Consider the following 72,089-nt stretch of genomic DNA (forward strand, 5'->3'; position numbering starts at 1 on the left):
ATAAGCAAATGACACAAGCGAAGAAAAAGTGAAGACTTTCTCCCGCAACTATTATGATGATACCATGCCAACTTTGTAATAGACGAGTATGATACCATTGTCCGTTTTGTACAAGAAGTGCATCTAGTTTTTGCCGTAACCCTCTCAACTTTCTTGCACATGCTATGTGGATGAAATGATGATACCATGCCAACTTTCAACCTTTTCAGAGTTCATTTGAAATGCTTTATAAGCCCTGAGTGCAGAGAGGTTAGGCCCGTAAGCCTGCTTTAGAGAGGAGCTCGACAGCTCAGGCGCACCGCATCTTATAAACAGGTGCGGCTCTCTCTTAGCTAGCGAGGTGGGACTAAACTCACCACCACGCCGCTGTGCAAGGCCATTGGTCCCGGTTGGTGGCACGAACCGGGACCAATTCCACCCTTTGGTCCCTGTTGGTGCCACGAACCGGTACTAATGAGGCTGTGGCCCCACGAGCACCTTTAGTACCTGTTCGTGGCACGAACCGGTACTAGAGTTTCTTACTAGCTAAGCAGTTTTTTAGTCCCACCTCGCTAGCTGAGAGGCACTAGGAGCGGTTTATAAGCCCTGAGTGCAGAGACGATGAAGAAGAGGCGCAATGCTCACGTTGCTTAGCTTCAAGCCTTGAGGAATAAGGTAGACTGCATCGAGCTATGTGCAGTGCAGTCTACACTATTCCGAAAGGCTTGAAGCAAATCAACGCGCATTGCGCCTCTTTTTTATTTTTAATCATTAAAAGCAAAAAGAATTTTCATAAAGAACTTTTTTTGATAGAAATTTTAATAGCAGAAAGAATTATCATAAAGTAAAATAAATAAGTAATTAGAAACAAAATAAAATAAAATAAATAAGTTTTTTGTTGTAAGTAGAAATAAAACAAAATAAATATAGCAAAAAAGAAAATAAAAAAACTAAATGCAGCAAAAAGAATTTTCATAAAGAACTAATGGCACTAATAGAAAGTTTATATGTTTTCTAAAACTAATGGCACTAACAGACAGTTTATAATTTTGCTGACCTAAAAGCAAAAAGAATTAAAAAATAAAGAAAAAAAGAAAAGAAAATAAATAATGCAAAAAATTTAAAAAACTGCCACCTATTGGGCCACCACGGCCTGAATACGACTAGAAACTCAACCTGGGCCAGGATTCAGGCCCGCAGAAGGCCCAATAGGCCAACAGACACCACAGTGTGACATTAGGCCCGTAAGCCTGCATTTGAGAGGAGCTCGAGAGGGCAGCCGCAGTGGAGCTTATAAACCACTCCGAGCCCCTCTTAACTAGCGAGGTGGGACTAAACTTTTGGCCGCGGGCAGCGCAAGGCCTTTGGTCCCGGTTGGTGGCACCAACCGGGACCAATGCCCCCCCTTTAGTCCCGGTTGGTGCCACCAACCGGGACCAAAGGCCGCCGCTTCCCGCCCTTTGGGCTGCTGAAAAGAGGCCTTTGGTCCCGGTTGGTGGCACCAACCGGGACCAAAGGCCGCCGCTTCCCGCCCTTTGGGCTGCTGAAAAGAGGCCTTTGGTCCCGGTTGGTGGCACCAACCGGGACTAATGCCCACCTTTAGTCCCGGTTGGTGCCACGAACCGGGATTAAAGGCTTTGCTATATAAGTCCACACTTAGGAAATTTTCGACATACCTCGCCAGTTGCCCCCGACACCGCCAGGCTGCCCGTGCTCGCCGTCGCCGCCCGCTCCTCATCGCCGTCACCCCACGCCCTTGCCTCGACGAGTCGCCGCCCGGTGCTCGTCGCCGTCGCCCTGCCCCCACGCGCCGCCCCGCCTCGTGCTCCCCTGCTCGCGCGCGCCGCCTCGGCGCCCCGAGCCCCCCTGCCCGGCCCGCGCGTGCTCGCCGGCGCCCTTGCCGCCCCCGCCCCGTCCCGGCCCCGTGCGCCGGCGCCCTCGCCGCCCCCGCCCCCGCCGTCGCCATCGTCCTAGCCGCCCCCGCTGTGAGAGCCGCCGCCCCGGCTCTGTTTTTTATTTTTATTAGTTTAATTTTTTTGTTCATATGTGATGTATATGTGTATGTGGCTATAATGTATATGTGAACAAAAAAAATTTGTATGTATGTAGATGTTCAAAATGTATGAATATATATGTCAAAAATGTTTTTTTGTTCATAGAAAGTTTTTTGTTCATATATAGAAAGTTTTTATATATGACAATGGATATATATTCGATATATATGAGAAATGATGATCCACATGGAAAAGTTTATATATGCAAAAGTTACAATTTTAGAAAACTTTTATATATCTAGCTAGGAAGGGGGGGTCGATATACCCCCTCCCCGATAACATTATTTTCCCGTGTATGTATGTTGTCGTTGTCGATATTACCCCCTCCCGATAACTTCAACACGAGGGGGGATAACTTCAACACGAGGGGGGTCGATATACCCCCTCCTCGATAACATTATTTTCCCGTGTATGTATGTCGTCGTTGTCGATATAAAACCCCCTCCCGATAACTTCAACACGTGGGGGGGGTCGATATATACCCCCTCCCCGATAACATTATTTTCCCGTGTATGTATGTCGTCGTTGTCGATATATATAACTCCCTCCCAGATAACTTCGACATGATGGACGGTCGATATGTATACCCCCTCTCGACCGTGATAACTTATACCACAGGAGCACCCCCCGGCCCTCTCGCTCGACCAAAACTCTCGAGGACACCCAAACCATAGAAAAAACAATGTCGGTCTCCTACCCCCTCCCGCCGCGCCCCTACCCTTGAAGCGTTGCCTAGGCCACCCCAAACCCGGAATAAGCTAGGTCTACGTTTGCACTAATATATCCACCTGCTGTCATGTTTGTGTAATAATTGCCATGTTGTAATATTTGCAGAAACAATGGAGCACGGACGAGATGAGCAAGCAGAAGATGTGTTGGGGGACATAATCTTAGCTGGAGGTGATATCTTGTCGTATCTTAACAAAACTGATGGTCTGGAAGAACAGGGTGAAGAAGCAGGCTGCGGTGATCGAAGAGTGGAGGAGGAAAGACATGATTATGATGGCTCCGGTGACCCAATGCTGGTGCAAGAAGGAGCCCGTGGTGACGGCTCCGGTGACCGAACAGAGTCCGGCCAGGTAAATATATTAGTTAAGCCTGTGCTGACTAGCTAATTGATGCATTCATTGTTTTGGTATGTACACATATTAATTAACACTCGTCTTTCTTCTTTTTTCTAGCCCTCCGGATCGAGCACAACTGCGGTAAAGAGACGAGGCCCGAAGAGAAAGTTGCGCTCGGATGAAAGGTTTGAGATCACAGCAATCGCGCGCGACGGCCAACCGATTGAACCCCTCCAGACAAAGGATGCTTTTGCTGCTCAGTGCGGGGTTCTAGTTAGGGACAAGATCCCGATCAGCATCCACCAATGGTATAAGCCTAAGAAGGAAGACCCTGAGGTGTCTTATGTCAATGATATGCAGAAAGATGATCTTTGGACTGAGCTGAAGGAAAATTTCACCCTACCGCGAGAGGAGGATCCGGAGAAGCCGGTTATAGAGCAATTAATCAAGTCTCATGCTCTTAAGAAGATGGCAGACCTATTCAGGAGGTGGAAGAATGAGCTGAAAACGTTTGTCGACAAAGAAGAGACACCTGAATTCATTGGCCGGTATGAGAAGATCAGAGATCACTGGCCCGCATTTGTGGCCCACAAGACATCGGAAAAGAGTAAGAAGATGTCAGCGACAAACAAGATGAATGCTACGAAGAAGAAGCTTCACCATCGCACGGGGTCAGGTGGCTACCTCAAAGCCCGTCCTAAGTGGGCCAAGTCTGAGAGGGATCTGCTTGATAAAGGGATCGAACCACAGAAAATGAACTGGCCAGACCGTTGCCGGACTTGGTTCTTCGGGGCTGGCGGAACCTTGGACCCTGTATCAGGGAGGTGTCGTTGGACGGACGAGCAACTTGCAATACCCGTCAAGAAGATTCAGCACTATATCGATGCAACGCAGCAAGGGACGTTCGTTCCAGACAGAGAGAACGACGAGCTCACAATGGCCCTCGGGAATCCTGAGCACCCTGGACGGACACGAGGCACGCCAGGCTCCGTTCCGTGGAAGGCTGGTTTTCCGGACGCGGGCAGTTACAAAACCCAGGAGAGGAGGAAAAAAGTGGAGCAGATCCAAATTCAGCGTCTGCACGAAAGGGTTCAAGTGCTAGAGGAACGAGACGGCAATAGAGATGCCGAAACTGCCCCCGAAGCTACACCGCCATCTCAGCGTAGAAGCAGCGTGGCTTCCACCGAGCTGCCTCAGCTGGAGCATGCGGCTACTCCTAGCTACCCCGTGGATGCTATCACGGAGTCTCAACATTGCCACCTTATGGCGGAATGGCAGAACTTGAAAGTCAAGGCGGCTGTTGGCTCTGTTTTACCTACTGAACCCGGCGCAACCTACCACTGCCGGCAGATTCTAGAAGGATATGCTAGGGTGATGGTGGATGAAATAACGGAGGGATTTGAGGACCTCCAGCTTGACCACCCGACCGGTGAAGGGGAGACTCGGCTGGGTTTAGCTCTAAAGACTCCATGCCTATGGCGGAAGGAGCTCATCAAGCTTCCGAACTGGACGGCTCCGGCGAGTAAGGGCACTCCGCCTCCTCCTCCGCCTCCTCCTCCGGCGAGTGATCAAGGCACTCAGCCTCCTTCTCAGGCGCGTGGCGGCACTCCGCCTCCTCCTCCGCCTCCTCCTCCGGCGAGTGATCAGGGCACTCAGCCTCCTTCTCCGGCGCGTGGCGGCACTCCGCCTCCTTCTCCGCCAGCGCCGGCGCGCCAGAGCAGCCAGCCTCCTGCTTCTCCGCCTCGTCAGCAAGGGCGGAAGAGACCCGCCGCCGCTGCCGCTGCTCCCGCGCGTCGTAGTCCTTCTCCTCCGCCTCGTAAGCAAGGAAAGAAGACAGCCGCAGCCGTTCCGTCTGCTCTGCCGGCGTCTAGCAGTACAGCTGCCAGAGGCGGGAGGCAATACAGATTCGGTCCTTCTCTGAAGACTCCAGAGAAGTTACCATATGAGAGGACCGAGGAGGAGAACGCGAAGATCGTGCGAGCCGAAGTGAAGAACTTCTTTGAAGGGGTCAAAGCAAAGAAACATCCACCTCCGGAGGAGAAGGTAGATCCGGTGAAAGAAAAGCGCACTCTGGCTGCCCTGACAAAACCACCAAAGTCTCCGCCAAAAGGCAACTATGAGCGCGTTCTTGCAAAGGCATATGCCGAAGCGGAGCAGTCGGGAAGTACTGTCAGTGATAAAAGGATGAAAGAACGACGAGCTGGGAAAAAAATTGCCCAGCTCGGCGAACAAGAGAACCAATCGTGCCCGCCGCTCAAGGTGTCAAAAGACATCGTCGCTAATGATCCGGGTATGGTGCCCGGTTATACCGATCTTGGAGATTACCTGCCCGACGATGTACATTATGAAATCATGGAGGTGGACGAACACAAATACCATTACGGGAAGCCTCTCGTCAAAGATGTCAAATCTCTAAGCACGATGATGCGAAGACTACATGATTGGTACATGAAAACCTGCAGAGAGTCTGATGGGATGAGTACATTAACGCTGAGAGTTAAACCGGAGCATGACCTCGTTGGAATTGAACTGTTGAATGTTCCATTTGAGGATTTCTTCCAGTTTTACAATCTAAAGTCCCTCGATAAAACAACGATCACTTGCTACTGTCTATAAGTAGTACTACTTCTGTCATTAAGTCTCTCTATATAGGTCAGCTCTTTCATTGCATGTATTTATACTTATCCTCACTATATTATGCAGATTGAAGATCGCCGAATTGAAGAAAAGACAAATCGGTGATATTGGGTTCATTAACACAAATCTCATAGATGATTATCATGTTAAATTTCATGCCAAAGATACCGAGGGCAACTTGCTACAATCGTTGGTAATAAATCAAAACAAAGATATAATACTCTTTCCTTACAACTTCAAGTGAGTGTTACTGTCTTCTGCATATTCGGTTTCCCTTATTAGTCCAGGTTATGGTAATGTAATTGATGACTTATGCATGCATGCGCAGCTTCCACTATATTCTCCTAGAGATTAAGCTTGAGCCGGGAGTAGTAACCGTCTTAGACTCGAGACGAAAAGATCCCCAGGACTATGCGAACATGACTCAAATGCTCCAGAAGTAAGTTAAATCGATCATTATCCACCATATCAGCAACTTTGTTCATTTCCTGATATCAAGTAATTGTTTTCTTTGTCTGGCAGGGTTTGGAGAAAATTCACCTCAAAAGCCCCGGGACTGCCGAACCAGCTATAGTAGCATGTTCCGCGCATCTCCTAGTGATTCAAGCGCTAGTTTGATCAATACCATTTAGCATGCTTGCTTATCAGTTTGATTGACCTCTATTTCTTGTAAAGCGGTTGTGGCAGCAACCCGGGAATAATTACTGTGGATACTACATTTGCGAGTCCATCCGCTACCATACCTGTGAGCGGGGCTACACTGAAGAACAATATGAAGTGCGTAAGCAATAATATTCACAATTTTATTTTATTACCATCATTTGTGTTGAGTTTCATTTATTCATATATATATATATATATATATATATATATATATATATATATATATATATATATATATATATATATATATATATGTATGTATGTATTGACCCCCTTCTTCAAATTAGATTTTTCGGAAGCGGGATCAACTCCTAGCACCAGATCGTATGCGAGGAATTCAAGAGGAATTGGCGGCATTCTTCCTTGACCACGTGATCGCTGAAAACGGAGAATACTATGTGGACCCTGTGTTCCTACAATATAATTAGGAGATTGTATTGTAAGAGATAATTATTGTATATATGTAGCCGGTAGTGTCGGATAGATATACGAGAACTTGTTGTTCGACCAATATCTCGGAGAAGGAGAGGTGGTCGATATCACTTCTCTCTATATGCATATATATATGTTCATGACGATCTTCTGTTTCCTTCATTTGATTACTAGCTAGCGTGTCTACTCCTCTCCATACGTATATAGTACGTAGCGTCGACAAAGCACGGAGATAAGAGAGGACACTTCTCTCTATTAATTAGCTAGCTAACACAATATATGAAACACCTAAATTAACCCCCCAAAACCCCTAAACCACCCCCTTTCAAAAAAACAAAAACCTCAGCTCCTGCCAGGTGCTGACGCGTGGATGCCTATTGGTCCCGGTTGGTGGCACCAACCGGGACCAAAGGCCCTCCTGCCTGGGCTCCCCATACCGGCCACGTGGACGGCCTTTAGTCCCGGTTCGTGTAAGAACCGGGACTAAAGGGCTAGGGCATTAATAACGACCCTTTAGTCCCGGTTCCAGAACCGGGACTAAAGGCCCTTATGAACCGGGGTAAAAGCCCCTTTTCCTACTAGTGCTACATCTACCTTCGGGATTAGTTTTAGACCTGAATAATTGTTATTTGGTGCCAGCGTTGAGCATGAACATTATATCTGGATTTGTTTGATGCGAGACGGTTATTCATTTAAATCAGAGAATAATGGTTGTTCTATTTATATGAGTAATATCTTTTATGGTCATGCACCCTTGAAGAGTGGTCTATTTTTGTTGGATCTCGATCGTGGTGATACACATATTCATAATATTGATACGAAAAATGCAAAGTTGATAATGATAGTGCAACATATTTGTGGCACTACCGTTTAGGTCATATTGGTGTAAAGCGCGTGAAGAAACTCCATGCTGATGGACTTTTGGAATCACTTGATTATAAATCACTTGATAATTGCGAACCATGCCGTCTCCATCACCGTCACCATGCTTAGGCGAAGCCCTGCGCGGATCAATTCACCATCACCGTCACGACGCCGTCATGCTGACGAAACTCTCCCTCGACACTTTTCTAGATCAAGAGTTCGAGGGACGTCATCGTGCTGAACGTGTGCAGAACTCGGAGGTACCGTACGTTCGGTGCTTGATCGGTAGGAACGAGAAGAAGTTCGACTACATCAACCGCGTTGTCAAACGGTTCCGCTTTCGGTCTACGAGGGTACGTGGACACACTCTCCCCCTCTCGTTGCTATGCATCTCCTAGATAGATCTTGCGTGAGCGTAGGACTTTTTTTGAAATTGCATGCTGCGTTTCTCAACACGACTATGATTATTTAACAGTTCAAGTACAATTGATATAGTTGAAGCATAGTCAATTCTAGTTGTTGCAATGGGAGGGATAGATTTCTTTGTGATATGACAAAATTTTATCATTTTCAATCTGTTTTTAGTATCAGAAGGAAAAGGAAGGAAACGTGGTTGAACCTCACAGTCATGAAATTTTTGATAAAGCCTATTTTTTAAAATAGAAATTCAATTTAAAGGGGTACCCAAGCTAAATAAGGCCTCAGAAATCAGAGCATAGAAAAAGAAACCTGGGACAGGCTGTGTGAAAATTAATATAGATGCGTCATTTCATGCGGACACCTTGGCAGGAGCCTGTGGAGCTGTGGCGAGAGATTATTGGGGTAATTTTATCACAGCGGCAACCTGGCCTTTTGGTTGATGTAGCATCAACGGTTTTGGCAGAGATAAAGGCTATTCGGTATCGACTTATCCCGGCTACAAATATTGGGCGCTCCAATATAATCATTGAATCAAATAGTTTAAATGCGTTGGAGCTAGTTTCAGACCTTGATGCCTACATGGGTCCCGATGTGCCAATCATCACCGAGGCTAGTCCACTGGCGACAGACTTTTCAAATGTCAGCTTTGTTCATTGCGGATCTTGCTGATTGTTTAGCACAACACTACTTTAGTTTTAGTTTATCTGAATTTTGGAGCTTCAATGTCCCTGACTTTATTCTTCCACATATTCTAAATGACATGGCTATCATATAAGGAATAAAGTTATTTATGTTCAAAACAAAAGGCCGAGTGAAAACCTATTTGAGAAATGGGCCGGGCCGAGGTACGTGGGGCGTGCACGTTTTGTCGTCTCCTTCCTCATCGGAGAGCTGCGTCGTACAGAAGCCCCGGTTCGATCGAGTTATGAACTCGATGGACCCGAAGTCGGCGAGGTGCGAACTTGCCCGGTCCGACTCGGAGTGGCGCTCGCTGCGTTATATACAAGCACGGCCACAGCAGGTGGACGATTAACACGCAACAGCTAGTGCGAGACGCAAGAACCAGCATACGCCATGGGAGCAGCCCTGTCGTCCTACGCCACAGTCGTCGACGCCGCCAGCTGCATGACCAAGAGCTACGCGCAACAGAGGAGATTCATCGCTCCAGATGCCGTCATCGACATGCCGAACAACGTCTTGCTCGCCAACGTGGCGCTCGCTGTCGTATCTACATGCATGGCGTTCGCTCTTGCTCGACGCAACCAGCCATCCATGCGAGCAACCTTGCCGCCGTCGTCCGACGCGCCCGTCGTCCACGCAGCAAGCCGGGCCACCGAGAACTACGTGCAGCAACGGAGGTCTGCCGACGACGACTACTGGTCCGGCCTGCCGGACGACCTCCTGTTCACCATCATGTCGTCGCTGGACGTCCCCAGCCTCCGGCGAGCCGGTGCCGTCTGCAGGTCCTGGCGCGCGGCGCACAACGCCTTCTGCCTCCCCGCGCTGGAGCGAGCGCCGTGCCTATTCTACGCCTGCGAGGAGTACGGGCCCAACGACGCCGCCCTCTACAGCCCCGCCACCGGCGCCACCTTCCGGGTCCCCTTCCCAGGCCCCCCGCACGAGAAGCGGGGCTTCACCTTCGCGTGCCATGGCGGCTGGCTGTTCACCACCGACGAGGTCGGCGACCCTTACCTCCTCAACCCCGTCACCGGCGCCCAGGCCACGCTCCCTCCGGTCAAAACTATCTACCACAACGACGAATTCTACGACGACGGTGGCAAGCATGTCTGGCCTGCTGACCCCGAGAACGGGACCATGAAACCCAGCATTAGCTGGGCGCGACACACGGAGTATCTTCGGGTTGCCATCTCTTCGACCACCGATGTGACGGAATGCACCGTCCTGATCGTGCATACGCCGGAGTGGAGACTCTCTTTCGCCAGGCCGGGAGACGACAGGTGGACACTAGTCTCCCAGGATGAGAGCTTCGTTGCCAACGTTCTTTACAATGACAAGGATGGCTTGTTCTACATTTTGTATCTTCATGGCTCTATCGGTACTTTAAATCTTTGTGAGCCTTCACCGTCAGTGTCCCTGATCATGCGCAGCGTGTTACGTTCGTCTGGATATCGTACCATGTACCCTGTCCTCGGTCCATCGGGTGAACTCCTGCAGGTCTGGAGGAACTGGAGTCGCACACATACTCCACTCAAGTATCGTGATACTTACCAAGATATCGTGAACGAAATGCTTCAAGGTTGTGTCGACCTTGCCCAGAAAGATGACAACGACAATAAGCAACGAGATGAGCTAGAGACAGAAGATGGCGACGAAGAAGGTGAACTATGGGAAGCCAATGTGAATGACCAAGAAATTGATGGGTCGCAACTGCTTCGTGAAGGCGTTGACCTGCCACATCGGCTTGTTGACGAGGTCACCACAGACGAGATCCTAGTCTTCAAGGTTGACGTCGACAGACAGAAGCTAGTGGAGCTAAGGGACATTGGCGACCATGCTCTCTTCGTGGGGTTCAACTCCGTCGTGTGCCTTCCGACAAAGGGCTTTCCGGCTTTCGAGCCAAACTGCATCTACCTAACGGACGACTGTTCTGACGACAGCCCAATGTTACGGAAAGATCTTGGTATCTGGGATATCAAGAATAGGAGTATGCGGAAACTTAGTGATGCGTGGCCAAACTTGCATCCATGGCTACATTTACCGGCTCCAATTTGGATCACACCAAGGTTTTAGATACTGGTTTAGCGGAAAGAAATACTACTGGGATGTTTTGTTTTACCGGCTCCTTTTGCACCGACTTATAACCCCGTGGGCCTGCCCGTTGGCCTAACCATATCATACAATATATGAATCTTTACCTCCAGACCATTCTGGAGCTCCTCGTCATGTCCGTGATCTCATCCGGGACTCTGAACAACATACGGTCACCAGCATACATAACTCATATAATACTGATCGTTACCGAACGTTAAGCGTGCGGACCCTACGGGTTCGAGAACTATGTAGACATGACCGAGACACGTCTCCGGTCAATAACCAATAGCAGGACCTGGATGTTCATATTGGCTCCCACATATTGTACGAAGATCTTTATCGATCAAACCATATAACAACATACGTTGTTCCCTTTGTCATCGGTATGTTACTTGGCCGAGATTCGATCGCCGGTATCTCAATAGCTAGTTCAATCTCGTTACCGGCAAGTCTCTTTACTCGTTCCGTAATGCATCATCCCGTAACTAACTCATTAGTTACAATGCTTGCAAGGCTTATAGTGATGTGCATTACCGAGAGGGCCCAGAGATACCTCTCCGACAATCGGAGTGACAAATCCTAATTTCGATGTATGCCAACTCAACAAACACCATCAGAGACACCTGTAGAGCACCTTTATAATCACCCAGTTACGTTCTAACGTTTGGTAGCACACAAGTGTTCCTCCGGTATTCGGGAGTTGCATAATCTCATAGTCATAGGAACATGTATAAGTCATGAAGAAAGCAATAGCAATGAAACTGCAACGATCATAATGCTAAGCTAACGAATGGGTCTTGTCCATCACATCATTCTCCTAATGATGTGATCGCGTTCATTAAATGACAACACATGTCCATGGTTAGGAAACATAACCATCTTTGATAAACGAGCTAGTCAAGTAGAGGCATACTAGGGACACTTATGTTTTGTCTATGTATTCACACATGTACTAAGTTTCCGGTTAATACAATTCTAGCATGAATAATAAACATTTATCATGAAATAAGGAAATAAATAATAACTTTATTATTGCCACTAGGGCATATTTCCTTCAAGATGACCAACAGAAAAAGGTAATACTAGTAGAGTGAAGACAACACCACTGTTCCATGAATAAAATATTACTGCATCGCTTGTAATCATATCCACGTCGAAGAAATAACGGAGTAAGACCACATAATTCAAGTGTCCATCCAATGATTATTAGTGAAAAGTTTACAAAAACACATTTTTTAGTATTAGGTATATACAACACTAAGGGAAAACAGCATGCTAAAGAATAGACAATCTCAAACTTAGTTCGGCTAGAAAAAAACTGAATCAAGTGTTTCTAAGAGCACCTACAGCTGCACCTGGCAAATCCGGCCCCTCAAACGCCTGCCGCGGTCACTGACCGGGCCCCTCAAATAATGTAATCCATATCCGGACACCTCAATTATCGTATCTCAAATCCATACAAACTCATGCAATTACGCCGATGCACACACATCGTCTGGCTACTTGATCACTACTGACTAAACATGCCATCAGACTACCAAAATTTGGCAAGTTTAGCTATGGTACAGTTCATCCACGGCTGCCCTTGCCCTTCCCGGTGCCCTTGCTGTCCTTCTCGCGGAAGTACCGGTCGAAGACGCAGTACGGATCGAGCCGGATCTGCTCGTCGCCGGAGTTGTCCTCGTCGTCACTGCCCGCCTTCTCCTCCTTGAGTGGCAGTTCGGCCATGGCACGGACCGCCCGATTCTGCTCTGGGGCGAGGGCGCGCCTGTTCCTCTGCTGTCGTTTCTTCACAATGCGGGCGCGGATGGCTTCTTCCTCTGCAGCCGCCGCCATTTCCGCCGCGATACGGGCCTCGGCGGCCCTTATCCTCTCCTTCCCATGGTGGGTCGCCTATTCCCGGTGGGACCCATAGTCTGCCCGACCGGTGATGGGGAAGGAGAGGTGTTCCGGCTGCTAGGACCGCGAGGATCCAGCACCAGAGGATCCGAGCGTCCAGTGAGCCGATGCTATAGAGTCGCGGCGAACAGATCCGTCCGTCGGCCGGTGGCTGTCCTCCCGGGAGCGGCAGACTGCTATGCGGACTGCCATTGCCTCCTCCAACCCGCACGGGATGACACCCCAGTCGACAGATCGGAGTGGTCGGAGTCCGATCCGCTGCCTGTCGTGCCGAAGAAGGTCGGAAACCGCTGGAGGTGAGCTCGGGTGCCGGAGGGTGTGGAGTGAAGTGGCTAGGGTTTGCTCCGGCGAGCGGATGGGGACGAATATATGTGGGGTCGGGTGGGCCAGCATGGGCTAGGTCCGACTTGCCGGGCATGCCTAGGCGCGTCCGGGCGCCCCCATATCCACCTCATATTTGGGCTGGATATAAGGGGTGCCGGTCAGCCCGGTCGTTTGAGGCCCGTTTGAGGTGTCCGTCTGGGTCAAAAAATCGTGTCCGGATGGGCCGCCCGAGCGTTTGAGGCGCCCGGCTGTGGATGCTCTAAAGACATTACCTAAGAAACTGCCGTGAAAACTAAATTATCATGAAAAACCAATCTCTTTGGAGGCAAGCTCTCACGTGGAACCTCACCACCGTATTGCAATACCTAGTAGAAAAATAGTCACAATACAAAAGAAAAAACAGCAATAAAAACCGGTGTAAAAATAGTATGCTATCATATACCTTGTGGTTTTGCTGATGAAGTTCTGATATAAGCTCAGCATATCATTATAGACCATCTTTAGAATCGTGAAAGAAAGAGAAAAAGAGCAACAAATCTAAGATCTGTCTAAACTTGTTAGATAAGATCACATAACAGTTCTGTTGAAAGGGGTATGAATTTGTTTTTCAAAAATTTCGTAAACATTTTCACATTGTGTAAACAGTTTTGAAAAATGTCGTGAACATTTTTCCTAAACACATGAATATTTTTTAAATGTCAGAAACATTTTATTCGAATGGTATGAAGATTTTAGTTATTGTATATATTTTAAATATCACACACATAAGAATAAGTGTGTTAACATTTAATAACTCTATAAACCTTTCATAAAAGTTTGTGCGGACACTTTTTTCACTGCATGGATATTTTTCCTAAAAGGAAAAATGTGTGGTGACACTTCTAAAACTTAACTATATATATTTTGAATATATGTATTTATATATTATTTTAAATACAAATAAAATTTAAACCATGAACCAAACTGACGCTAGTCGGCCGGCCCACTGCGTACCCCCATTGGCGAGGGGACGCTCGGTCTCGCTCTAAGCGTGACAAAAAATGTGCCCCATATTCGGTTACTGTTAAGATTTTCTTGGTCTTTTCAGTGTCTTGTTTTTGTTGTATCACATGTGCTTTTTTTATTTGTTTCATCCTTTTCTTTTTCTATGTACTTCTCTGCTTTCTGTTTCTTCTTCTGTATTACGATTGTTTTAAGTTCTCTTCATTTTTTGTCGATAGTTTTTCCTTTGACTTTTGATTTCATTTTCTACTTCTTTGTTCATGTTTTTGGTCTCCATTTCTTATATCATTTACGGTTTTTTTCCCTCAACTCTTACATATTTTTATTTATCATGAATACAAAAAGTATTAATTGGTTTTGTATAAAAAGTTCCTCGTCCATAAATTGTTTTTATCATATTTAGTGTTCGTCATGCATTTCAGATTTCTTCGCGTATTTCATCAAAATGTTGAGCATGTATTACAAACTATTCACATGTCCTTCAAAAATGTCATCATGTAGTTTCCAAAAATACTAATCTTTTATGGAACTATTATTCATCTTGTATTAAATATTCTACATCCTGTATTAAAAATGTTTATAATGCATTAAAAACAGTGTATTCAAAATATGTATATCTTGTATTAAAATGTTCAGCATGTATTTACAAACTGTTTATCATGTAACTAAAAAAATGTTGTTCATGTGTTTGAAAATGTTCAGCATGCACAAAAATGGTTAATCATGTATTTCAAAATATTCTTCGTGTATTTAAAAAATGTTCATCATATGTAAACAATGTTTATGGGGAACTTAAAATTAGCTTATTTTGTTTTAGAAAATATTAATTTTTTAATAAAAAATAATATTTTTCTAATGGTGAACACTTTTCAGGGACTACATTGAAAAATTAGCATATTTACCAAAAATAGACTATTTTATGAAGAAAAAAGAAACAAAAAATGTAGACATACACATATAAGCACAACAACGAGTCTTGTTTCTAATATGTAGACATACACGTATAAGCACAACAACGAGTCTTTTCAGAGTCTTAAGTTTCATTTTTAGCATGCTCCGTCGACGTTGAACAAATCCATTTTTTTTTAAGGAGATGAACACACAGAAATATGCTCGCTACCGTCGCCAACCATCTTCCAACGTGCATTCTTCACGGGCCACATGGAGGCCCATGTTGTCGATGTGTGAGCGACCGGTTCATACATATCGGAATAAGTGACGTATAGTCGCATCCGATTCTTCTATGTAAAAGGAACCTGAAAATTCTAACTGAAGTTTATGAGGAGAAGGATTTTCTTCTATTTCATTTTAATTATAATAAAAGGTCAAACCTCAAAAATGCATTGAACGCATTGATTTACCATGGTTTCTGCCTTTTAATCCAAAGAAACAGTGTGACCGGATGTCACATGACACTGTAATTATGTCAATATTCTCTATGCATGAATTTTTTATTTTTTATTTCGAATTCTAACAAATTTGTGACTTCGTACTACTCAAATAGTTAAAACTACACTCGAAACCTAATGGTGAATCACAAAATTGAAGGAAAAATAAACTAGCAATTATAATAAATTGACATTTGGCATTCTCTTCGATGAAATAAAGGTACGAAGCTATAGCCAACAGCTAGAATTAAGCAAAATATGGTTAGCTGTGTATCGAAGAGACGAGGATTAAGAGAGTCGCTAGATGTAACATGTATGTCCATCGCTATCGGTGGGAATGTCATACCCACTAATTAAATGAATAATCATGTTATGTTCTTTTCTTTCCGGCGTGAACAACATCCCTGCAAGTAACTTCGAGGTCAAAAGCAAGATCAATTTATGTGTTGTAAAATAGACATTCTGTGACCCCATTTTGTCTCTTCTTAAACGATTTTGTAAATTTTGACGTGCTTAACAAATACCAATGCAGCGGGCGCCCAAAAATTTAACAATACATCAAGACGACTACTCACATACCCATGTGATGTGTTCCGTGCGTAAAACTTTCTAGTAACTATTAATATATTTTAAATGTCACTAACATATGGATAAGTGTGTGAACATTTAGTAAACATTTCAAAACTTTATCAACCTTTCACAAATGCTTGTGCGGACATTTTTTTACTCCATGGGTATTTTAAAAAAACATGTGCGATGACACTTCTAAAAATTTAACTAAATTATTTTTTGAAGATCTGTATTTATACTTATTTATACCATTTGGTGTGTTCTTTCTGAGCATTGTCACACCCCATTTGGTGTGCTGTTTGATGTGTCCCTAGTACTCACTGCCGTCACCCTTGTAGAGGGCGAGCCAATCTGCCCGCGACATCCCACCACCCATGGGGCCAGGCCCTGTGCTATCGTCACCGTAGTCGCGGAAGATACTCCGCCATTATTTAACGTCGAAATCCTCCTCTTCATCACCATCATGCTCCTCATAGTCCGAGAGGACGATGGCCTCCTCGTCGGCGGCCTCGCGGGATGCGACCCCTCACCTCCCGGTCCTCCCTAGCCACCGCCGCAGTCACCACCCTCGGCAGCGACAGTTCGAGATCGACGGGCGCCTCACCCCACGGAAAGTTGAGGCGCACCGCAGAACCATGCAACTGGACCTACCACTTGTCGTACTCAAGGGCAGCGAGCTCAGCCGTGTGGAAGGACTCGAGCCAGTGCCTCTTGTGGGTGTCGCGGTTGGTGATCTCCGCCACCCACGTCCCCCACCCCCGCTGCTGGACGCCAGTTGATATAAAATAAACCTCCAGCAGTAAGGTTCATCCCTTTTCATGTGAACACCACCCCTGCAAGTAACTTTAGGTCAAAATCATGACCAGTTTTTGTATGTCACAACTATTGCATTGTACCTTCTTTTCCTTTGGTGTTTTGTAGAACAGATGTGCTATGGCCCCATTTTATCTCCTTTTACATGCTTTTGCAATTTCGCCGTTCTTAACAAATACAAATCAAACAAATACACTAGGTGTCCAAATAAATAAACAACTACGAGCCTATCCTTGATGTATTCGCTCCGCAAAACTTTCTAGTCATAATTGTATGCGCATCATTTATCTTTTGCACTGGTACCTAAGTACATGGACACCTAGTCGGCCTGCTACATGGACACCAATGTTATCGCCAGGGGCTGCCTGGAGCAGACCATGTTGGTCTCGCCATACCAATTAAACACTTGCCCCTCACCACGTTCACTCCCATTCCATTAGTGCTATACCAGGTACTACCACGTGCCGCAACACACCGTGTACACCGAGCACAGTACTTCGCTTCTGTTGTCACCACGTACTCCTGCCATCAACCCTGCCTCCCCTGTAGCGCAAATGATGATGTTACTCCAGCAGTGCATGTTGTAATTTCGGTTATCAATTGGTGATTCCTGGTGCCTTCTATTCCTATGAGCATAAAATTAAAAAAATGTAGAATCCAAAGACACAAGTAACACATGCAACGGGAATGGATAATACTGAGAGAGAAATAAAATGGCGAGCGGGATATTCATCTCATGCTTAGGGAAGTCTTGCTACTTATAAGAGACAAGAAGTGGCACTAACTCTCTTATCCTCCGAAAGATCCTAGCCCAGAATCTCTTCGTTATGAGCTTGGTCCTTGGGTAGGTCAGAGGATATGCGAGCTTTAAACAAGAGATGCATTTACTTGTGTTTCCTTCAGAAAATGCAATATTTTGTCAATCTTACGACTCATGCAACCAAGATGATGAACCTAGCAGACACACAATTTCTTTCCATATATTTTAGAGTATTTGTGTGTGTACATTTAGACTCACCCAACATCCCAAAATACCCACACAAAAACTAACTAATAAAGGGGAAAAAATCAGATAAAAATAGAAAAATAGAAAAGAACAAATGGAGAGAGGGGAGGGCTTGGTCGCACAAGTAATGGGCTTCAACCCGTTAAGGAATTGATTGACCCAAATATGTGATCAGACAAAAAGAAAAACCCAAAACAACTCACAGAACATAACATGAAAAAAGAAGCACGAATCCCAAAGCAAAAATCAGGGCCAAAACAATCAACTATCCCAAAGTGATTTTTCAGAAGACTTACATATAGCTAAAGTGATACCAAACATACACATGTAAGAAAAGAAAATCGACTAAAAATATAAAGAAAAAGAAAAGCAAAAGTGCATACAAACAGGTAATTTGTAACAAGCTTCAAGCCCAATTAAAAAATTGACTTACCCCAAACAAAGATAAGTTAACAATTTAGCCTAAGAAAAACAATCAACTTGCCCCAAACAGGGGCAAGTCAAATATCCAACCTAAGGAGAAAATTGACTTACCCCAAGTAGGGCAAGTCAAAACTGTATGAATCTTGACAAAAGAATCAACGATCAAAAAGTGTATGAATCTTAAACCACACAATTAAAAAAAGTGTATGAATCTTGACAAAAGAATCAACGATCAAAAAATTGACTTGCCCAAATTTAAAATCCAGGCGACTTACTACAAGCATATCCTTGAGATGTACTTCCTCCCTCCCGAATTACTTGTCGCAAAAATGGATGCATCGAGAACTAAAATACGTCTTAGGTGCATCCATCTTTGTGACAAGTAATTCCTAACGGAGGGAGTATTCGCTGCGCAAAACTTTCTAGTCATAATTGTATGCGCTATCATTTATCTTTTATACTAGTAGCTAAGCAATTGTACAATAGATTGGGTCACCTAGTCAGCCTGCTACATGGACACCAATGTTATCGCTAGAGGCTGCCTGGAGCGCATCATGTTTGACTCGCCCTACCAATTGAATACTTGCTGGTCACCACGTTCACTCGCATTCCATTAGCGCTATACTAGGTACTACTTCGTGTCGCAACACACTGTGTACATCATCTGCATCCGCCTGAACAAGCACAGAGCGCAGTTCTTCGCTTTTGTTGTCAGAGCATACTCTCCGGCCATCAACCCAGCCTCCGATGTAGCGCAAATGGTGATGTTACTCTGAGAATGCATGTTATAATTTCGGTTACCAGTTGGTGATTCCTGGTGCCTTCTATTCCTATGCGTATAAAACTAAAAAACGTAGGATCCAAAGACTCAACAAGTAACACATCATGGACACACAACGTCCTATAACAGACTTTTCTGCAAGACGCGATCTTGACGACGGGAATGACCGCGTCACGACGTCTTGCTTAGGGAAGTCTGGCTGAGGGGGCCATGGCCTGGGGCGTGCGGCTGATATCCTTTGGTAACTGTAGCAGTTTAGCTATTGTAGCCACTACAGCACAAACTGTTGGCGCGGGGCTTGGCTCAGGGCTGCATACGCCACTGAGGAGGGCCATTTAGCAAATGAGGAACATTTTGCTGAAGACATTGACATAGATGATGATGATGATGATGATGTTCAGTATGTGATGAAGATTTTGTAGCTGATGTGGACCTCTTAGATGCAGAAGAAGAAGAATCAGATTCATTGCAGTATGAAGAAGAAGAAAAGAAGAAAAAGAAGAAGAAGAAGAAGAAGAAGAAGAAGAAGAAGAAGAAGAAAAGAAGAAGAAGCAGAGACTGCAACCAGAGCACAAGTACATAGGAGGACAAAGGAAACTAATCTAAAGGAAACTATTTATGAGATTAAGAGGAAGAGAGTTGAATACATGTGTAGTACACACTATGAGGGGGACACAGAGCCTGAAGATATATATGACATAGACTAGGAAGAAGAGGGTGAGGAGGGACAAGAGATTCCACTTACTAATCTTTTCAGAAGAAACCAAAGAGGTCAAGGCCTACAAGTAGATCCCACTCTAGTGCTGGTGCTAGCATTAAACAGGACAGCGTTCCATCTTCATAAGAGGAAGATTTAGGTTTTGAAGCACATGATGATGACAATGAACCAATGTCCTTTGTTATCCCCTCTGGGAGAAGGAGCGGAGCAAAGAAAAGACCACCTAGGGTCTGGTATGATGAGGAGAGGATGCATCCAGAGCAGCAATTCCAGCTAAGCCTCCTTTTCAGAGATGTTTACCAATTCAGAGAGGCTCTTGTGAATTTGCATGTCAAACAAGTTAGAAGATACAAATATCATAGGAACTACAGTGATAGGATAATAGTACGTTGTTATGGAGAGGGATGTCAGTTCTACATGACAGCAGCAAAGATAAGTAATGATCCCACTTTCGTATTAAGAAGATGAGGTTGGAGCACACATGTCCCACCCAATCTAAGAAACTAGGATTAGCTCAAAGTGGCTTGGCAACAAAATGCTTGAAACTCTCAGATCAGATCCCAACACTATTGTACCTGCTATAGTTCATAAAGCAAAGTGGCAGTATGGTCTTGAAGTCCACAGGATGATGGCATGGAGAGCAAAGAGGAAAGCAAAGGATATTGTGCTTGGGGATCACAAGATGCAATACGAGAGGCTAAGAGATTATTTGGAGACTATAGAAGTTACAAATCCTGGATCAAGATGCATTGTCACTACTGTTAGTGGCAAAACAAGACAAAATCCAACTGCCGGACCAAGGTTCCATGGTCTATTTTTCTGTTTGAAAGCATCTTGTGAGGGCATTTTGAATGGATGCAGGCCGCTCATAGGTATTGATGGTTGCTTCATCAAATTGACAAGTGGTGCACAAATACTAGCAGCTACCGGAAGGGATGCAAACAACAATATGTACCCCATTGCATTTGGAGTGGTTGGAGTAAGTATGCCCTTGGAGGAACTGAAGAGGGTAAATCGGAAAGTACACGTTCATGTGTGATAGACAGAAGGTGAGTTCATTTAGTTGTTCTTCATTGTGCTCATTTACTTTTTTTGTAAAGGGTGGATTTTATTGACACAAGATGAAGCATCAAGTGGATACAAACACAATGAGTACACACCCAACTTTTGCATAGTTAGGATGCACACAATCAACACCAACACATACAAAGCCCGTCGGTAAATAGCAAAGTCATATAAGACCAAACCTATGCCTAAGCGAGAGGAAAAAAAAACCTTGACAAACTACAATAATGACTATATCTGTACCAACCATTTCATGACAATACAAGGACATTTACTTGTTCTTCAAATTGTTCATTTACTTGTCCTTCATCTTGTCCATTTACTTGTTCTTCATCTTGTTCATTTACTTGTTCCTCATCTTGTTCAAGTCTGGTGGTTTTGGGTAAATAAATCACTCAAACGCGGATGCCTGCCCTGTCACTCGCATTCCATTAGCACGACCCAAGTATTGGTCCATGTTGTAGCACATCGTGTACACCATCTACCTCCATCCGAACCACGGTGGGGCCAAGCGATTCACTGCCGTCATCACTGTGTACTCCACCCCCATCAACTGATACCCAGCCGCAACACTCATGTTAGTCCGGGAGTGCATGTTGTATTCCAGTTCCTGGTACCTTCTATGCCCATACCCATGAAATTTAAATACGTACTAGTATCTAGGGACACGTCAAAACACACACGAATGGGGTTGTACAATATGCTTCGATAGAAACAAAATGGTGAGTAAGCTAATCATCTTTTGCTCAGGGAAGCCGTTCTCTTTATAAGAATCTTTCGAGATAGGCAGTGGCATTAACTCACTGGTCCTGGGACAGATCAATAGCTTGGAATCTCTTGGTTATGAGCTATGTCCTTGGGTGGGTCAGAGGCTACGAGAGCTTAAAACAAGCGATGCAAGAAAGACAATATTTTATCAATGTCCTGGACTCGGTTTCAAGACGATGCACCTACCTGACACATGAAATTTATTTGTTAGTACAAAGTTGACAAAAAATAAACCGCTAACAGTAAGGTTCTGTCATTTTTTTCTCGAATACACAAAGTTTGCGTATCATTGCATCGATAGAAAAAGTAAGAATGGTTACAAGAGTTGGTACAACGCATGACACGGACACAAGGGGCGTGAATATGGTGCCCGAAGCGGAGAGATGAAAGATGCACGACCCAAACAATGAAGAAGACGGCTAAACTCTCCGACCAGAGAAGCAAACCAATCTACAACTAGACGACCAAAACTCCGAAGCCCGCACCGAGGACGACGCGAGCAACCAAGACAACGCCTTCAAGAAGGAGAACGACACCGAGACGCCGTCGTCGTCCGATCCGAAAGCCCGGACCTAGGGTTTCCCGTGATGCTCGAAGAGGGGCACAGAACGGCCATGACAACGCCTCCAGGAAGGTGACGGCACCTGCGGGTGTCGTCGCTGCCAGCAAAAGATGCAGAGCTTTCGCCCTGGCCAATTTCAAGCAATCCCAAGCCGTCGGAACACGAGTCGAAGAGGAGGTCATCGGGTGTAGGCTTGTGCTGCGACTGCAGGAAGGGGAGCCACGCGCGTTTCCAAAGGAGGCACCGTGCATCGCCGGGCGCGCGAACTCCGGAGGAGGATGAGAATGCGTGGTTGCGCGGAATGAAGTGGGGATTGGACGGTGACCATAGCCCAAGATAAGCCAGGATCTGGAAGGAACGCAGATCCGGGCCACCGGGACCGGAGCACAGGGAGGCCGGCGGGCCCAGGGAACTGGAAGGGGACGCAGCTCCCGGAGCATGCCGGTGACGAAGATGCACCGGGATGGATGGCCAACAAAGACACCGCAGGGTGGTGATGGTGCGGATATGCTGAGGAGCCAAAGAGCCAAGAGAGCCGGAAAGAGCGCAGCTTTCGAGGCTCGTCGGGTCCGAAGCCACGCCGGCCGACAATGGACGCAAGTCCATTGCCGCCGGGCCGAAGCCGCCCCTGCGGGGGGAGGTGGGGCGAGGTGGTGGTGTTGAAGTGGATTCACGCGCAACCAAGCCCGACCGGCGTGCGAAAGGAGGCAGGCACCGATGGGCACAACCGCAGCCAGCAGCCTCCATGGCCGGCCCTCGAGGAGGCGGACCTGGAACTCGCCGGGGGGGGGGGGGGGTCGGAGGGGGAGGAGCCGTAGCTAGCAGGGCCCTTCAGAGGCCGGCCGGCCGGAGCGCCGCGGCTAGCCGGAGACGGCGTCCAGGTCATGCCGGGGCGGACCAGAGCATCACCGCGGGGAACTGCGGCCAGGGCATTCCACCCGCACCGCCAGCGAGAAGGTGAGGCCGTGGGAGGCCGCAGCCGCAGCCGACCCAGATCTGGCGCCTGCGCGCGGGGGGGGGGGGGGGGGGGGGGGGGAGGACGAAGGACAGCCCCGCCGCCGCCGGCCCTCCGGTGGCGGCGACGTGAGGGCGAGCGGAGGGCGGACGACGGGGCGCCGGCGGCTAGGTTTCCCCCGAGTCGCCCGTCTCGGGCGACGCGGGGAGGGGGGGGGGGGGGCTAACTCGAGTTTTCTCTGTCCTCATAAGAGTAAAGGCACACTAAGTAAATCCAACATATAGGCTAGTTAATATCGTGTGGTTTCCGGCAAAATATTTCTAGTTCCCTCAACCTGAATGTTTTAAACAAATAATATTTGTCGGCTAAGTTATGCTTTTTGCAAGAGCATTGCTTAATTTGTAGGTTCATGTTTTGAAACCGTGCATAACTCAGTCTAACCAAAGAATAAGTTGTGCTCCCATATGTTGCAATCATAGCCTAATTAGTGGAGTTAGTGCATAATGAGAAGATAATGATACTGGTCCTGCTGATGGATTAATTAGCACCACCTTTAATCAGTGACCCATTCAATTAGGGTACATACTAGCTTTTTTTTACTTATTTATTTAGATACAAAACCAAACAGATCCATCATCAACCAACTGCTCATCATATATAATCACTTTTGTACCACTAGCTAGCTAAGCAACACTGTACAGGCAGCAACGTGGACGCCGGTGGTCCGTCCGATCCGATTAGTCAGTCGGCCTGCATCATGGACACGGCAAGCGGCCGCGGTGGCGGCGGCGTCGTCCGGGAACTGAAAGAGGCCTTGGACTCGCCCCACCGCTCGAACATCTGCCGGTCCGCCGCGTTCACCTCGCACTCCGGCAGCGCCGCCGGGTACCGGTCCGTGTCGTAGCACACCGTGTACACCATCTGCCTCCGCCTGAACCGCCGCATGTCCGCGCGCTTCCGTGCCGTCATGACCGCGTACTCCGCCGTCATCAGCTCCCACTCCGCCGTTGCGCACCGCTGCGTGGAGGCGCCGAGGTGGAGCTGGCGGATGTCTGCACCGGCGTCGGCGGGGCATCCACGGAGCACGAGGCCCGAGAACTCGGCGGTGAAGGGCCCGTGCCCGTAGTCCACCGTGTGCTTGCCGTTCTCCGTGGCCCAGGTGGAGCCGTCCCAGATGGTCACGTACACCGCCATGGGCTTGGACGGGTAGTCGGCTCCCATGTCACTGTCGTCGCCGTCGGGACCCATGCCGTCGTCCGTAAAACGACGGCGACTACGGCGGCGCTGCGCCTCGCGGACGGGGGTGCCGTCGACGTAGAAGACGACGGAACTGGAGGACCAGAGGATGGAGAACCTGTGCTTGGCGGCGGTGGGGTCGAAGGGCAGCACGTACCGCTCCTCCCGGCCGCGCGCCGTGCTGCCGTTGCCGTACACGTTGGTCTGCATCCGCCACCGGTGGCCCGCGCGGTTGCCGAGGAACTCGAAGTCCAGCTCGTCGTGGGTGGCCTCGAAGACGTCGCCGTTGGACAGATAGAAGGCGACGACGACGCCCGCCGTGTGGCCCGCGGGGAGCTTGACGTCGGCGCTGAAGAGGCCGTGGTGGTAGTAGCGCTTGGAGATGAAGCCGGAGCCGGTGCTGCGGTCCAAGGTGATGCTCACGGCGTCGCCGCCGGAGGAGCGACCCATGTTGGACTCCCCGAAGAGCGGGGCGAAGCCCTCGTCGAAGGTCACCGTCGGCACCTCATCGAACGGGGCCGCCGCGCAGAACACGGCGGCATGCATGCAGGAGGCGAAAAGCAATAGCAGCGTCACCGCTGCTGCCGCCATGATCACTCGATCAACCAAGAACTTGAAGGATGGGAATTTCTTGGCGCCGATCGATCGATCGATCCACCGCCTGCCTGGTTTGTGCTCTAATGATGAGTTAAGTGGAAAGGATTTGTATTTGTATATATACCATGTGATGTGTCTAAACTCTAAATTGGTTGGTTTGCAGATAGGAACATGATGGTGGAAATGATAGGGAGGTTAGAGATGGTCGTAGCACCTAATAAGCTAGGTGGAGGTTGGAGATGGCACCGGCGGCGCCGCGCCGGTCCTTACCTGGTTGGCTGGGCTCACGGGACATCTATATCTATTTATCTAATGCAAGATTCCATTTTATTTTATATTGCATTTTTGCTTTTTGAGTAGGATATATTCTGCTGGATAAAAAGCTGTGGAAGTGTATTATTGTCTAGTTGAACAGACACCCATGCATGCATATTTGCACGTGGATTAACATATATTTTCTTGATTGATTTATTGATTGTTTTATCCAAGGAGTGATTATTTTCAACTTTTCATGGTTGGTTGTGTAGGGTTGTGTGTGTCTAAAGACCAATACATCCACCAAGATACAACTTTTTTGGGGACGGAATGGATTTTCTTAGTACTTTTATTTTTTACTTTTGCAAGAAAAATCTTTTGCTATCAGTGCACTCCCATCACAAATGAGGCTACACAAATATAATTAGCTAATGCTTTTATTTGCATTTTGCACATATATGTTGTATTTGATTTCGGTGTACATAATTATTTGGGAATGGCTAGAAATCAGTCAGCTGAATTTTTGGTTTGAGCTCAGTCGATTTTTGCACCGTTAGATGGGAAATCAATGGCCCACAGTCTTCTTTAACCTCTGGACACATCTCCTTCCTTCATTCATTCAGAAATCGATTGACGCCAAATTCGCATCAGCTGACTGATGTGCAGCTAAACTGTAAATATTTGCATATAATCAAACTCATTGCACAGAACCTAGAAAAGGAAAGCTAGCTAGGGACATATGAATATGATCGAAGAGAGCTGATTGGGATATGTTACCTACCTACATGCATAGCGGTTGAGTAAAGTTGAGGTCTCATTCACGGACGGTGGGTACTTATATACACGACGACGACTCATCGAGCCGCCAACGGTTGTGCACTGTGGTACTACCTCCGTCTAGGTGAATAAGTCACTCGCGTAGTTCTAGGTCATCGATTTGATGAATTAAATATGTGTTATATGTCATGAAAAGTATATCACTAGATTTCTACACGGATGTAGTTTCTAAATATACTTTTTTGTCACATATAATACATATTTAGATAGTTAAATCGTCGACCTAGAACTACGCCAATGACTTATTCACCGAGACGGAGGTAGTAGTAAAAAAAATACTTATGCATGTCTTTCTCTCTATCACTTGTCCAAACTCTAACGGCATGCATGCATGCTTTCCATAGTAATTAAGCAACAATTTTAGCCTGCATGCATAATTACTGTTTCATGTGGCCTAGGTAATCCTCGCATGCATGGTTGATCACTAGTTACTACTCTCTCTGATCCATAATAGTGTCGCAGTTTTGTATTAAGGTTGAACTAACCTTAATTCAATACTGCGACTTATTTTGGATCAGAGGGCGTTTTTTCTTCTTCATTTTTTGCCGGAAAATTAGTAGTTACTACTCCCTCCGTCCCATAATGTACGTTATGGGACGGAGGGAGTACTGTAGTACTAGCCAGCTAGCAATTCCTGAAATTCGAGTATGAATCGCTTTTTATATATATGGAGCAAATCATGTATCATATGTGATCATTGAACTGCATGTGCAACTACTCCTGTTGTGGTAAGATGCTAATAGTCCGTGGGTACTTAACAACAACACCTACTAACTTATTTAAGTGCATTTTGACGGTTATAATTAGTTCTCGTTAATCATTGCTCATGTGAACAAAAAAAAATGTACACATATATGTTCCCATGTGAACAAACCAAAAATGAAGACGACAGAACATGGGCAATTGGCTGTTCCTTCTTGTTTCATTAGGTCTGATGAAACAGAGGATAGTTTATTAGCATGGTTCGGTAGATTAGCAGGTATGGTACTAGCTATCTAGCTAGGCATCTGTGAGAGAATAAATAAATGCATGAGTAGCTAGCTAAGCAAGGACGTGACACATATTGGCGCGTATTAATTTGTAATTAAGAGGAGATAACAGGACAAGGAGATGCGAACTATACAACAGAGACCTGAGCGATCAACTACTAGTACTGCTTAGCTAGCAGAATATACACGTACACGTATACGGCCATGCATGTATGGTAGAGTATAATAACATCAATACGGTACGGATGGGACGGTGCAACCACTTGGTTGATTGATTTGCCAGTTAGGTATACCTGAAGCAAGCCTTGGAGGCAATAGGTTGTCATGGATTCACATGCATTCATTGGACACTCCCTCGGTTCATTAAGAAAAATCCACACTATTTACCTGCTACTCACTTGAAATAATAAAGAAAAAAAATAAGTATTGGGTAGCCCTCATGCATGATTACGAACCTGTTCGATGGTACACGTAAAGTAAAGTGGTGCTCATAGTATATATTTTTCTAATTGTGTGTAATTACAATTAGTAAGAACTTAACTTGGGATTTTTCATAACATATTTTGCATAAACATCTCATATTATTGACTCGGGGCGAAAAATGTAGGAAAATAATCATGAATGCAGGTTATGAACTACAAAAGATAAATAATACCATTCGTCGTGTCTTGCATAAAAATGACAGGACACATGCAGTGCCGGAGCGAGAGAGAAGGTTCAAATCATGAAGATCGGTCCATCCAGGGTACACAAGTTTCAAATCCTAAAGATCTGGGATGTGAAACGCTATTTTCTTTTCCAATCTAAGCCCCCAATTTATTTTTGGAAAACGCTTAGCGTCAACCGGTAGATTTTCTCTCGCTCGTCCACCGTCTCCCACAGGCGACGCGTGTCCCAGTGGGCATGCACCGCTTTGCATCCTGCCTTATCTCCTCGCCCGATTGCTCTCCCATCGACATCTTTTGTTTTCTTATGCCTTCTTTCTTCCTTTCCCAACCATCCATCCTTCTCCATCACACACACAATCTGGGGCATGCTCGGAGATGTTGGCCATGGAGACACCCACGAACAGCCCGTGCCCACCGGGCACGGCCACGGAGGTAGCATGCGAGCATACATGGTCATGCAAGTCTCGCTAGACGTCACAACCCTGTTGTGGGCGGCCATGGAGGGACTATGCGAGCAGCAGCCGTTGCTACAACAGCAAGCGCCATGGATGGATGGCCTTGTCGTTGGCGGCCACGACGCGAACGGCGGTGGTGCTGTCGACAAGGACGTCAGCGTTTCTATAACTTCATCTTCATTGAATTTTTTTCCGCAATATCATCTGTGTTGTAAAAGTTTTTTCCGCAACAACGCCCATACTGCAGAAAAGTGAAGGCGGATTTTTTTCTCTGCAACATCATTTATGTTGCAAAAATGCCTTCCGTCCGCAACAACACCCATGTTGCAGAAAAATGAAGACAACAAAATCTGCAACATCATCTATGTTGCAAAATTTCCTTCCACAACAACACTCATGTTGCAGAAAAGTGAAGACGATAACAATTTCTGCAACAACACCTATGTTGCAAAAGGGTTTGTGCAACATGTGGTCTGTTGCAACGATGGGACGGGGTTGAGCGTTGGATGGCATCAGATCTAACGGTTGCTGGGGCGGTGAATCTTTTTAGATTATCCGTCGGCGGACGCGTAACACTGCCCTTTATTTTTCTATGCAATTTTTTTCAAGTGTGGGTGGGCAGCGCCCCCCTCTACTGACCAACGGCAATGGCGACCAACATATTAGCTAAGGTGGATCCTCACTCTACCTCAGTAACCTCACGTGGAATTCTTCCACGGCCAGGACAAGCCTAACAATATTTATTTTCTTTCTCTTTCGAATTTTTGTTGATATGTTGGCTTTTCAAGGCCTCCTGCCATTTGGAAAAGGTTCTGAAACAAAACGGACCATTTCCGGTCCGTTCTAACAACTCATCACTAAACCTGGAGCCTCTCCTAATTAATCTGAACTAAATCGACAAGCTAGCTAGCTATGGCTAGTCTAGGCTACTCTGAATCCTCGATCGACCGGGCCGGGCTGTTGCTACTGCCCCAGACGTTTGTTCATCGTGGGGGTCTTCATCTCCCATGCACGCAGGTTGGTGAGCTTGATGTCCGACTCGCCATTGTTGAAGACGAATAGGTGTGCGTTGTCCCCGACGGCCTTCCTCGGGTAGACCCTCGTCAGGATGCACGTCTTGCCGCCGGCACCAAAACTTTCCACCACAGAGTGGTCGATCTGAAATGTATTCCGCAACATGGCTTAGAACCACCTCTTGCAAGGGTGCATTCAGTAAGTAACTAATTCAATGTACGTTTTGTGGTTACGTACCAATGTCCTGAGGGCGATCTTCTTGGTCTTGGTTATGTCGATGTTGACGAAGCCGGCGAAGGTCGGCCTGTAGATCTGCGACTCGAATGACGACCTGCTCGATCGATCATTCAGGATTACTGGATCTAGAGTGTGGTAAATTGCAAGTTGTATATAAATATATAAAAGCGTGACTTGAGTGAGTTATATACATGGGATCTACCTTGTAGGGTCGTTGCACATGAGGACGACATAGCTGGTGTCATTGTTCTTGAATACCCTGAAGAAAACAGCTGTTCTTTCCTTGAGGTCGTCGGAGGCGAGCAACCAGAGCCCAAATGGCCCGACGCCGCCCTTGACATGTGAGTTGAGCTTCTTGCACAGCCCCTGCGCGTCTGTCCGCCACGACGCGTTGAATTTCTCCGCCTTCTCAAGGTTCTTGATCATGAACGCCGCCTCCACGTCCGACTGGCATATATAGCATTGGCTCATCATTCACTAACAATTCATAGGGGGCCGCCGCCTCATGGTCTTTATATATACGCTTTGTACTGACCTGCACGGATTTGAAGCCGCCGACCTTGAAGTAGTCGCCGCCCTTGACGGCCTTGTTGCTGACATTGACGTGCTTCGCACGCAATGACTTGATCTCCTCTACCGGCCACTGAATTAGCTGCCTACCGCTCCGTGACAGGAAGATCTTCCTCGGTATCGCCTAAAAATTCAGAAACATTTAAATCTCAGTACGTGAAGAGCCATGTGAAGGTCAGGGGGCCATGGAAAAAACAGTGAAGACATTCTGTTGGTGTGATGCAAATGTGGATGTGTAGTGACCTGGATGCCGGCCCAACCCTTGTTGCGGTCGTCGGGGACAGTGTCTGATTCATTGGCCCAGCCCCAGAGCACGCGACGCTTCTTGACCGGGTCAAAGAATGACTTGGATGCATAGAAGTCGCCATAGTCGTATCGGAGACCGTAGTCATTGTCTGGGAAGTCGAGGTCAGGGGTGTACCTGTCCTTGGCATGGTCGTACCAGCCAATGGTGTAGTACTCGTAGCGCGTTACGTCGAGGCTCACCTTGAGCACATATTTTACCTCCGCAGCGACTGTGCTGTCATGCAGCTCTGCGGTGTCCACACCGCTCTGGTGGTGACGTCTGCCGCCGGCCACCGCCACGGGGTAGAAGTCTGGGCACTCCCACATCCCCGTGAGCCCAGCGTGCAGCGAGTGGTGTGCCTTGATCCACCTCCTAAAGTCACGGCTCCTGTACAACACCGCGATCCCCCTCATGTTCTCCTTGCTGCCCACCACCAGCCTCCAGTGTCTGCAAATCAACCACGCACATGAGCGTATAGCATAATCTTTGTGTAAATATCAATCCGGCAAAACGTGTTCTACATAATTATTTACATGCATGTATGTCAGCATGGCACAAGAGACAATAAATAGTGATGTACGTACCCGTCTGGCCCGTACCAAGCGGTGGTGGGATCACGGAAGGCGCTGGCGTTGATGCCATGGTCGGGGTTGATGATGGGGTTATAGTCGGGCTTGACCCACTTGCGGAGGAAGGGGTCGGAGAGGTTGGCCGGGTACGCGACGTTCTGCACCTGGCGTTCCTTGGGGTCGATGCCTGTGTACATGATGACCGGGACGCCGTTGGGCAGAATGGTGGCAGAGCCCGACCAGCAACCGTTGATGTCGAACGGCTTGGACGGGTAGATCCCGGGCTCCAACGCCACCCAGTCGATGAGGTCGGTCGACACCGAGTGCGCCCAGATGATGTTCCCCCACACGGCGCCCTTGGGGTTGTACTGGTAGAAGAGATGGTACAGCCCCTTGTAGTACATCGGCCCTGCATGCAGCATCCAGACGTTGAGATCGATATGATGTTGGGTCATACAAAGTGCACAACAGATCCATAGTCATGCAAAACTGATTGCTAATTCATTTGACCAATAGATAGATGCCGATCGAGATGATCAATTTGTATGAGTGCACACGTACCATTTGGATCTGATCAATCGTTGCATCGTTGTGAAGAGTTGGTTCGATGTCATCCAATATTAATTAGCAAAGGTCACACAAAAGAAATTGCGAGGAGTGAGTAACTTAATTACTAAAGCAACTGATGGTGAAACGGGGAAATAGTCCACACATACGTACCATTGATCCAATGCTTGGGGGGCTGGAAGTGGTACCCCGTGCGCAGCTCCTTGTCCACCTCCGTGGCCTCCAACGACTGGAGCTCCGGGTATACGACATGCGACGCGTGCACCGCCAACACCGTGCAGTACAACAGAGACACGATCAATGGCGCCGCCGCCATCCCCATTACTAGAGCAGATAGAGCACGTGCAATGCAAAAAATTAGGGAAACGTTTAATCCGCAGGATAGAGCATAACCTAATTTTAGAGGCACATGGCGCTACTAATTAATTTCCGATTAGGAAATCAACATCTGAAGCAGGCATGACATGCGCGAACCTGGATTGGATCGGCCGGCCGATTTTCAGCCGATCTTGCGTCGCGGAGGAGGATGGATTGATGCGGAGATTGAAGAAGAACGACGAAGGATCGGAGGACATGGCTTGCCTGTGGATAATGCGGCTGGATTTATAGGCCGGGTGGAGGAGAGTGATAGAGTCGACGCTCGCGTGATGCGGCGGCGGAGTAGAGTCTTTGGGGATGAGGGCGAGGAGCGAGCACGTCGGGAGCAGTTGAGGACGAGGTCGCTCCATCGACTGGTGCATGGCGGCTCGTTTCTTCGCGCGCTCTTGGTTCGGTTTCTGGCCCGCCTCCGCTGGCTAGGCCCAAATCTCTACTACTATTAAACAAGCAAACATATTCATCGCTAAGTACACCCAGTCTAGCCTCCACATAACAACACAAAAAAATTACGGCCTTATGATTAGACCCACAAATTTGAATCTAACCTTTCAGATGATCACTAATCCACGTCAAAAGTACGTTTAGCAGTTTGATGGAGCGGACGAAAACTCTGTCACCCGCCTCTGCACTTATCCCGCAACAATCACAATCGATTCCAGAAAAAGACCTACAATTGCAACCCCAATATCCTCCCGGGAGCTCTCCCCGTCGACCGCACAACGCCCTCATCGGCACGCTCTTCGCCGGAGCGGCCCAGAGCGGCGTGCGCTGGAAGCTGGATCCGGGAAGGAGTGCGGCCACAAGCGGGAGACAAGGGGAGGCGCGGTTGTGCTCTCTCTGGTCGCCGGCGCGGCCACCAGAGGGGAGACGGCCAGGGGAAGCGGCGGCCTACGACTCTGTAGGGGATGCAGCGTCTGGCGGGAGGGGGCGCGTAGTAGGGAAGGCAGCGGTCGGATCCAGGCGCGGGTGAGGCCTGAATGCCACACGGGGCCCATGGCGGCCAGATCCGGGCCACGCATGGGAGCCGGTGGTGTCCCGCCGATGCGTAAAGGAAGCACGGGGCGGCGCGTCAGTGTGTCGTCGTGCACAGCACCGTGCGGGGTGAGCGATGGGATGCAAACGACATTGTAGGCGCCGATGCCGCACATGCTTGATTTGCTGCTGCCGCCGCCTCCGCTTGAGGTCTACGGACGCTGTCGACGAGTTATGAGGCGGAACCATCGAGCACCGAGCTGGAAACGACACCATCGAGGATGACAGACCGCCACCGAGGCTGATTGTTGTGGACGCGCCTGCCCACTACAAGTCTCCTATCGCTGTTGTGTTCCGAGCAGCCAGAGAACTACAGGTGCACGACTCCTGCAACCTGGTATTTGAGATGCATTTCCCAATCGTCCTGATTATGGACTTCTGCTCACGTTTGGTATGAATGAATCTCTGAGAATAATGTGGAATCATCTCATCTTCATACTTCTTCCAGCCAAGTAAGCTTACTTATTTTTCTGATCTGTAGTTCATTTTTATTACAGGAGCGATCTGAATTAAAACAAGAATTCTGTGGAGTCTGCTTGAATCAATTGTTCATCTCTACATTAACGAATAGGTATGGAGTTGCTTACTGTTACTTCAAAATAGCAAGACTGTCTGATGCTTGCTACATAGTGATTAGATACCAATAAAAATAATATATATTTCCTTTTAAGAAGTGCTATATACATTTGCTCTCTGAAACTGGAAGTAATGTCATTGTACCGACTTGTCAATAGATGCTGGTTTTTATGTATGCTTCTTTAATAGCAAGAACATAGTTAATTGTGTTCTTCTTTATTTCCATAAGGCGCTGATTGATTGCTATTTCTTCCTATTTTGTAGTGAGATTACCAGAGCATCCTGGGCCTCCGACTTCTTGATATGATCACTGGATTGTTCTTTAATATTTAACAACCAAGACTGTTCTTTCCTGCAAAAAATATATTTTCTGTCATGAACTACTAATGTCACTATGATGTCTCAAAGAGCTTTCTTATAAGTTTGTGGTTATGCACATATACATGATCTGGTAAAGGGGGAGACAATGCAAGTGGCAGAGATAGAAAGGTAGAGGTGGAAGAAGAGGGTGTGGTAGAGGAAGAGAAAGTCATGCCAAACAGAAGTGGCAGGGGTTGAGGAAGGTCAGGTACAAGCTGAAGATTAGGAGGAAGATTTACAACCCAGTGTTGAAGGATGTGTCACATTTTGTTTGGCCGTAGCTACAATCCAAAAGGGAGAAATGCAGAAGAATTTGTTCAGACTTGAAACATGTGTGATCGAGGAGAGAGCAACACCCAGCAGTCTGCACTACACACTTGACATATGTACAAAGGTGAAAATTTGCCCTTTTCTTGGTGCTTGTAATTATTGATGTCTCATGGTTAAGATAATAAGTATGCACTTTGTGATGCTTTTGTTTTGTTATCTCTGATTAGACCTTGTTCTGTGTCCATGTATAGAAGAAAAATATTTTTTGGGGCGTACTATGACATTTCTGTGCCATGGCACATTTGATTTCAGTTTTTTTGGAGCATACAGATGTACACACCATGATAATATGCTTCTAAGCATGTTCAAGAAAATAACACTTATGTTGGATCATGCTGGATTTTACTAACCTCATCGGTAATGCATCTGTGCATGATCATACTTGATTGCATATTCTCATTCAACGGGAATGGGTGCCCTCACAACCAATATATAGTTGTACATCAATGAAACAACTTCATGTTGACTGAAGTACCAATCAGGCATATTGGCTCTTCTGTACGTGTACGTGATCTAGATTATCTTCTGTTGTGAAGCCCGGGAAGGATATAACCAGATAGACCATGTTGAAATTAGGAGTTAATCATGGCTTAGAATTTTTTTAGTTTCATAGACGTGAAAGAGTTGAGTGTTCTTGAGCAGCTTATAAAATGTAGTCCGTGTTTGCTGACATGTTAGCTCCTATTATATTTTTTCGGGTCTCATATAAGAGCTATTCAACTTATAATCCTGAATAGTTGCATGCAATTTTAAGAATGATTAAAAATCTGTTGCAGGATTTATGTGGGCACATGACATACCCATACATATTGTGAAAGTTTACAAGAGAAGCATGTTGTTCTAAATGAATAGTCGCAAATACGGACCTGGCCATGGAAAGATGAACACTAATTGGCCACAAATGAGCTACATTGTTCAGGTTATGAGTAGTTCTACCTTTATTAGGCTTGCACATCTGGTTTGTCCGTCAGTTAGTTCTCTGACTGGTTTTCATGGTGCACAAACTTGTATCTTACAACTTAGATGAATTATGTCATTTGACCGGCTTATGTGGATTCCACTTATTTCTATGCACACTTGCATATCAAATTTATTTTATTTCCGGTGCCTATTGTAATGTCCGTTTCATAGGAACCAAATAGAAGGAAATAGGAATGGTATTTTTCTGATTGGAAATAGTATACCTTATATTTAGTTAATTTTGGATACAATTATGAAAAATCTTAGATAGATCGTGCTATGAAATTGTTTCTGTGATACAGTATGAACAGTGATGTGTGGCAGACAAACATCTATGGTACAGTGGTTGCCGGCGCTAGCTAAGGGGTGTGGCCATGGTGCATCAATTTCTATAAAAGGTCTATATGATGATAGAATTAGGAACCATATGCTCTTCGTATGAGTTATCAAATTTTTTAGAAGGTTTATATGATGATAGAATTTTTATATTTCATAATAAAATGTATTTTAGTTGAAACGTGCGTTGCACGTGCATACTTACTAGTTCGTAGTAAACAAACGGGGTTCTCTGCCGCATGAAACCTCAAACACCATACATATATGGGCCCAAAGTCGTAGCAAACGGGTTTTTCAGCTAGGAAGCTTCTATGCACCGGTTTCAGAAGCATCCGTGCATTTAAATACTAGTTGGACAGTTCCAAATACATATTGAGCACTTTGTCATGAATACAGGTGAACATTTTAACGTACTAAACAATTTTCCATGAATTATTAAACATTTTAACTCGGAACCTGTGGGCGTGTGGGAAATAAGCTCGTCAGCTGGCTCCTAGCGCGTGCCTTCTCTTAAGTGTCACGAAACAATTTTTAATGGTACAACTTAAAAAACTACATGAACATTTTTTACATTATGTAAACTTATTTAAAATGTCACCAAAACGAATACTTTCTAGTCGATGGAATTTTTTTCAATCATGTGGACACTTTCAACAAATTCTGTGAAGAAAACATTCATTGTCAAGATTATTATTAAAAAAATCATGAACAATATTTTTGAACGTGCAAACATTTTTTAAATGCCATCAACACTATTTCTATATGATAGAAGTCTTTTGTACTGCATTATCATTTTTTAAAGGAGCAATGAAGACTTCAAAAATTTGAAGTAAATTAATTTTGTAATATATGCATTTGAATATTTTGAAATATAAAACAAAGTAAAAAAGAAAGCAAAAGGGAAAACACGAACAAATGAATGAAAGAAAGAAAATGAATGGAACGACTGCTACAGGGCCCGCCCACTATGAGGTTGCCTGAGGCGAGCTGTATGTTCGTCTCGCTTGCTGGTGAGATACAGATGCTCCCGACATGAGCTGACTCACATCACACCCCTGCAGACAGGCATAATAATATCATGTCCTATTCTCGTTTAATTAAATTTTGCGTGTTGCTTATTTCACTTATCCTTTCGCTCTATCTTCTGAAATACTAGTAGATAGACATTTTACTTTTATTTTAATTTTTGCCACCGGTTAGGGAGGAGAACGTTATACGCCTATACCGTGTTGATTCAAATGCCATGACGCGGTTTCCTTGGGCCTTGGACATTGATGTGTCGGATAAAGCACCACCCCGCCGCCTTCCTTCTTTCCCATTGCTTTCCTTAGCGGATCCTATTTCGGGTATAGCGACCTCGCGTGTACCCCTCAGGGAGCACCTATATGGCGGCTTAAGCGCCACATGGAGGAACAGCCGCTCACGCGCCCATGCCCATGGGACAACCCATATAGGAGGCGAGCCCTCGATCGTGACTGGCTTCCCCTGGTTGCTCCATTGCATTTTGACCGGTCCCAGCTGAATAATTGACTGGTCAACCGTTGACTTTTGTAAAAACAATTACGGAAAATGACATATACAAAAATTTCATGACTAAAAAATGTTCATAGATTTTGAATTTTTACAAAAAATTCAACAAAACATGAATTTTAAAAAAAACTACAATTTCAAAAAAAAATCATCCAATTTTAAAAAGTTCATGCAAATTGAATAATAAATTCATCAAGTTTTAATTTTTTAAATCAATATCCGGAAAATATTCATCAAATTTGAAAAACATTCATAGACTTTGGAAAAGTTCATTGAATTTTTAAAAATCATCTAATTTGATAAAAGTTCATAAATTTGGAAAAAAGTTCATCCAATTTGTTAAAATGTTTATCAAGTTTAAAGAAAAGTTCATCTAATTTGAAAAACATCAATTTTGAAATAATTCATCAAACTGAAATGAAATTCATAGATTTAAGAAAATGAAAAAGAAAACAGGAAAACCAAAAAGAGAAGAAAAAAGAAACATAGAAAACCCAAGTTTTTTTCAGACTCCATAGAAAACCCAAGTTTAAACACAGAAAAAAAAATGGGCTGGTCCGTTATTAGACCTAGTGTACCCTCAAGAAATGCCTACCAGGCCTATAACGACGCAGCGGGCACCGTTTCAGAAATGCCTACCCCTCAAGAAATAAGAAATAACGGTTGCAGAAACCCCGCCTTTCTCCTTTCATAAGTCTAATAAAAAAATTATATTGTCGATTCCATTATCTACCCCCCCCCCCCCCCGAGCTACATACACATTGGTTGGATGCTCTTCTCAGATGGGTCTTTTCTAATTTTTTTTATTTCCAATCTTTCCTTTTATTTATTTTTATTTTGTGTATTCCTATTTCTTTTTTCTTTTCTTTTTTTCTTTTTTTGGCGCACATCTTTCAAATTCATGAACATTTTTTGAAATCGTGACCACTTTTCCAATTCATGAATGTTTTTATACAATCATGAACATTTATTTTTCAAATAGTGAACATTACTGAAAGTCACAAACACTCTTTAAGATTTATGATTTTTTTTAATTGTAAACAATTTTTCAGGTATGCGAACATTGTTTTGAAACGACATAGCATTCCTTGCCATATCTGTCAGCACATTATTATCTCCACGGATGAGGAGGATCCACGTGTGAGTCGCTCCTTGATTCGAATCCTGCGAGCTTCATCCACCTGGGACCTCCTTGGGTCAATGGCATCACATTTCTTGCATGGGAGTTCACCACGCAGCTTGATTCTCTTCAACCCCACAGCTCGCTCCATGACTAGCCTTATGTAGTTTGTCACCTTGTCTTCCTCCTCGAACCCAAATATCTGGAGCAACTTCAAGTTCAGGTGCTTCAAATCCTTGGATGGCTCCCACACCATGGTGGTCTTCTCAGCACTTTCCTTGGGAATGTTGAAACATGAAGGCCGGTCTCGAGACAACTTCATGCACCGACATAGAAAATAAACAATACATGTTAACATTAAACTCGCAGCCAATCCATGCAGGAAAACATAGCAACAATGGCAGTTAAACATCTTTGCCATTTAAGATTATGCAACATGCTCAACACTAGCGGTTAATTAAGTTTAGGCCTCTCTAGAGTTTTTTTCTCTACAGAGCTTTTGGGAGAATCTGCATTAACTAAATCCTCCACAAAAGTAACACGCATGAGGCCTCATTTGACTTACAGGATTGGTTAAGTGTAGGAACAGGAAAACTAGAGGAATAGGATGCCCTGTCCAGTGAAACCATAGGGATAGCAAAACTGATGAATTCTCACACAACTGCTATGTGATTGTAGTACAGGGAAATCACAGGAACTCATGAGCATTTAATAATATGAAACTGAACTATGGATTCCGACCTCATTCTTCCTGCCAGGATTTTTCCATGAAGTTCGACCTCATTCTTTTTTTTCTTATGAAACTGAACTATGGATTTCCTGTAGGATTGGTTCCGATAAATCAAACAACATCGCAGGAAAATTTCCAGAGGGATCTAAATCCTACAAAAACCCTATGCAAATCCTGCAAATCAAACGAGGCTTAAATATGTTTCGAGGATTCCTATGAAATCATGCCCGCCTCCGGAAAATTCAAATGGAGCATCACAACTTTCATTTGAGTTGCACTATCATTCATACGCAACCAATGTGTTCCCTATATTCAGTTACAATGCATCAGGTATGCATTACATCTAATAGAGTTTGATGAGTGACTGAAAATCGGATCGACTTCCTAGTACATTGTTAATGTTGAATATTCGGGAAGCATGTCCTACCAGAAGTGAGCCATATATAGGGTAAGATATGGATGAAATTCAAAGTAGGTAAAGTAGCAGACATACATCGAAATTCTGCAGGGCAGGTGCAACCTCAAGGATAAACAGGGTCCAGCTCAGATCACACTCAGGAAAGATATTGATAAGCGCCACAGAAGTCAAGTTGCGGAATGTAGCAGTGAGGTGCTTCGGATGCTCCGGCTGAACCCAAATCTGTGGAAAGAAGAGGAACACAAGTAGAGAGATGAAATAATTAGAGAAGAAAACAAACATGCAATATTTACATGCAGAAGAAACTCATGTGGCACGAACGACGAAATTAACTTAACTTACCATTCGGGTGCCAAAACCAAGACACCGATTAGACAGATTCCTGGCGCTCCTTGGTAGGCACTCACTCAAAGCAAATGGCGCCTGCCATGCCTTGGCAATAGCACGGAGAGTTATATCATGAAGCTTTGGAACGTAGCCGAAGCGCACCGGGGGGTTCTTGCAGGGCCAAGATTTGCAGCACACTTTCCTAAGCTTAGGGACAGACACGAGCTCGATTCGTGTGCACACAAAGTAGTAGAACTCGAGCTCCTGGATCCCAGAGTGCGGGGAGTCAATCTTGAGCGCCGAGTGGTCGACCAGCCAGCGGAAATTAACTCAGGACAAGGTGCTTGAGCCTATCGCAAGAGGTGATGAGGTCGATGACTTGAGAATGTCCAAACCCGAGGTTATCGAGAGTTAGCTTGGTGAGCCACCGGAAGGCGACGGGGCAGGCAGCAGAGAAGGACATGAACCGCTGCCGCAGCTTGCCACGCTGAGGAGCAGTGTTGTTCTCGTACGGCGAGCATATATGAAATTCAAGACGTTCAGTCTCGCCGTGGGTGACAAGGTCCTCGACGGCACGTCCGAGGGTGCTCAGGCCGTCCGACACAGGGAAGAAGTCGAGGACGAGGGTCTTGATAGCGCACTCGCGCTCGGCCGAAGGAGACAGTAACCTGCATGTGGCGGCCGTGAACGCCTCCATGATCGCGTCCGGAAAGGTGCCGTGGAAGTGCCGGACGTCGAGGTGAGAGCCGGTGGGGGAGGTGCCGCCACCTCCTCGAGACTGCGCCGGCGTGGACCGCGTCGCGCAGGTCGAGGCGCTCGAGGATTCCGATTAGGAGATCGTTGGGGAGCGCGCTGATTCTGTCCTCACCTCTCGGTCGATGTTGATCTTGTGCGGCGGCTGCGGCGACTGGATTCGTAGGCCGATTGAAACCCTAGCTAGAAGTAGAACCAGTCGCTTGTATGCGCCACTGAGACGGTGGCCGCGGCTCCTCCGGCGCTCCACCCCCCACCTCCATCGTGCGGCCCGTGGATCCGGAAAGAACAAGGGAAGCCACCTCCACCGCGCGGCCAGGTCGATGCAGCCGATTTCCCCATCGGTTCCCCTCCGGTGTACGCTGCCGCCGCTAGTCGCGCTTGGATTTGGATCTTCCTTGCTTGGATGCTGGACGCATTGGACTGGGTTTGTTTTCTCTTGGGCGGCACTTGTTGTTGGACGCGAGTAGGGAGCAGAGCTCAGTCCTGTGCGTGCTCTACACTTTTTTCAGCGCCTGTTTTTTTGGGCAAACGATAAGAACAAATTTTCGACTGATACTCCCTCCATTTACTTATACAAGGTCATTATAAAAAATACACTTTGCATCTATACAAGCCCACCAACATTAATCGAGACAAAAGTTAATGCTATTTTCCTTGAAATAGCAACCTATTTAATATTTGCATGCATGCAGTCATAATGACACTCCAATCAGCTTTCTATCCCTTCTTTGCATGCATGCGGTGTATTAATGATCTCACTAAACGATAAAAAAAGCGGGTTTAAAAAACAAGACAATAAATTTTATTTTGGTACATGTAATATGAGTTTGTGGCCTTGTATATAAAAATAGAGGGAATACTACAAATTTTCAACACGCCAAGTAAATAATCGGATCAGATTCCTCGGGAACGGCGTATATCATATATTCGACTGATACAAGAACGTTGGTGGTGTTGAGCATCCCATCCGATCCCATCGACGTCGCCTGCCTGCCTTCCTTGCTTCCAACTTTTGAGTGCCAATAAACCAGCAAGCACCGCAACTGGCTTGTGCCTCCTCGACAGCACAGCACTGCACTGTTCCATTCCATTCTTTTGCAAAGAGACATGGTGCTGCTGTCTCTAGCCACCTTTATGCGGATTGGTTTTGGATTTTGATGCTCCTGTCTCTTCACTGAGGACTCAAGCTAGCAGATGCTTACTTATCGTATGCTCGATGGGCACCATGCATGCAACGTGGCCGCGTCGGCACCAGCCATTGCCCACTGCTGTTCCTCCTGGAGTTCTATATAAAGGGGCCGGGCAGATCGCCACTACGACGCACACCCAACTCTACCCGCCTCCCTCCCTCATCGGACTAGCTAGCTAGCTAGCTGCTCCCTCCTTTCCTCCCTCCCTCGTCGGACTAACAGCATGCTCCTTCTCCCTCCCAGACCCAAGCCTTGATCTTATCTCCTCCGACCTAAAGTCTATCGAGGTCCATATAAAGACTGACCTGCGATGGGTTCACCTCCGCCGAGCTCTGCAATGGGGTACCCTCATAAAAAGAATGACCTCATTGTCTTCAACTAAGACAATGAGATCATTCTTTTTATAGGGGTACCCATATTGACCATGGGGGGTGTGAAAAGTAAGCTAAAAATGTTTCTGGGCTTACTTTTGAAGTCACTAGCAAAAGGGCCGATGCGTTGCAGCAGGAGAAAAAATCACAGGCTCATCGAGAAGCATTAACGTGCGCATCATGGGCGTGCCCTCGCGCTATCCACGTCGGATTGACTATGCGACAAAAGGTTCGCTGCTCCTTTCTCTTCCTCGGCGCCGCCGGATCTGCGGCAGCTCCTGCCCATGGTCCCCTGCCGCGCCGAGGGAGCACGGCGCCGCTGAGATGCGGGGCGATGCACTGCCGCCTACTGCGCCCTTGGCCTTCTCTCATCCCCTGCCGCTCCCTCCTCTTCGGCGACGGCGAGCTCTACGAGTCGGGGGCCTCCCCGCTCGTCTTCCTGATCCAGGGCGGCGGCATGAACCTCTCCCGCGTCGGCGAGAATCTCCTCAGCTCCGTCTGCTGCGCGCGCTCCCTCGCCCTCCTCCCTCCGACCCAGCCCCTTCCCGTGTTGAGGTACTGTGTTCCTCCCTCCCTCCCCGCCCTCAAACCTTCGTCTTGTGTTGGATCCAACGATAGTGTTGTTGGGAATCGTAGCATAATTTTAAAATTTTCCTACGCTCACCAAGATGCATCTATGGAGTCTACTAGCAACGAGGGGAAAGGAGTGCATCTACATACCCTTGTAGATCGCGAGCGGAAGCGTTCCAATGAACGTGGATGACGGAGTCGTACTCGCCGTGATCCAAATCACCGATGACTGAGTGCCGAACGGACGACACCTCCGCGTTCAACACACGTACGGTGCAGCGACGTCTCCTCCTTCTTGATCCAGCAAGGGGGGAGGAGAGGTTGATGGAGATCCAACAGCACGACGGCGTGGTGGTGGATGTAGCGGGTCTCCGGCAGGGCTTCGCCGAGCTTCTGCGAGAGAGAGAGAGAGAGAGAGGTGTTGCAGGGGAGGAGGGAGGCACCCAAAGCTGTGTGTTTGCTGCCCTCCCTCCCCCCCACTATTTATAGGACCCCTGGGGGGGCGCCAGCCCTTGGGAGATCAGATCTCCAAGGGGGGCGGCGGCCAAGTGGGGGGGAAGGGGTGCCTTGCCCCCCAAGGCAAGGGGGAAGCTCCCCCCCTAGGGTTCCCACCCTAGGCGCATGGGGGGAGGCCCAAGGGGGGCGCCCCAGCCCACTAAGGGCTGGTTCCCTTCCACTTTCAGCCCACGGGGCCCTCCGGGATAGGTGGCCCCACCCGATGGACCCCCGGGACCCTTCCGGTGGTCCCGGTACAATACCGGTAACCCCCGAAACTTTCCCGGTGGCCAAAACTTGACTTCCTATATATAATTCTTCACCTCCGGACCATTCCGGAACCTCTCGTGACGTCCGGGATCTCATCCGGGACTCCGAACAACTTTCGGGTTTCCGCATACTCATATCTCTACAACCCTAGCGTCACCGAACCTTAAGTGTGTAGACCCTACGGGTTCGGGAGACATGCAGACATGACCGAGACGCCTCTCCGGTCAATAACCAACAGCGGGATCTGGATACCCATGTTGGCTCCCACATGCTCCATGATGATCTCATCGGATGAACCATGGTGTCGAGGATTCAATCAATCCGTATGCAATTCCCTTTGCCAATCGGTATGTTACTTGCCCGAGATTCGATCGTCGGTATCCCAATACCTTGTTCAATCTCGTTACCGGCAAGTCTCTTTACTCGTACCGCAATGCATGATCCCGTGACTAACGCCTTAGTCACATTGAGCTCATTATGATGATGCATTACCGAGTGGGCCCAGAGATACCTCTCCGTCACACGGAGTAACAAATCCCAGTCTCGATCCGTGCCAACCCAACAGACACTTTCGGAGATACCCGTAATGCACCTTTATAGTCACCCAGTTACGTTGTGACGTTTGGCACACCCAAAGCACTCCTACGGTATCCGGGAGTTTCACGATCTCATGGTCTAAGGAAAAGATACTTGACATGGGAAAAGCTCTAGCAAACGAAACTACACGATCTTTTATGCTATGCTTAGGATTGGGTCTTGTCCATCACATCATTCTCCTAATGATGTGATCCTGTTATCAATGACATCCAATGTCCACAGTCAGGAAACCATGACTATCTGTTGATCAACGAGCTAATCAACTAGAGGCTTACTAGGGACACGTTGTGGTCTATGTATTCACACATGTATTACGATTTCCGGACAATACAATTATAGCATGAATAATAGACAATTACCATGAACAAAGAAATATAATAATAACCATTTATTATTGCCTCTAGGGCATATTTCCAACAGTCTCCCACTTGCACTAGAGTCAATAATCTAGTTACATAGTGATGAATCGAACACCCATTGCGTCCTGGTGTTGATCATGTTTTGCTCTAGGGAGAGGTTTAGTCAACGGATCTGCTACATTCAGGTCCGTGTGTACTTTACAAATATCTATGTCTCCATTTTGAACACTTTCACGAATGGAGTTGAAGCGACGCTAAATATGCCTGGTCTTCCTGTGAAACCTGGGCTCCTTCGCAAGGGCAATAGCTCCAGTGTTGTCACAGAAGAGAGTCATTGGGCCCGACGCATTGGGAATCACCCCTAGGTCGGTAATGAACTCCTTCATCCAGACTGCTTCCTGTGCTGCCTCCGAGGCTGCCATGTACTCCGCTTCACATGTAGATCCCGCCATGACGCTTTGCTTGCAACTGCACCAGCTTACTGCTCCTCCATTCAAAATATACACGTATCCGGTTTGTGACTTCGAGTCATCCAGATCTGTGTCGAAGCTAGCGTCGACGTAACCCTTTACGACGAGCTCTTCGTCACCTCCATAAACGAGAAACATATCCTTAGTCCTCTTCAGGTACTTCAGGATATTCTTGACCGCTGTCCAGTGTTCCTTGCCGGGATTACTTTGGTACCTTCCTACCAAACTTACGGCAAGGTTTACATCAGGTCTGGTACACAGCATGGCATACATAATAGACCCTATGGCCGAGGCATAGGGGATGACACTCATCTCTTCTATATCTTCTGCCGTGGTCGGGCATTGAGCCGTGCTCAATTGCACACCTTGCAATACAGGCAAGAACCCCTTCTTGGACTGATCCATACTGAACTTCTTCAATATCTTGTCAAGGTATGTACTCTGTGAAAGACCAATGAGGCGTCTTGATCTATCTCTATAGATCTTGATGCCTAATATATAAGCAGCTTCTCCAAGGTCCTTCATTGAAAAACACTTATTCAAATAGGCCTTTATACTTTCCAAGAATTGTATATCATTTCCCATCAATAGTATGTCATCCACATATAATATGAGAAATGCTACAGAGCTCCCACTCACTTTCTTGTAAACACAGGCTTCTCCATAAGTCTGTGTAAACCCAAACGCTTTGATCATCTCATCAAAGCGAATGTTCCAACTCCGAGATGCTTGCACCAGCCCATAGATTGAGCGCTGGAGCTTGCATACTTTGTTAGCATTCTTAGGATCGACAAAACCTTCCGGCTGCATCATATACAACTCTTCCTTAAGGAATGCCGTTTTGACGTCCATCTGCCATATCTCATAATCATAGTATGCGGCAATTGCTAACATGATTCGGACGGACTTCAGCTTCGCTACGGGTGAGAAAGTCTCATCGTAGTCAACCCCTTGAACTTGTCGATAACCCTTAGCGACAAGTCGAGCTTTGTAGATGGTCACATTACCATCTGCGTCCGTCTTCTTCTTAAAGATCCATTTGTTTTCAATGGCTCGCCGATCATCGGGCAAGTCAGTCAAAGTCCATACTTTGCTTTCATACATGGATCCTATCTCGGATTTCATAGCTTCTAGCCATTTGTCGGAATCCGGGACCGCCATCGCTTCTTCATAGTTCGAAGGTTCCCCGTTGTGTAACAACATGATTTCCAGGACAGGGTTGCCGTACCAATCTGGTGCGGAACGTGTCCTTGTGGACCTACGAAGTTTAGTAGCAACTTGATCCGAAGCTTCATGATCATCATCATTAACTTCCTCCCCAGTCGGTGTAGGCACCACAGGAACATCTTCCCACGATGCGCTACTTTCCGGTTCGGAAGGGGTGACTATCACCTCATCAAGTTCCACTTTCCTCCCACTCAATTCTTTCGAGAGAAACTCCTTCTCTTGAAAGGACCCGTTCTTGGCAACGAAGATCTTGCCTTCGGATCTGAGGTAGAAGGTATACCCAATAGTTTCCTTAGGGTATCCTATGAAGACGCATTTTTCCGACTTGGGTTCGAGCTTTTCAGGTTGAAGTTTCTTGACATAAGCATCGCATCCCCAAACTTTTAGAAACGACAGCTTAGGTTTCTTCCCAAACCATAATTCATACTGTGTCGTCTCAACGGATTTCGACGGAGCCCTATTTAAAGTGAATGCGGCAGTCTCTAAAGCATAACCCCAAAATGAGAGCGGTAAATCGGTAAGAGACATCATAGATCGCACCATATCCAATAGAGTGCGATTACGACGTTCGGACACACCATTTCTCTGAGGTGTTCCAGGCGGCGTGAGTTGTGAAACTATTCCACATTTCCTTAACTGTGCACCAAACTCGTGACTTAAATATTCTCCACCACGATCTGATCGTAGGAATTTTATTCTCCTGTCACGTTGATTCTCAACCTCACTCTGAAATTCTTTGAACTTTTCAAAGGTTTCAGACTTGTGTTTCATCAGGTAGACATATCCATATCTACTTAAATCATCAGTGAGAGTGAGAACATAACGGTATCCTCCGCGAGCCTCAACACTCATTGGACCAAACACATCGGTATGTATGATTTCCAATAAGTTGGTTGCTCGCTCCATTGTTCCGGAGAACGGAGTCTTGGTCATCTTACCCATGAGGCATGGTTCGCACGTGTCAAATGATTCGTAATCAAGAGACTCCAAAAGTCCATCTGCATGGAGCTTCTTCATGCGCTTGACACCAATGTGACCAAGGCGGCAGTGCCACAAGTATGTGGGACTATCGTTATCAACTTTACATCTTTTGGTATTCACACTATGAACATGTGTAACATCACGTTCGAGATTCATCAAAAATAAACCATTGACCAGCGGGGCATGACCATAAAACATATCTCTCAAATAAATAGAACAACCATTATTCTCGGATTTAAATGAGTAGCCATCTCGAATTAAACGAGATCCAGACACAATGTTCATGCTCAAAGCTGGCACTAAATAACAATTATTGAGGTTTAAAACTAATCCCGTGGGTAGATGCAGAGGTAGCGTGCTGACGGCGATCACATCGACCTTGGAACCATTCCCGACGCGCATCGTCACCTCGTCCTTTGCCAGTCTCCGTTTATTCCGTAGTTCCTGCTTTGAGTTACAAATATGAGCAACCGCACCGGTATCAAATACCCAGGAGCTACTATGAGTACTGGTAAGGTACACATCAATTACTTGTATATCACATATACCTTGGGTGTTGCCGGCCTTCTTCTTGTCCGCTAAATATTTGGGGCAGTTCCGCTTCCAGTGACCACTTCCCTTGCAATAAAAGCACTCAGTCCCGGGCTTGGGTCCATTCTTTGACTTCTTCCCAGTAACTGGTTTACCGGGCGCGGCAACTCCCTTGCCGTCCTTCTTGAAGTTCTTCTTACCCTTGCCCTTCTTGAACTTGGTGGTTTTATTCACCATCAACACTTGATGTTCTTTTCTGATCTCCCCTTCCGCTGATTTCAGCATTGAATATACCTCGGGAATGGTCTTTTCCATCCCCTGCATATTGTAGTTCATCACAAAGCTCTTGTGGCTTGGTGGAAGCGACTGGAGGATTCTGTCAATGACCGCGTCATCCGGGAGATTAACTCCCAGCTGAGACAAGCGGTTGTGCAACCCAGACATTCTGAGTATGTGCTCACTAACAGAACTGTTCTCCTCCATTTTACAGCTGAAGAACTTGTCGGAGACATCATATCTCTCGACCCGGGCATGAGCTTGAAAAACCACTTTCAGCTCCTCGAAGATCTCATATGCTCCATGTTTCTCAAAACGCTTTTGGAGACCCGCCTCTAAGCTATAAAGCATGCCGCACTGAACGAGGGAGTAATCATCAGCACGTGATTGCCAAGCGTTCATAACGTCTTGGTTCTGTGGGATTGGTGCATCACCTAGCGGTGCTTCTAAGACATAATCTTTCTTGGCTACTATAAGGATGAGCCTCAGGTTCCGGACCCAGTCCGTATAGTTGCTGCCATCATCTTTCAGCTTTGTTTTCTCTAGGAACGCGTTGAAATTGAGGACAACGTTGGCCATTTGATCTACAAGACATAGTGTAAAGATTTTAGACTAAGTTCATGATAATTGAGTTCATCTAATCAAATTATTTAATGAACTCCCACTCAGATAGACATCCCTCTCGTCATCTAAGTGAAACATGATCCGAGTTTAACTAGGCCGTGTGCGATCATCACGTGAGACGGACTAGTCAAGATCGGTGAACATCTCCAAGTTGATCGTATCTTCTATACGACTCATGCTCGACCTTTCGGTCCTCCGTGTTCCGAGGCCATGTCTGTACATGCTAGGCTCGTCAAGTCAACCTAAGTGTATTGCGTGTGTTCCGAGGCCATGTCTGTACATGCTAGGCTCGTCAACACCCGTTGTATTCGAACGTTAGAATCTATCACACCCGATCATCACGTGGTGCTTCGAAACAACGAACCTTCACAACGGTGCACAGTTAGGGTGAACACTTTCTTGAAATTATTATAAGGGATCATCTTACTTACTACCGTCGTTCTAAGCAAATAAGATGCAAAAACATGATAAACATCACATGCAATCAAATAGTGACATGATATGGCCAATATCATCATGCTCCTTTGATCTCCATCTTTGGGGCACCGTGATCATCTTCGTCACCGGCATGACACCATGATCTCCATCATTGTGTCTTCATGAAGTCGTCACGCCAACGATTACTTCTACTTCTATGGCTAACCCGTTTAGCAACAAAGTAAAGTAATTTACATGGCGTTATTCAATGACACGCAGGTCATGCAAAATAATAAAGACAACTCCTATGGCTCCTGCCGGTTGTCATACTCACCGACATGCAAGTCGTGATTCCTATTACAAGAATATGATCAATCTCATACATCACATATATCATTCATCACATCCTATGGCCATATCATATCACATAGCACTTGCTGCAAAAACAAGTTAGACGTCCTCTAATTGTTGTTGCAAGTTTTTACGTGGTTTGTAGGTTTCTAGCAAGAACGTTTCTTACCTACGTATGACCACAACGTGATTTGCCAATTTCTGTTTACCCTTCATAAGGACCCTTTTCATCGAATCCGTTCCGACTAAAGTAGGAGAGACAGACACCCGCTAGCCACCTTATGCATCTAGTGCATGTCAGTCGGTGGAACCTGTCTCACGTAAGTGTACGTGTAAGGTCGGTCCGGGCCGCTTCATCCTACAATACCGCCGAAACAAGAAAAGACTAGTAGCGGCAAGAAGAATTGGCAAACTCAACGCCCACAACTGCTTTGTGTTCTACTCGTGCATAGTAACTACGCATAGGCCTGGCTCATGATGCCACTGTTGGGAATCGTAGCATAATTTTAAAATTTTCCTACGCTCACCAAGATGCATCTATGGAGTCTACTAGCAACGAGGGGAAAGGAGTGCATCTACATACCCTTGTAGATCGCGAGCGGAAGCATTCCAATGAACGTGGATGACGGAGTCGTACTCGTCGTGATCCAAATCACCGATGACTGAGTGCCGAACGGACGGCACCTCCGCGTTCAACACACGTACGGTGCAGCGACGTCTCCTCCTTCTTGATCCAGCAAGGGGGGAGGAGAGGTTGATGGAGATCCAACAGCACGACGGCGTGGTGGTGGATGTAGCGGGTCTCCGGCAGGGCTTTGCCGAGCTTCTGCGAGAGAGAGAGAGGTGTTGCAGGGGAGGAGGGAGGCGCCCAAAGCTGTGTGTTTGCTGCCCTCCCTCCCCCCCACTATTTATAGGACCCCTGGGGGGCGCCAGCCCTTGGGAGATCAGATCTCCAAGGGGGGCGGCGGCCAAGTGGGGGGGAAGGGGTGCCTTGCCCCCCAAGGCAAGGGGGAAGCTCCCCCCCCCCTAGGGTTCCCACCCTAGGCGCATGGGGGGAGGCCCAAGGGGGGCGCCCCAGCCCACTAAGGGCTGGTTCCCTTCCACTTTCAGCCCACGGGGCCCTCCGGGATAGGTGGCCCCACCCGGTGGACCCCCGGGACCCTTCCGGTGGTCCCGGTACAATACCGGTAACCCCCGAAACTTTCCCGGTGGCCAAAACTTGACTTCCTATATATAATTCTTCACCTCCGGACCATTCCGGAACCTCTCGTGACGTCCGGGGTCTCATCCGGGACTCTGAACAACTTTCGGGTTTCCGCATACATATATCTCTATAACCCTAGCGTCACCGGACCTTAAGTGTGTAGACCCTACGGGTTCGGGAGACATGCAGACATGACCGAGACGCCTCTCCGGTCAATAACCAACAGCGGGATCTGGATACCCATGTTGGCTCCCACATGCTCCACGATGATCTCATCGGATGAACCACGGTGTCGAGGATTCAATCAATCCGTATGCAATTCCCTTTGCCAATCGGTATGTTACTTGCCCGAGATACGATCGTCAGTATCCCAATACCTTGTTCAATCTCGTTACCGGCAAGTCTCTTTACTCGTACCACAATGCATGATCCCATGACTAATGCCTTAGTCACATTGAGCTCATTATGATGATGCATTACCGAGTGGGCCCAGAGATACCTCTCCGTCACACGGAGTGACAAATCCCAGTCTCGATCCGTGCCAACCCAACAGACACTTTCGGAGATACCCGTAATGCACCTTTATAGTCACCCAGTTACGTTGTGACGTTTGGCACACCCAGCACTCCTACGGTATCCGGGAGTTTCACGATCTCATGGTCTAAGGAAAAGATACTTGACATTGGAAAAGCTCTAGCAAACGAAACTACACAATCTTTTATGCTATGCTTAGGATTGGGTCTTGTCCATCACATCATTCTCCTAATGATGTGATCCCGTTATCAATGACATCCAATGTCCATAGTCAGGAAACCATGACTATCTGTTGATCAACGAGCTAGTCAACTAGAGGCTTACTAGGGACACGTTGTGGTCTATGTATTCACACATGTATTACGATTTCCGGACAATACAATTATAGCATGAATAATAGACAATTACCATGAACAAAGAAATATAATAATAACCATTTATTATTGCCTCTTGGGCATATTTCCAACAAGTGTTTGGTTGCTTATCATTGTGTCGTGCCCCTGTAGGTTCCAGCTCGAGTTGTTGTTGCGGCGACGGCTAGATTTGATGTCACTGAAGTTCTAAAGATTACATGATGGCTTTGTTGGGGATCGTAGCAGAATTTTAAAATTTTCCTACGCTCACCAAGATCCATCTATGGAGTATACTAGCAACAAGGGGAAAGGAGTGCATCTACATACCCTTGTAGATCGCGAGCGGAAGCGTTCCAATGAACGAGGTTGATGGAGTCGTACTCGCCGTGATCCAAATCACCGATGACCGAGTGCCGAACGGACGGCACCTCCGCGTTCAACACACGTACGGTGCAGCGACGTCTCCTCCTTCTTGATCCAGCAAGGGGGAAGGAGAGGTTGATGGAGATCCAACAGCACGACGGCGTGGTGGTGGATGTAGCGGGATCTCGGCAGGGCTTCGCCGAGCTTCTGCGAGAGGGAGAGGTGTAGCAGGGGAGGAGGGAGGCGCCCAAGGCTGTAATACTGCTGCCCTCCCTCCCCCCTTTATATAGGCCCCCTGGGAGGGGGGGCGCCGGCCAGAACCCATCTGCATGGGGGGCGGCGGCCAGGGGGGAGACTTGCCCCCCAAGGCAAGTGGGCCCCCCCCCCCACCCTAGGGTTTCCAACCCTAGGCGCAGGGGGAGGCCCATGGGGGGCGCCCCAGCCCACTAAGGGCTGGTTCCCTTCCAACTTCAGCCCATGGGGCCCTCCGGGATAGGTGGCCCCACCCGATGGACCCCCGGGACCCTTCCGGTGGTCCCGGTACAATACCGATAACCCCCGAAACTTTCCCGGTGGCCAAAACTTGACTTCCTATATATAATTCTTCACCTCCGGACCATTCCGGAACTCCTCGTGACGTCCAGGATCTCATCCGGGACTCCGAACAACTTTCGGGTTTCCGCATACTCATATCTCTACAACCCTAGCGTCACCGAACCTTAAGTGTGTAGACCCTACGGGTTCGGGAGACATGCATACATGACCGAGACGCCTCTCCGGTCAATAACCAACAGCGGGATCTGGATACCCATGTTGGCTCCCACATGTTCCACGATGATCTCATCGGATGAACCACGATGTCGAGGATTCAATCAATCCCGTATGCAATTCCCTTTGTCAAGCGGTATGTTACTTGCCCGAGATTCGATCGTCGGTATCCCAATACCTTGTTCAATCTCGTTACCGGCAAGTCTCTTTACTTGTACCGTAATGCATGATCCCGTGGCTAACTCCTTAGTCACATTGAGCTCATTATGATGATGCATTATCGAGTGGGCCCAGAGATACCTCTCCGTCATACGGAGTGACAAATCCCAGTCTCGATCCGTGCCAACCCAACAGACACTTTCGGAGATACCCGTAGTGTACCTTTATAGTCACCCAGTTACGTTGTGACGTTTGGCACACCCAAAGCACTCCTACGGTATCCGGGAGTTGCACGATCTCATGGTCTAAGGAATAGATACTTGACATTGGAAAAGCTCTAGCAAACGAAACTACACGATCTTTTATGCTACGCTTAGGATTGGGTCTTGTCCATCACATCATTCTCCTAATGATGTGATCCCGTTATCAATGAGATCCAATGTCCATAGTCAGGAAATCGTGACTATCTGTTGATCAACGAGCTAGTCAACTAGAGGCTTACTAGGGACACGTTGTGGTCTATGTATTCACACATGTATTACGATTTCCGGATAACACAATTATAGCATGAACAATAGACAATTATCATGAACAAAGAAATATAATAATAACCATTTATCATTGCCTCTAGGGCATATTTCCAACAGTCTCCCACTTGCACTAGAGTCAATAATCTAGTTACATTGTGATGAATCTAACACCCATAGCGTCCTGGTGTTGATCATGTTTTGCTCTAGGGAGAGGTTTAGTCAACGGATCTGCTACATTCAGGTCCGGATGTACTTTACAAATATCTATGTCTCCATTTTGAACACTTTCACGAATGGAGTTGAAGCGACGCTTGATATGTCTGGTCTTCCTGTGAAACCTGGGCTCCTTGGCAAGGGCAATAGATCCAGTGTTGTCACAGAAGAGAGTCATCGGGCCCGACGCATTGGGAATCACCCCTAGGTCGGTAATGAACTCCTTTATCCAGACTGCTTCCTGTGCTGCCTCTGAGGCCGCCATGTACTCCACTTCACATGTAGATCCCGCCACGACGCTTTGCTTGCAACTGCACCAGCTTACTGCTCCTCCATTCAAAATATACACGTATCCGGTTTGTGACTTCGAGTCATCCAGATCTGTGTCGAAGCTAGCGTCGACGTAACCCTTTACGACGAGCTCTTCGTCACCTCCATAAACGAGAAACATATCCTTAGTCCTCTTCAGGTACTTCAGGATATTCTTGACCGCTGTCCAGTGTTCCATGCCGGGATTACTTTGGTACCTTCCTACCATACTCACGGCAAGGTTTACATCAGGTCTGGTACACAGCATGGCATACATAATAGACCCTATGGCCGAGGCATAGGGGATGACACTCATCTTTTCTATATCTTCTGCCGGGGTCGGGCATGAGCCGTGCTCAATTGCACACCTTGCAATACAGGCAAGAACCCCTTCTTGGACTGATCCATATTGAACTTCTTCAATATCTTGTCAAGGTACGTACTCTGTGAAAGACCAATGAGGCATCTTGATCTATCTCTATAGATCTTGATGCCTAATATATAAGCAGCTTCTCCAAGGTCCTTCATTGAAAAACACTTATTCAAATAGGCCTTTATACTTTTCAAGAATTCTATATCATTTCCCATCAATAGTATGTCATCCACATATAATATGAGAAATGCTACAGAGCTCCCACTCACTTTCTTGTAAACACAGGCTTCTCCATAAGTCTGTGTAAACCCAAACGCTTTGATCATCTCATCAAAGCGAATGTTCCAACTCCGAGATGCTTGCACCAGCCCATAGATTGAGCGCTGGAGCTTGCATACTTTGTTAGCATTCTTAGGATCGACAAAACCTTCCGGCTGCATCATATACAGTTCTTCCTTAAGGAAGCCGTTAAGGAATGCCGTTTTGACGTCCATCTGCCATATCTCATAATCATAGTATGCGGCAATTGCTAACATGATTCGGACGGACTTCAGCTTCGCTACGGGTGAGAAAGTCTCATCGTAGTCAACCCCTTAAACTTGTCGATAACCCTTAGCGACAACTCGAGCCTTATAGATGGTCACATTACCATCCGCGTCTGTCTTCTTCTTAAAGATCCATTTATTTTCTATGGCTCGCCGATCATCGGGCAAGTCAGTCAAAGTCCATACTTCGTTTTCATACATGGATCCTATCTCGGATTTCATGGCTTCTAGCCATTTGTCGGAATCCGGGCCCGCCATCGCTTCTTCATAGTTCGAAGGTTCACCGTTGTCTAACAACATGATTTCCAGGACAGGGTTGCCGTACCACTCTGGTGCGGAACGTGTCCTTGTGGACCTTCGAAGTTCAGCAGTAACTTGATCCGAAGCTTCATGATCAACATCATTAACTTCCTCCCCAGTCGGTGTAGGCACCACAGGAACATCTTCCCGCGCTGCGCTACTTTCTGGTTCGGAAGGGGTGACTATCACCTCATCAAGTTCCACTTTCCTCCCACTCAATTCTTTCGAGAGAAACTCTTTCTCCAGAAAGGACCCGTTCTTGGCAACGAAGATCTTGCCTTCGGATCTGAGGTAGATGGTATACCCAATAGTTTCCTTAGGGTATCCTATGAAGATGCATTTCTCCGACTTGGGTTCGAGCTTTTCAGGTTGAAGTTTCTTGACATAAGCATCGCATCCCCAAACTTTTAGAAACGGCAGCTTAGGTTTCTTCCCAAACCATAATTCATACGGTGTCGTCTCAACGGATTTCGACGGAGCCCTATTTAAAGTGAATGCGGCAGTCTCTAAAGCATAGCCCCAAAATGAGAGCGGTAGATCGGTAAGAGACATCATAGATCGCACCATATCCAATAGAGTGCGATTACGACGTTTGGACACACCGTTTCGCTGAGGTGTTCCAGGCGGCGTGAGTTGTGAAACGATTCCACATTTCCTTAAGTGCGCACCAAATTCGTGACTTAAATATTCTCCACCACGATCTGATCGTAAGAATTTTATTTTCCTCTCACGTTGATTCTCAACCTCACTCTGAAATTCCTTGAACTTTTCAAAGGTTTCAGACTTGTGTTTCATTAGGTAGACATACCCATATCTACTGAAGTCATCAGTGAGAGTGAGAACATAACGATATCCTCCGCGAGCCTCAACACTCATTGGACCGCACACATCGGTATGTATGATTTCCAATAAGTTGGTTGCTCGCTCCATTGTTCCGGAGAACGGAGTCTTGGTCATCTTACCCATGAGGCATGGTTCGCACGTGTCAAATGATTCGTAATCAAGAGACTCCAAAAGTCCATCTGCATGGAGCTTCTTCATGCGCTTGACACCAATGTGACCAAGGCGGCAGTGCCACAAGTATGTGGGACTATCGTTATCAACTTTACATCTTTTGGTATTCACACTATGAATATGTGTAACATCACGTTCGAGATTCATCAAGAATAAACCATTGACCAGCGGGCATGACCATAAAACATATCTCTCAAATAAATAGAACAACCATTATTCTCGGATTTAAATGAGTAGCCATCTCGAATTAAACGAGATCCAGATACAATGTTCATGCTCAAAGCTGGCACTAAATAACAATTATTGAGGTTTAAAACTAATCCCGTAGGTAGATGCAGAGGTAGCGTGCCGACGGCGATCACATCGACCTTGGAACCATTCCCGACGCGCATCGTCACCTCGTCCTTCGCCAGTCTCCGTTTATTCCGCAGTTCCTGGTTTGAGTTACAAATATGAGCAACCGCACCGGTATCAAATACCCAGGAGCTACTACGAGTACTGGTAAGGTACACATCAATTACATGTATATCACATATACCTTTGGTGTTGCCGGCCTTCTTGTCCGCTAAGTATTTTGGGCAGTTCCGCTTCCAGTGACCACTTCCCTTGCAATAAAAGCACTCAGTCTCAGGCTTGGGTCCACTCCTTGACTTCTTCCCGGCAACTGGCTTACCGGGCGCGGCAACTCCCTTGCCGTCTTTCTTGAAGTTCTTCTTACCCTTGCCCTTCTTGAACTTAGTGGTTTTATTCACCATCAACACTTGATGTTCTTTTCTGATCTCCACCTCCGCTGATTTCAGCATCGAATATACCTCAGGAATGGTCTTTTCCATCCCTTGCATATTGAAGTTCATCACAAAGCTCTTGTAGCTTGGTGGAAGCGACTGAAGGATTCTGTCAATGACCGCGTCATCCGGGAGATTAACTCCCAGCTGAGACAAGCGGTTGTGCAACCCAGACATTCTGAGTATGTGCTCACTAACAAAACTATTCTCCTCCATTTTACAGCTGAAGAACTTGTCAGAGACTTCATATCTCTCGACCCGGGCATGAGCTTGGAAAACCATTTTCAGCTGCTCGAACATCTCATATGCTCCATGTTTCTCAAAACGCTTTTGGAGACCCGGTTCTAAGCTGTAAAGCATGCCGCATTGAATGAGGGAGTAATCATCAGCACGCTGCTGCCAAGCGTTCATAACGTCTTGGTTCTCTGGGATTGGTGCTTCACCTAGCGGTGCTTCTAGGACATAATCTTTCTTGGCAGCTATGAGGATGATCCTCAGGTTCCGGACCCAGTCCGTATAGTTACTGCCATCATCTTTCAGCTTGGTTTTCTCTAGGAACGCGTTGAAGTTGAGGACAACGTGGGCCATTTGATCTACAAGACATAGTGTAAAGATTTTAGACTAAGTTCATGATAATTAAGTTCATCTAATCAAATTACTCAATGAACTCCCACTCAGATAGACATCCCTCCAGTCATCTAAGTGAAACATGATCCGAGTTAACTAGGCCGTGTCCGATCATCACGTGAGACGGACTAGTCAAGATCGGTGAACATCTCTATGTTGATCGTATCTTCTATACGACTCATGCTCGACCTTTCGGTCCTCCGTGTTCCGAGGCCATGTCTGTACATGCTAGGCTCGTCAAGTCAACCTAAGTGTATTGCGTGTGTTCCGAGGCCATGTCTGTACATGCTAGGCTCGTCAACACCCGTTGTATGCGAACGTTAGAATCTATCACACCCGATCATCACGTCGTGCTTCGAAACAACGAACCTTCGCAACGGTGCACAGTTAGGGGGAACACTTTCTTGAAATTATTATAAGGGATCATCTTACTTACTACCGTCGTTCTAAGCAAATAAGATGCAAAACATGATAAACATCACATGCAATCAAATAGTGACATGATATGGCCAATATCATTATGCTCCTTTGATCTCCATCTTCGGGGCACCATGATCATCTTCGTCACCGGCATGACACCATGATCTCCATCATCATGATCTCCATCATTGTGTCTTCATGAAGTTGTCACGCCAACGATTACTTCTACTTCTATGGCTAACGCGTTTAGCAACAAAGTAAAGTAATTTACATGGCGTTATTCAATGACACGCAGGTCATGCAAAATAATAAAGACAACTCCTATGGCTCCTGCCGGTTGTCATACTCATCGACATGCAAGTCGTGATTCCTATTACAAGAATATGATCAATCTTATACATCACATATATCATTCATCACATCTTCTGGCCATATCACATCACATAGCACATGCTGCAAAAACAAGTTAGACGTCCTCTAATTGTTGTTGCAAGTTTTTACATGGCTTGTATAGGTTTCTAGCAAGAACGTTTCTTACCTACGTAAAACCACAACGTGATTTGCCAATTTCTATTTACCCTTCATAAGGACCCTTTTCATCGAATCCGTTCCGACTAAAGTAGGAGAGACAGACACCCGCTAGCCACCTTATGCAACTAGTGCATGTCAGTCGGTGGAACCTGTCTCACGTAAGCGTACGTGTAAGGTCGGTCCGGGCCGCTTCATCCCACAATACCGCCGAAACAAGATAAGACTAGTAGCGGCAAGAAGAATTGGCAAACTCAACGCCCACAACTGCTTTGTGTTCTACTCGTGCATAGTAACTACGCATAGGCCTGGCTCATGATGCCACTGTTGGGGATCGTAGCAGAATTTTAAAATTTTCCTACGCTCACCAAGATCCATCTATGGAGTATACTAGCAACGAGGGGAAAGGAGTGCATCTACATACCCTTGTAGATCGCGAGCGGAAGCGTTCCAATGAACGAGGTTGATGGAGTCGTACTCGCCGTGATCCAAATCACCGATGACCGAGTGCCGAACGGACGGCACCTCCGCGTTCAACACACGTACGGTGCAGCGACGTCTCCTCCTTCTTGATCCAGCAAGGGGGAAGGAGAGGTTGATGGAGATCCAGCAGCACGACGGCGTGGTGGTGGATGTAGCGGGATCTCGGCAGGGCTTCGCCGAGCTTCTGCGAGAGGGAGAGGTGTAGCAGGGGAGGAGGGAGGCGCCCAAGGCTGTAATAATGCTGCCCTCCCTCCCCCCCTTTATATAGGCCCCCTGGGAGGGGGGGCGCCGGCCAGAACCCATCTGCATGGGGGGGGGGGGGCGGCCAGGGGGGAGACATGCCCCCCAAGGCAAGTGGGGCGCCCCCCCCCCCACCCTAGGGTTTCCAACCCTAGGCGCAGGGGGAGGCCCATGGGGGGCGCCCCAGCCCACTAAGGGCTGGTTCCCTTCCCACTTCAGCCCATGGGGCCCTCCAGGATAGGTGTCCCCACCCGGTGGACCCCCGGGTCCCTTCCGGTGGTCCCGGTACAATACCGATAACCCCCAAAACTTTCCCGGTGGCCGAAACTTGACTTCCTATATATAATTCTTCACCTCAGGACCATTACGGAACTTCTCGTGACGTCCGGGATCTCATCCGGGACTCCGAACAACTTTCGGGTTTCCGCATACTCATATCTCTACAACCCTAGCGTCACCGAACCTTAAGTGTGTAGACCCTACGGGTTCGGGAGACACGCAGACATGACCGAGACGCCTCTCCGGTCAATAACCAACAGCGGGATCTGGATACCCATGTTGGCTCCCACATGTTCCACGATGATCTCATCGGATGAACCACGATGTCGAGGATTCAATCAATCCCGTATGCAATTCCCTTTGTCAAGCGGTATGTTACTTGCCCGAGATTCGATCGTCGGTATCCCAATACCTTGTTCAATCTCGTTACCGGCAAGTCTCTTTACTCGTACCGTAATGCATGATCCCGTGGCTAACTCCTTAGTCACATTGAGCTCATTATGATGATGCATTACCGAGTGGGCCCAGAGATACCTCTCCGTCATACGGAGTGACAAATCCCAGTCTCGATCCGTGCCAACCCAACAGACACTTTCGGAGATACCCGTAGTGTACCTTTATAGTCACCCAGTTACGTTGTGACATTTGGCACACCCAAAGCACTCCTACGGTATCCGGGAGTTGCACGATCTCATGGTCTAAGGAATAGATACTTGACATTGGAAAAGCTCTAGCAAACGAAACTACACGATCTTTTATGCTATGCTTAGGATTGGTTCTTGTCCATCACATCATTCTCCTAATGATGTGATCCCGTTATCAATGACATCCAATGTCCATAGTCAGGAAACCGTGACTATCTGTTGATCAACGAGCTAGTCAACTAGAGGCTTACTAGGGACACGTTGTGGTCTATGTATTCACACATGTATTACGATTTCCGGATAACACAATTATAGCATGAACAATAGACAATTATCATGAACAAAGAAATATAATAATAACCATTTATCATTGCCTCTAGGGCATATTTCCAACAGGCTTGCTTAATTTTCTTCATTAAGAGCAGAGAAGGAGAGGGAAGAGAAAGACAAAGATATTTAGCTTTCCTTTCAGTTATCATTGCATTACTTTTCTTTAGGGTTTTCGATCATTGGTTCTAAGAAATTAACCCCAAGAAAGGGTGCCTTCTGATATCTATAAATCTAAGCTTTATCTGTTCTTGGGATCTGATGGAAGCTTGTGATTTAGGATTAATTAGATTATCTGATCACAAAAGTGGCTCCTTTCTTGGTTTGTTCTTGTCCCTGTAAGCTGAGCTTCTGTCCATCCGTCCGTAATAGAAGAAGCTTATTTCCTTCCTAGGCTTGTAGTATCATCTCATGCTCCCTTGTGCTGTGAATTCGTAATGAAATGTATACAAATTGGAGGCAGCCTCCCTGCTTACAGTACTACTTACTACTGTTCTTTCATTAATTAATTGGCTTAACTTGTACTTGCGCCTGCGCTTTTCTGCTAGAGTAATGGGCCTTTTGCACTAAATCCATCATTAACAATGCCATTTTTATAATGCTTGCATGCATCCCTACGAGCAGATTAACGTGCGCCTAAACAATATAAAAAGCCGAGATACACGAAGACATGAAGACGGTGACTTGATCCGCCCAGTCCAGGGGAGCAAAGCAACAGGGAAACCCCGCCTCTGCCACCGGTATGAGATAACGGCCACAGGACACACGATGCATCCTGGTGCGCTTAACCCACAGCCATCATTTTGTATGCCCAACAATATTTCTTACTGCCACAACTTGTTGTTTCTAGCAGGATAACGTATTGTTTGTTGTTGTCTTCGTTACTATCCTTACAAAAGTCACTGGTCTAGGTTAATTTTGGCCATTCTTACTGCTGTTTGACGAATGGTTTTCTTATTATATTGTTGGTTGCAAAGCTATCTGGCTACAGATACGCTTTAATCTTTTTTCCCCACGTATTCAGACAGGATTTGGCATGGATAATGTAGTAAGAAAGTACATCCGATACACACTAAACGGAAAACAATTCAATCCTGATGTGGTTGTGGATCTCATACGTCTTAGGAAAGCATCAATGTTAGAAGATAATGAAGTTGCTGAAATTCTGAATCAGATATCAAGACGAATTGTTCGGGAAAAAGGTATTGTTATTCTTCTTCTGAACTGGTACTCTTAGAGAACACATAGTATTTCCTAACCATTCAAAAGACTCTGTTTTTTGTGAACGCTACATAATAGCGTTCAAAATATTATGTCTTTCTTATTGTGAACTATTGATTTCCTTGTATTTGGTAGGAATGATAATTTAGTTTGATTCACAACTAAACTTGATGTGTAAGATTATAGTTGCACACTACTAGAGCACTGGGCGCTGAGGATATTTTGTGTTTTATGATATTGCTGGTCCAATAGTTATGGACTTATCTGGGTTTAGAGAACAAGGTTTCAAGCGTAAGCTTGCTGTCCATACATTGTTCGGAAAAATCATGTACTTATCATAGGCAAGCTGCTGGTGTCCGTTTTTATCGACTCTCAGTTGCAGCTGAGAATTAAAAAAAATTAGATGTCATGATGTTGTATTATAATGTATTCAACTCCTTACTTCCCTCATTATAACTGAATATCTGTGAATTATCGAACTCAAAGAATTCTGTTCTCGGGACGATTTTCTTGTTGTCAAAGAAAATTTTGGTTTTATAGAGTATGGCTAAATCTTTGTTGTGGATTATCACCACAAATTTTATACCACACCTGGTGCTTTCAATACTACTGCCATAACCATTGTTTCTCATCATGTTTTCATTTGAGCAGTGGATGAGCTCGAGGAGGTGTTCTACGGGGAGGTCGGTGCTGCATTTTTCGACACATGGGTCCTGCCGTCTTGTGTTGGTTGGGCTTGATGCTTTTGATTTTGAATTATATGAAGGAACTCGACCCCATAAAGTACATTCTGGCAAATATTTTGGAAGAAGCTGGTGATGCCACCTATTTCGATAAGCAGGTTTAATGATCTACTATCCTAAATTACTTGCTAAAAACATCATCTGAGAGGAATATTTAGCTAGGATTTCCTCTTGTCATGGTATCAACAACACATCCTTGCCTTTAGCACAGATATTTAACTGGTTAATATATATGCTTTGCTTACTTCATCAGCCTATGTTTGAACATTTTGTATAATATTTTTAACTGGTCAACATAGTTGTAGATCTACAATTATTATGTTAGGTGTTAGACCCAATGAATAAGACCGATCCCCAGTAATTTGTTAATATCAACAAGTCAGAACCCATACAGGAGGGGGGCTGCATACTGCAAGTGCCTCACATTGTTGTATGTATCTAATCCAAAGCAATCCTTTGATATCCTCCTATTTTTCTCTCTAAGATATGCAATATCCTACTAATTTTGTTGGTTTGTTAAATTATCTTCTTGTACATAGGTCGCAGCTGATCTAGAGACGATCTCCACAAAGAAAATATTGGGCCAGTTGACCTTCCACGGGCATGCATATCAGAATCAAATCAAAAGCCGGAAGCTTCAATCTTGCCTTATTCACATAGCTTTTGAAGATCAAATGAGGATTTGCCTGATGTGGCCCATAGCTAGATATTCGCACGTGATAGGTACTTCTTTTTGACTGCTCTAGCTATATAATACACTATAACAATCTCTAGGCTTTTATTTGGCCACCAGTGAAGCCTAGCATGTAGGTGGGTTCATAAGTGAACCTTTTCAATTGTCATTATACCATTGATATCCAAATCTTGGATGTGTTTTTCTTGATTGTTCGGTGACTAAGCGTATGTTGGTTAATATGAATTTGAATTGTACTCTGGATCAAGTGATTTTCTGATATGGTAGCTCATTTCTACAAAAATTGGCCCATTCTAATTGAAAAACAAAGCAGATTTCTATAACACGTGGGTATAAACTGAAAATTGTATATAGTGACCTATGGAGTAAAGAAACACAAAATGCAAATAGATGAGAAATCTTAGCCTATTCCTTTGGCCATTTCTATAACAAAAGCTCTTGGTTGGCCTAACAAAGGTGCTGGAATTTCAGATCGACAGAAAAACTAATTTAATGTCTTTCAGATAATTCTCATTTAGGGTAGTATAGTTGTAGCTTTTATGTTCAAAATTGTTCTTTATCGTCACATTTTCTTGAAGACATGTGCCTAGCGCTTCTTTGAATGTATTCCTGAGCCAAGAGCCGACATGGTGATGGAGCAAGATATCTCAAATATAAAGGTTGATCTTAATTTCTTGATATTGTCTATTTCATACTAATAATTGAGAATCCTTCCCCAAATTAATTGCTATGTAGCCAACTCTTACTGACTCTATCCATGTCAGCACATGTTCTCAAATCGGTCAAAAGGTCATTGTCTGGTCAGTTTTATCTACAATTAATTGTTTTGTTCAACCCAACAGTCTTCTCTACGTACATCTAACCACATCGGGAGTTCTTACATGTTTATAGTTGAATTAATCTTCATTCATATGGCAGGTGCACGAGGTACCATGCAAGCAAGCAGGGTGGCCCTGATCATGCTGTAGGGGCTGGGTATATTTCTATCTTTGTAAGACCTTTTAAGTCTGACTTAAGACAGCAGGAAGTATGCATCTACTTTTGGACGCTGCCATGTGCTATCCGTCACTTTTGAACCACCATCATCGTTCATGTAACCTCCAGGAATACATTCTTTAAGTGTGTTGTTTTTGCATGGCTCCATCTTAAAGTTTCAGTTAAAAACTTGCATATACCAGTTCTAATATACATGTACTTTGAGTGTGATGGAATAGACAAGAAAGTGGAAGGGGCGCGCTCCTATCTTGCACCGGCCGCCACAACTTACTCTCAGGAGGCCCGCAATGGCGGGCCCCAACCACTAGTTAAACAACAAGCATTGATGACCCCTCCCACTCCACCTCCACACCCTCTATTTTAACACTATATCCTCTCTTTCGATGGCCGCTTCTGCGGGTTGCAGAACTCAATGTGTGTGTCCGTGTTATGCACCGATTACTCTCTCGTTTTGACCCACAATGAAATGAAAAATCGCATGCACTAAACTCGAAATACACAATAAGAGGTTTAACTAATCAGCTTAAGTAGCATCATGATTACATTGGAATAGGTAAAACCTTTTGACAACTAACATGGCTTGCCCTCATATTCAACGAGACTGAGATCAAATGGTGAAACAGAAATCCATATGTACGACTCAACACGAAGTATGACTGATTTGCATATTTGAACGGTAACAAAAGTGTACCAGATGCACATATACATGCATGCTACAAAAAAATAGGATGAACGATATGCATAACAATTTAACCAAACATACAAAACCGAAGCAATTAATCAATTCTAATAAAATTACTCATTAATTCATTGGCTGTTATGTGGTTGTTACCTCACTCAAAACAACACCAGGTTGCAGGTTGATCAATCTACTCTCAGACTACAGTTTCACGAAAATTGCTTTGAAAACCGTGGACCACTTAGAAAACATATGCGAAAATTTGCATGCATAGTTGCAGAGAAAGTCAACAAATATATGTACAGTACATTAGGGCTGCTGAAAATTCTTAAATAACAGATTCATGAAGCCCGCTTTCCCTCTCTGTGATTTCCCGTTTGGATTTCAGAAGAGACCAAATCAATTTGCGCAGCCCCATCCATGAGGACGGCCAAACTGGCCGACCGCACAGGGCCCCCAATATTTTGGGGCCCCAAATTAGGTGGTATTAGGGATAAATTGATCTGGAAAAAAGTGGCCCATCAACACTTGACCAGAATCAAGCTTTTGAGTGAGCACCGGACTGGCTTGTGCCTCCTCGACAGCACCGCACCGCACGGTTCTATTCCATTCTTTTGCAAAGAGACGTGGTGCTCTCTGGCCACCTTTATGCGGATTGGTTTTGGATTCCGAACATCCTATCCCTTCACTGACCACTCAAGCTAGCAGATGCTTACACCTGGTACGCTCTCATCGTGCGCGCCATCGGCTCTTTCCAACTCCACCGCGCGATCGCCATCGGAAGGCTCGGTTTCACCGACATCGTCTTCCTCGTCAGCACCCATGGTGTGCCCCGAACCTGTCCGGCAGATGGTCACATGCACGCAGAACGGCGTGTGCCGTCTCAACAAGCGCTACTACAACTACACCGCTACAACGGATGTCTCCCTGCTTCCTCGCTCTGTCTGCGCCGCTGTTCAAGGCCCAAATTGGTTTGAAGCCATGAAGGAGGAGTTTAGCACCCTTGTCACAAACCGCACTTGGGAGCTCATGCCTCAGCCTCCTCATGCCCACCTCATCAAAGGACACCACTGCCTACCACAATCTCGTTGGAGCTCTGCAATATCTGATAATCACACGTCCCGAGCTTGCGTACGCTGTGCAACAACTCTTGCCTTAATATGCATGACCCTCACGTCTGTCATGAAGGCTTGCTGAAGCACGCTCCGCGATGTATGTGGCACCACCGACCTGGGGCTCTGGATCCACCCTGCCGCCAAGCTTGAGCTTCGCGCCTTCACCGACTGGGCTGGATGCCCCGTCATGAGGCGCTCGACCTCTGGGTTCTGCATCTACCTCAGTGACACGCTCGTTTCCTGGTCGTCAAAACGGCAAGCCACATTCTCGCGCTCCAGCGCCGAGGCTGAGTACCGGGGAGCTACCAATGCTGTTGCTGAGTGTGTCTGGCTTTGTCGGCTCCTTGGCGAGTTGCTCAGTCCAGTGCGCTCTGCGGCGCGTCTTCCGTGACAATATCTCAGCCGTGTACCTCTTCGTCAACCCGGTGCACCACCGGCACACTAAGCACATCGAGTTGGACATCCACTTCGTCCGCGAGCGGGTGGCACTCGGCGACTTCCATCAGTAGCTTGCCGATGTAATGATCAAAGAACTACCGTCGAACATTTTCTCTTAGTTCCGGTCCAGCCTTTGTGTCTCCTTAGACGACCTTCAAAGCACACAGCCCCCACGTTCTCATGATAACCCATGCACAATGTATAGTGGCGCGGTTCAAACCATAGTGATGCTCGGCACCTGAGGTTTCCCCATGTATTTATACGGCATATAGCAGACCAATGCAATTTGTGGTGAATCCCATTCACTTTCAACATCAAAATTACTAACAAATAACAAGTATTTATTTTACTACAGGAAAGGGCAAACATTTCAAATACTCCATGGCTGAACAAAACTATGATCAAATCCGAAGACATTAGTGAAAAGGTAATAAAGAAAGCAAGGATCGCATCAATGTTTCTCTAAACTGATGAGATCCAAGGCAATGAACTGCGATAAAGTATTCATATGTATGCAACAAAATGTTCATCTCACGTTTAAAAAAACTTTGTGCATAAAAAACCCTGACTGATGTAATCTTGTTGCCATCTTGGCATGACTAACCTGTCATGCTCTCCCTCTCTCTCTCTCTCTCTTGTCATGACTAACCTGTCATGCTCTCTCTCTCTCTCTCTCTCTCTCTCTCTCTCTCTCTCTCTCTCTCTCTCTCTCTCTCTCTCTCTCTAGGTTCATTAGCTAACTCTATTACTTTTTGTAGACCTTCCATATTATCTTTAAGAAGATGAAGCCTAAGGATGACAACATCCTTTAGTGTCAAGTAGCGGCCACTACTATCTGCATAAGCTCCGCCTCAGAACATGCCCATTCCTTTGGAAAGAGGAAGTTGGAGTTCAGTAATTAATGATGAGCTATAATCTACCCTAGATGCGTGCCTTTGGTTTGGGACTCGAAGAGGCAAACTATGACTCACAGTCAACACGGTTTGAGAAAGTCAGCAAAGAAATAATATTCGATAAAAATGTTTTATGAATTCCCTAGCTAACAAAGTATATATGTCCATACAGCGCAACATGTGAGGAGTCGGGGGAAAAAACCAAGCTATCTATTGTATAGATTCCTAATCCCGCACTGCACTCTGTCTCTTACTTTTGGCATCTTAGATCTTTATGCTTTGCACTGGGCTTGATGTGGATCAGTTGTCCTTGGGCATCCATAACACATTGCATCTTTCTGCGCTGTCGTGAACTTGCAGATCAATTAGCATGTGCACTGACTATACGTTGATATTTCTTTAGTGTTTGTGATCTATACTAAACTCATTTATCTTCAGCGGTTACTTTATTTACTTTGGATGTACAAAACGATTTTTTAGTACTCGACACTACATTTTTTTTAGGGAAGACGGATGACAGGTTTGTGTTAGAAAGACGTCTGCCTCTCTCTCTTCCATTTGAATCACAAAAAATATTTTTCAAATGTCAAACAGTTCCAAAAGGCCCCGCAAAAAAAAACAGTTCCAAAAGGATATATATTTGTCTAGGTACTTTCTTTAGAAAGTTGTCTGGGTACTTTATGTGCTTCAAAATATGAGTTTCGTGCGCTGTGTAGAAAAGTTTATATGTGTGAACTTGTAGTAATTTCCTCTCTAATTTATATGTGTAGAAAAGCTCGTGGGCCAGAGTATTGCATTCCCTCGAGACAGCCGTGATGCAGAGGACTTTTTCTGCGCCAATAAACCAGCAAGCATCGCAATGGCCTGTGCCTCCTCGACAGTACTGCACGGTTTCATTCCGTTCTTCTGCAAAGAGACATGATGCTCCATGCCGCATCGGTCGTCTCTTCGCCGAGGAATCAAGCTAGCAGATGCTTACTTATCTGAAGCTCGATGGGCACCATGCATGCATCGTGGCCGCGTCGGCACCAGCCATTGCCCACTTCTGTTCCTCAGGGAGTTGTATATAAGGGTGCCGGGCAGATCACCACTACGACGCACACCCAACCCAACCTCCCTCCCTACCACGTCGGACTAGCTAGCTAGCTGCTCGCTCGTCCTCGCCTTGATCTGATGATCGCCTCCGGGCTAACGTCTATCGAGGTCCAAATGTTGGTGCTCTGCAATGGGTTCACCTCCAAAGGTTGCAGGTGAGAGCTCTCAAGGCCCGTCCCTTCTTCTGATTATTATTCTTATTATATTAGTTTGTCGCAATAAAATCACATCCGGAGGCAGTTGCCGTTTTAATTTGATCGTAGAATTGAACGAACGAGGGAACTTAATTATGATGCACCCGGCCCCCTTAAGCTTGCATGAATGCAGGGAATGAAACACTGATAGATAAGATTGGCGGCGGGGCTTTCCAGTGACGTCCATGCATCAAGAAAACGGTTAAAATAGTTCCTCTTTATTGGCCCTTTTTCTGTCAGAACTTCTGTGGTTTTGGAAACCATTCTTGATGAAATGAATGAACCTGTGGGGAACAAATCAAGTGCTCTTGCGGAGTTTTTGTGCATATTCACAACTTCCAAAAGAACTTCATGTTCAAATAATTATGGGATGATATAAATCAATTACTCCTATTTTTCATGAAAGAAAGCAAACATGCCAAAGGCGCAAAATGGACAAAACAAATAGAAGGAGAGAGCATGAACTGCTGATAGACTCATAAAATGTCATTTAATTGAAATTACTCTTTTCATTTGAAGTCCTTTAAAATTTAACCATAACGAGAGCTCTGACCTAGATTTACTTTATGTTTAATTCATTGCCTGCCTTCCGAATAACTTAACATTACATAACCAATGGTTTGTAAATACTTGATAGATAAGAAACTGTTAAACCAACTCTAACAGACTCGGGCTCTTAACATAGTTGGATATGCTGGGGAAACCTTCACCGGGACGAAAAACCTACCATATGCAAATCTGACTCGCTAATAGCTAACATTGCCTAATCTCTTGGCTCCCAACTTGGTATTCCCCTGGTACTATTGATGGGGGCCCAAAAATTTTGACTTAGCTTGGTCGTCGAACCTTAGTCCCACAATTGTCGGGTAGACAAACAATTTGTGGACCTGGCATTTATGCCCAAGTTGGCATGTTTCCCCAAGTAAGATCCATTATGACTTCAAAATAAGCCCAGGAACACTTTTAGCTAGCTTTTCACAAATCCCCCATGGTCAATCTGGGGTGCCCTGATATAAAGACTGATCTCATTGTCTTTAACTTTTCAGTATTTGGAAGCAATGCCGTATCCCCAAATGGGCAGACATTTATATCCATCTTCTTCAGGCTCTTGCAACCTTGGAGGACACGGTGCATGCAATGTTCAGTTTCCCCATTAAAGGCGGTGGAAAACATCTGAAGTCTCTTGGCAAGTTCACCAATATATCGAGCACACCATCAGTGAGATAACCACCCAAAGAGAGGCGCCCATGGTACACTTACATGTTTTCACAATGGCCCCGAAACCTTCGTCCAAAAATTCTCCTCTTATGGTGTGATCTCCATTCCTTGGGATCCTAGATGCCTAATCGGAAGTAAGTGAGATCGATGAAGGTCTTTTATAATTTTCTTCAGCGCGACATTTGTCATGCGGCAGCAGCAGTACAAAATGTACTCCAACTGACGGCAATAGTCAGAAACCGAAAGAAGACTTATTTTGGTCACCAAAATGGACCATTAGAGTCATACGGAAAGACCCGAAACTCTTGCAGTTTCTTGCAACTTGAGGCCACGCCAACTAGACCATTGTCCCCAATTAGGTCCATCACTTGAAAATCTCAATATACACTTTTAAAGAAGCAAATCCTGAACAGAAAAATGTGCAAAACAATTGATATAACATGACAATAAATCTTTCAGAGATGGACTTGTTATGTCAATAGTTTTGCACTTTTTTATTTTTAGGATTTGCTTCTTTAAAAGATTAAGTTGTGATTTTCAGGTGAGGACCTAATTCGGGACGTATGTCTAGATGTCGTGGCCTAAAGTTGCAAGGAATTGCAAGAGTTGCGGGTCTTTCCTTATGACCCTAATGTTCCATTTTTGGTGACTGGAATAGCTCTTCTTTGGGTTTATGACAATTGTCACCAGCTGGACTACGTTCTGTACTGGTGCTGCCACATGACAGATGCCGCGATTAAGAATATTGTAGAAGACCTTTATCACGATCTCACTTGCTTCCACTTAGGCATCTAGGATCCAAAGGATGGGGATCGCACCATAAGAGGAGAATCTTATCATGAAGGTTCCGGGTCCATCGTAAAAACAGGCAAGTAAGAGTGTTTTGTGTAGTGCAACTAAAATGTCGCATAGTGGAATGTTCCTCAAGTTTAGGTGCACTACAAAAATTGTTTCAACCAAGTCACACAATAACTGTGGATTGAGTTTTGGGCCTTCTTGGTAATTTTTGAAGCAATGGTATGTTTGCCACTTACTCTAGTTTCCCTACTTTTATCAAGTTGCTATTTATTATGCATTGCCGATTTTGATACAAAATTATATGTTTTACAGCTTTGGTAAAGTGGCCCGCTTCCCCTTCCCAATGTCAACTCCAGGATTGTCTTCGTCATTGTTGTTTCCTTAGAAGTCTAGATAAGTTTGCATTTCACTTTGTTTGGTGGCTAAGATATCTCTAAACATGTGGACGAAAATATGTATGAAATGCAATGACTTTATGAAATGAATGTGATATGCTTGTGTAGTGTGCTCAGTACAAGTAGTGTGATTTAGCAGCTTGGGGCTGCACTGCTCGCTATCTACCAGTGCAGCCCCTAGATGCTAAAGCAAATATATGTCATCACTGGAAGGCCAGACTATACATCAGTGACGAGCCTGCATTAGTTTTCAGCCAGCACTGATAAACATGTCATTAGTGACCCATAGCTACTAACCGGCCGAAAACTCGTCTATGATGATACAAATTGGCCGGTCGATGATGCTCGGTTCTGTAGCGAGGTCTTTTACCTTTTTCGAATGGGAGGATAAACCTCCTAGACTCTCCATACTCAAATGCACACAACCATATTTTATTAAGGTGAGGCTATAGAAAGAGGCCAAAGCCATCAATAGGCATAGTACACAACATAAATGACTATGGCAGGACCTTTACAAGATAAGTTGACTTCTTCTACAACAATGACTTGAAGAAGGGATAACGCACTTATGCCACTATCACCACATCTAGATGGAGAAAATCATGACAAGGAATTTCATGCTGGATGACGGAACAAACCAGTGAAGTCCAGTACATCGCCATGGAGATAAGGCCTTCAACAAGCTAACAATGCAAGATCATCGCTATTGAATCTGGCCAATGATGGCTTAAGGAAGAGTTTTCACCCCGGATATGAAGTGGTGTTTCAAATACCATCTCATAGATACATCTTTCAATAGTTGCACCAACAAGTACTCCACGTGGAACCTCCATGGCATCCATCGGGGAAGCCTCCACACATGTCATAGCGCACCATGCAACCATGCACGAGTGTGGCGGATGCCCGATGGATACACCTAGCAAACTTTGTTCCTAGGAGGAGAGTGTTGCTTCCGGCGGTGCTTGCCAGAGGAGGTAGTGGTGCTAACGTACGAGTGGAACATCGATCTTCCTGTCGAAAATCACGGCAATGTCCGTCTACGAGCCGCCATACTCATTCCATGGAGCTCGCAACTTCTACTGAACCTCCAATCATCCATGCATGGGCCAATCTGTTGCGACGACCCTCGCATACCACTACACGGTGTGGTATGCTAGTCTTTGGCATACCACAAGTCACAATTTTTCACCAATAGTATGCCAGTCAAAGTAGTAAAATAGTAGCAATGAAATGGTCCAATTGAATTACTTACTTACAATTACATGCCAAGAGAGTATACAACTTCCACTTACGAGAGTCAAAGCTTAAGCTTTATACAAATGCCTAACTGAGTCTAGGAAGAAGAACCAACATAACTTTAACCATAAAGTGGTAGATCTACAACAATGTCTAGTAAGCTTATACTTAGACCAGATCCTCGATTACTCTATCATGGTAATACTACCATCTTGGCTCAACAACGTGACGTCCTCCATAGTCGTTGTATCCCTTCCTCTGTAGCTATGTCACCTTGTTGGATCCTTCTAGAAACTTCTGTAGCTCTACCTCGACGTTTACCGGCTTAGGTCCAAACAAAAGGAAGAAAAATAGG

At 46.0% G+C, this 72,089-nt stretch overlaps 3 protein-coding genes, 1 long non-coding RNA gene and 1 pseudogene across 6 annotated transcripts; 2 read left to right on the forward strand and 3 right to left on the reverse strand.

Annotated features, from left to right (window-relative positions):
* Window positions 1-9,187: 9,187 nt before the first annotated feature.
* LOC109761729 (uncharacterized) lies at window positions 9,188-10,864 on the forward strand. The gene has a single exon (XM_020320557.1). The coding sequence runs from the start codon at window positions 9,188-9,190 to the stop codon at window positions 10,862-10,864; it is 1,677 nt and encodes a 558-aa protein (XP_020176146.1).
* A 12,924-nt stretch (window positions 10,865-23,788) lies between these two features.
* Window positions 23,789-25,277, reverse strand: LOC109761724 (probable xyloglucan endotransglucosylase/hydrolase protein 30). The gene has a single exon (XM_020320553.4). It carries the CDS (start codon window positions 24,984-24,986, stop codon window positions 23,901-23,903), a length of 1,086 nt encoding a protein of 361 aa, XP_020176142.1. The 5' UTR covers window positions 24,987-25,277; the 3' UTR covers window positions 23,789-23,900.
* Window positions 25,278-29,159: 3,882 nt separating this feature from the next.
* On the reverse strand, window positions 29,160-31,761 carry LOC109761720 (beta-fructofuranosidase, insoluble isoenzyme 3-like). 3 transcript variants are annotated; one of them, XM_045228221.1, is made up of 8 exons: window positions 31,593-31,761; window positions 31,434-31,442; window positions 30,888-31,281; window positions 30,261-30,750; window positions 29,989-30,141; window positions 29,650-29,894; window positions 29,448-29,541; window positions 29,160-29,354 (listed from the first exon to the last, which is right to left on the reverse strand). In XM_045228221.1, exons 1-8 carry the CDS (start codon window positions 31,759-31,761, stop codon window positions 29,160-29,162), a joined length of 1,749 nt encoding a protein of 582 aa, XP_045084156.1. The 3 variants fall into 3 exon arrangements, with proteins under 3 accessions (XP_045084156.1, XP_073354616.1, XP_045084157.1); XM_073498515.1 differs by having other exon boundaries at window positions 29,983-30,141; XM_045228222.1 differs by lacking the exon at window positions 31,434-31,442 and having other exon boundaries at window positions 29,983-30,141.
* Window positions 31,762-32,449: 688 nt separating this feature from the next.
* LOC109761722 (uncharacterized) lies at window positions 32,450-34,448 on the forward strand. Its single transcript, XR_012183508.1, has 3 exons — window positions 32,450-33,240; window positions 33,347-33,420; window positions 33,690-34,448. It is a non-coding gene; the product is annotated as an uncharacterized lncRNA (long non-coding RNA).
* Window positions 34,449-37,939: 3,491 nt separating this feature from the next.
* LOC109761716 (uncharacterized) lies at window positions 37,940-42,139 on the reverse strand (annotated as a pseudogene).
* Window positions 42,140-72,089: the final 29,950 nt, after the last annotated feature.

Source organism: Aegilops tauschii, chromosome 5, assembly GCF_002575655.3.
Source record: "Aegilops tauschii subsp. strangulata cultivar AL8/78 chromosome 5, Aet v6.0, whole genome shotgun sequence".
Taxonomy (NCBI): domain Eukaryota; kingdom Viridiplantae; phylum Streptophyta; class Magnoliopsida; order Poales; family Poaceae; genus Aegilops; species Aegilops tauschii.

Coding starts and splice junctions, on each gene's coding strand:
- LOC109761720 (XM_073498515.1), bottom strand. CDS start 31,761: ATGGGGATGGCGGCGGCGCCATTGATCGTGTCTCTGTTGTACTGCACG. Junction 30,142..30,260: donor AGGGTTGGGCCGGCATCCAG/GTCACTACACAT, acceptor CTGAATTTTTAG/GCGATACCGAGGAAGATCTT. Junction 29,542..29,649: donor ATGTGCAACGACCCTACAAG/GTAGATCCCATG, acceptor TCGATCGAGCAG/GTCGTCATTCGAGTCGCAGA.
- LOC109761729 (XM_020320557.1), top strand. CDS start 9,188: ATGGGAGCAGCCCTGTCGTCCTACGCCACAGTCGTCGACGCCGCCAGC.
- LOC109761724 (XM_020320553.4), bottom strand. CDS start 24,986: ATGGCGGCAGCAGCGGTGACGCTGCTATTGCTTTTCGCCTCCTGCATG.